Source organism: Cyprinus carpio, chromosome B21, assembly GCF_018340385.1.
Source record: "Cyprinus carpio isolate SPL01 chromosome B21, ASM1834038v1, whole genome shotgun sequence".
NCBI classification, from domain to species: domain Eukaryota; kingdom Metazoa; phylum Chordata; class Actinopteri; order Cypriniformes; family Cyprinidae; genus Cyprinus; species Cyprinus carpio.
Window position 1 is genome coordinate 16,613,633 of NC_056617.1, and position 72,089 is coordinate 16,685,721.

Consider the following 72,089-nt stretch of genomic DNA (forward strand, 5'->3'; position numbering starts at 1 on the left):
AATGAGTCTGATGTCTTTCAGTCGCTTTAAATTTGACAAATGCTCAGAGCTTTTAGTCAGTTGTAGTCTACTATGTACACTTGCACATTCATCAGACTCCGTGAATAATATATAATGTACAGACTTGTTAAAATTATTGTAATTTTTCTCCCCCCTTGAACATGTCTAAGAATGACGATAATTAGTGAAAAGAATGTAACATTTTTTATATATAATCCTTGAATTTGGTCGTAATTTATCCTAAAATATTACAGGAAATTTAAATAGGAAAATGTGTGGTGTGTATACTCACACACTAGGCTGTTTTATAACACAAAACAATCATAATCATTGCTCATCATCATGAAAAGGAAGCTCATGCAGGTTAGATTACTGAGGTTAATGTCTAACAGAGTTATGAACGGAGTCTTTATATGGTGTAACACCTGTGGACACAGTTCTGTCACTGCAAACGCAGATAATAAATGCCTCAACTATCACTCAGAACACCAGCTATCGCTCAACAAACATCACTTTTATACAGAAATATTTTTTCTCCATCTTTGTCAGGCTCTCAGTTTGTGTGTGTGAGTGTGTTTGTGTCCTTTTGAGTCCAAGTCAAGGTCCAGCTTACTGACCCGAACTCATCTTTCTGGTCACTGATTCCCCAGCTTATAAAAGTTTTACTAAATGCATTATTTTAGCATTTTCCAGCTATCCTTATAAAAGTATGATGTTTAATATATCTGCAATCCCTCAATCAAATATCTGTGAATGGATGCCTACTGGTCAACTCAGGTGGCTTGGTGATATTAATAATACCTTTGGGTTCAAACTGCAGGCAAATTTGCCATATTTACAAACATTACCAGTCGAGGAAAGGAAGAGGCTTTGTCAGGGAGACAGGGGAGCTTTTGATAGTGTGAAGGAACAACATAAAAACCTCCTGGTCCGAAGAGAAAAACGAACAAATTATTCATCCGATACAGTCACACTCCACTGCAGCTTTCACAAGAGAAGTAGTTTCACATCCTGGAAAAAAATATGTAATTTCTGTAAGTTTGGTATTAACTGCTGTTAATCATTGAGAACTGACCAGTCCCCAAAATGTGTGAGAAAGGTTGAAATGCAGAGTGCATTAAAATTCTGTTCCAGCAGCAGATTTGGTCTTATGAATTACTTGCCTATCAGATGTTTCACGGTGATCTTTTTATATAGCAATTTTATTTCAGTTTAAAAAAACTAGTGCTGTCACATGATTAATCACAATTAATCACATCCAAAATAATAATAATAATAATAATAAAAATACGTCATATATGTGTGTGTACTGTGTATATTTATTATGTATATATAAATACACACACATGCATGTATATATTTAAGAGAAATATGTTATATTTGTGTATTAAATACATTTTTATATAATCTAAATTATATAAATATAAAAACATGTAAATACATCTAAATGTTTTTAAAATATATACTGTATGAGTGTGTATTTATATTTACATAATAAATATACACAGTACACACACATATATTTAATAAACAAAAACTTATTTTGGATGCAATTAATCGCCATTAGCACTAAAAAAATTATAAATACTACATTTTCACATATTTACTGCTGATTATGTGCTTATCAGTGTGCTTGCCTAAAAAGTCAGATATCTCTTTCCAGAAAGAAAGAATGAATGAGAGAAAGAACAAGAATGAGGGGAAAATAAAAAATTTGGTTCGGTTCTAATTGATTGTCTCTTACAAATTTTTTTTATTTTATTTTTTTCAGTATTGGGTCTACCGATAAATGCTGCCTTTTGATTCTCAAGTGAAAAGTTTATTTGTATAGCGCTTTTTACGATACAAATCATTGCAAAGCAACTTTACAGAAAATTAAGTTTCTACAATATTTAGTAGTAGCTTATCAGTGACGACTGTCAAAATATTAATAATAATGTTTATATCGTTAGTACAATGTTAGTATTAATTATTAATTTATTTATTTACTCAGGCCTACTTGCTTGCTTGCTTACTTTATTTTAAAGATTTATGTAGTTGTATTTAAAATACCCTCTAGCCTAAAAAGTTACCCTAGAGGTACCAAACACATCAACACTGAACATTTCAAACCCCTACACTTTATAAACAGCAGCTACGAATTCCTCATTTATATTAGCATATTCATAAACGTGTAAACATCATTTGCATAAGGTGCACCAACCACTGAGCATGAAGTCAGCTCCGCCCAGCAGGAACGTGGAACTACTTCCTTCAGCAGGTGCGCTCGTGTTCTGGACAACTGTAAAACTTTGCATAAAGACACTGTGGTCTCGTGTTTTCTAGTCCTTCAAATACATTATTCGTTTCAGTTAATTTCACAGGTGTATTTACCGAGGGCGCGAGGGCTTTCAGCGGGACCGGATTGATGTTTACTGACATGGTGTCCAAGTTGACATCGCTTCAGCAGGAGCTCCTGAGCGCGCTGTTGGACTCGGGGGTCACTAAGGATGTGCTGGTCCAGGCGCTGGAGGATTTGTGTCCGTGTCCTGCAGAATTCGGAATAAAAATGGAAAAACCCTTGTCCCCGGCGAGTGTCAACGGCGGCAGCGACTCCAGTGACTCCAAGCCGGTGTTTCTGACTCTGACCAGCGGGCAGGGTAAAGGGGGCAAACTGTCCGGTGATGAAGGCTCGGATGACGGGGATGACTTCGACACGCCGCCGATCCTGCGCGAGCTGCAGTCTCTCAACACGGAGGAGGCGGCGGAGCAGCGCGCGGAGGTCGAGCGCATGCTGTCGTGAGTTAAGATACAGATACAAGATTTATTAACTAAAGGCGTGATATTGAAATATTATTTGAAGGTAATTCAGGGCATCAAGTTACATTAAAGTGTACCTGCTATTTATTTATTTATTAATCTATAAAGCAGTAAAAAAGAACTGTGCGCAACGATTACCGCGTGCCTATAACGTTAGTTATTATTTTTTTAGTAGAAACTTATGTAGTTCCACTGTAATAAACAACAGCGTAAAGTTTGACCACTTAAACTACTTTAACTATTTTACCCTGTTATTTATTTGTTTTTTTATTTTTGCATGTAAAAAGGCTAGGCTATATATAATGATTTGACAAAAACAATCCCAAAATTACTGTGATGTAGGCTAGTGTATTATTTTATTATTTCATTTTTTCATTCGTTTTTTTTTATATTGTTTTAATACCTACATAATATAACCTACTTTTTTTTAAAGTTAGGCAGAAATCGAAATGTTTCTGTTTAAAAGTGTAAAACGAGATCATAGGCCTATATTGATGAAAAGACAAAACGAAACCACGTGTAGTTGTTATTAATTTATTTCTATAAATCATCAACAGAAAGATACACAATGTCGTATGAATAGAGGGAAAAGATAGTAGTTATTCATTGTCCAAAGTTATAGGCTTAAATCAACATCCTCGAGCACTCTCTAATGTGAGGGGTTATTTCCCCAAACAAACATTGGCCGATCCGTCAGACATTTTACACGTATTAAAACACTCACGAGCGTTTGACTCGTATATGCTGAGTGCTGGACAAAATGTATTTCACAAATATAGCCTAATTAATAAGAGTTTTAAGTCGATTTGTCATCGTATTGACGTAAGTCACAGAACAAATGATAGCCTATAGGCTAATATTGTTTTATATATTTTAAATTATGTGTCGTGCATAATATTTAACATTATTATTTCTTCATTATTTTATTGCATGCCTATAACCAGTTCTTCTCTAAACATTTAGCCTATTATTTCCAAATGACTGTCGAGTAGAGGCGGAAAAGTCTCTATTAGAAATTACATTTTTAAGAATAATAGCTACTAAAATAGACAGCATTAATTGATAAATTGAAATAAATATTTTAGATGTTATTTTGTATTTTGTTAAAGACGATTATTAATTATATTTTAAACGTTTGTACATTATTTATTATTCCAGACTTCACAAAACATAAAGGCATCATTTTACACCAACAAATGGCATAAACACATAAAATAAAGCATAGTTACTTATGAACGCTCATAATCGCGTTGGCTGCTGTGTTTGGCAGCGGGGACCCGTGGCGCGTGGCGCGCACCGTCAAAGGCTACATGCAGCAGCACAATATTCCTCAGCGCGAGGTTGTGGACGTGACGGGGCTCAATCAGTCGCACCTGTCGCAGCACCTCAATAAAGGCACGCCGATGAAGACGAGCAAACGAGCCGCGCTCTACACCTGGTATGTCCAGAAACAGCGCGAAATCGACAGACGTAAGTAGCCTCTCAACATGACGTTTAACTCTTTACAATCTGTAACACAAGAAAGCATGCAGACTGTTTTTTTTTTTAAAACTTCACAATAAGGTTTCATTTGTTAACATGAGTTCACTGCATTAGTTAACATGAAAGAACAATGAAAAATACATTTGAAAAATGTAACAATCAAAATTCGTGTTCATTTCCACATTTCCCAATACATCATTAAAATAAAAAAAAATAATAATTAGTAGGCTATCTGTTAATATTATTTAACAGACCTGAGAAATGACAATGAACAGCTTTAATTTGATTAACTATTATTAACTGTAACATTAATAAATACTGTAACAAATATATTGCTCTTTGTTAGTTCATGTTAGTCAATGCATTAACTAATGGGACCATATTGTAAAGTGTTACCTTTTTTTTCATTCAAGTATTTGGGCAATTTTTAGCCATGCTTAAAATTAATGAATCTCTTTACATTATGTAGTCTAACAAAATTTCATGCCGAGTGACATTTATTTATTTTAAAGCTCTCTTTTTTTTAAATTATTTGTTTGCGTCTGGTTTTAATGTTTTGTTATAGCCTACATGTTGTTATATATATTTATATAATACTTATATATAAGTATACTTGCAAAACATGTATTTAATCTTTTATTATATTACATTCAGTTAACACTATTATAAATTCTATTAGAAATGATCTATTTAAATCTATATAAAATTGTTTGTGAATGTTTTTTATTTTATCAATTTTATATCCCCTTGCATTTATTAATAAATGTGTAGACTGTGATTAAGAACATGTGTTTTTATTTACTTGCCTACATTTTATGAAAGACCCTTTTTTTCAGGTCAGTATGTATCATGTGAGCTCTGCTCTGTAGTCCCCATTATTGGATCCATTTTTACCATTCTCGAAATTGCGCCTTCATTATGGGCCGCCCCATCCAAGCACTATCTGTCATGATTGTGTCTACTCTGCCCCAATCGTGTCCCCCTCTTATTTCCGCAGAGTTCGACCGTGTTCAGGGCTCTGACCTCAGTGACCTCAGAGGCAGTCAGGATCAGGTCCTGTTTTTTTTCCCAGAATTCAATCATACCGGACATAGTTCGGGGGCTGCGGGAGGTTCTGGAGGACCAATCGGAGATGAGGGGGAGCCAGGCTCTAAGAGGATGAGACGAAACCGCTTCAAATGGGGTCCAGCATCTCAGGAGATACTCTACCAGGCTTATGATCGACAGAAGAACCCCAGCAAAGAAGAAAGGGAAGCGCTGGTAGAGGAATGCAACAGGTAATGTTCTCTCTCTCTCTAGATATTGATTTGGTTTTATTAAAAATATTTGATAACACTTTATTTTAAGGTATCCTTGTTACACGTTACATGTACTTACTATTATAATAACAATCAATTATGCATAATTACATGCATGTAACCCTAAGTCAAATCTAATCCTAACCCTGACCCTATAGTTAGTGCATGTAGTTAATTAATATTACTCAGTGCTTAAATGTATAATTAGACTGGACCAAGGACACAAAATAGTGTTACCAAATATTATATATATATATATATATATATATATATGTGTGTGTGTGTGTGTGTGTGTGTGTGTGTGTGTGTGTGTGTGTGTGTGTGTGTGTGTGTGTGTGTGTGTGTGTGTGTGTGTGTGTGTGTGTGTGTGTGTGTGTGTGTGTGTGTGTGATTTAAAACAAAGTGCCATTAATTACATTTGTTTCTTATTTTCATGTACTATACTATTTTTTATGTTTTGCATTTTATTATATTACATGCAAATATATATATATATATATATATATATATATATATATATATATATATATATATATATATATATATACACTTAAGTACAAAGTGCTGCTCATTAATTACATTTGTTTCTTCTTTTTTTTTGTATTTAGATATCTTAAAAAAATGCATTGTACAAATAGCAATTCTTTATTTTTTGGGTTGTTTTCAGGGCAGAATGTGTTCAGAGGGGTGTGTCGCCCTCTAAAGCACATGGGCTTGGATCTAACCTGGTCACGGAGGTTCGCGTGTACAACTGGTTTGCTAATCGGCGTAAGGAGGAAGCCTTCAGACAGAAGTTGGCTATGGATACGTATCCAACCCACAGCATGAACCCTCTGTTGTCCCATCCATCATCACATACCCAGCACCATCACAGCAGCTCAGATTCCAGTAAGATTTCACTGCTGTGCAAATACTCACAGGCTCTGTTTACACTTGATATTAATATCTGAAATTGGATGATCTGATTTCTACCAAGTGTTATTTATACACTATCACAGTTTTTTTTATATATATTTATTTCATGTCATCTTTTATTTTTGTATTTTCAGTTTTGTTTTAGTTTGAAATAATTTTAATATGTGCTTTTGTCATTTTCATTATTTTGTTTAATATTTGTTTAATTTATTTTTATTCAGTTCAGTTCAGTTTTAGTTTTTGTTTATTTCCAGTTAGTAAATTTAGTGCTGAAGCTTGTTTCAGTTAATTGACAAAACAGCATTTATAATTGTTGTTTACTTTAAACATTTTATTATTCTTTATTCAACTAACAAAAATGTTTTTAATAGTTTTAGTTACCAATAATTACAGGCATATTTTGCCATTATGAGTGTTAATATCAGGTGTAAAAAGGCTCACAGATGCAGTATGTGTGTGTGTGTGTGTGTTTTATTGGAATTCCTCCGTCCCATTAGTGTGTGAACAAAACACACAGCCGCACCCGCAGACGCATGTGAAATAGAGAGACATAAAATCGCTTACTGCAATCTTTAGGGTCAAACCAGGGTCAAGGCAAGGTTCAAGCTTTGTGTCTGGTAGGGTGTTCAGCACACACTCTCTTCCTCAGAAGATCAATAGCTGTTTGGAAAAATGTATTTTAAACCCAGAAGGATCACGCAGTAGCTTAAAATGACCATACAATAAAATCAAAACGCTTCAGCTTAACTTTTGACAACTACAAAAAGACACCGTTCTGTTGAAAAGCTGTAAACTGTCATCCTGTGAAATGGACCGAATTCCGCAGAATGTTTGCGAATGGATTAATATTACGTCAAGAGAGTGAGTCAGAGAACAGCGTGTTTGCTCAGCCTGTGTGTTCTGCTACAGTCACTGACCTCCAACTGTTCAAAAGCTCTTTGATTGTATTTGTTTGCCCAGAGCAAGAAAAGGCACAACATTTAGCATAATCAGTTTTGAGGTATGTTTACGAGAATGCATTTAAGGAATAGACGGTCCGATAAAGGCCCTTCAGTGTTTGTACTGCAGACTCTTATCATTTTAGCTGCTTTTATAGCTACACAAAGAGGTCAAATAAAGATAGACAGAATCAGGTCAGTAAGTGCGACTAATGGCGATTATTTTCTCACCATTTTCAGTGTGACAGAGCAACAAAATTAATCTTTTTTTTGTTGTTGTCAAAGCATTAACTGTTCACAGCAATACAGTTAAAAATTATGTTTCTTATGTTTTTCAATGCAGAACTCAGGTACAGTCAACAAGGAACCAGTGAGGTCACTTCCTCGACGACCATCAGTCACCATGGCAGCAGCCAATCAGTATTGCAACAGGTGTCTCCGGGTAGTCTGGACCCCTGCCATGGCTTGCTATCGACGGATGGCAAAATGGTAAAGCAAAATCTGTTTTAGCCTCCACATTATAGTGCAGTCACAACGTGCACGCTTTGACAAGTATGGGTCTACCAGCCTTTTTTTTCGACCCGAAATAGCATGTTGTCGCAGGGATCAATGTACATTTTACAGACATGATTGATAAAGTCGCCTTTATTTGAAAACTGACTCAACTAGGTCAAAGAGAGCATTGATCTAGCATGTGCAGGCAGTGCGTTTAGTCACTTTTATGGCTGGTGTGAATTGGCCCCCCCAATAAACATTTGTTATGTTATGTTAGTGCGCACTCACACTCCAAAACACATCTTACACCAGAGGAAAGTAACCATGCTCTAACTTGCAAAGTGTTTGTGTACCTTATATGTATTTACATTGTGTGTATGCATGTGTGTGTGTGTCCAGATCTCAGTCTCTGGTGGAGTTTTGCCTCCTGTGAGCACTTTGACCAACATTCATAGTCTGTCTCAGTCGTCTCATCATCATCAGCATGCACAGAGCCTCATTATGAGCCTGGCTGCTCAAAGTGAGTGGATCACCATTTTATTTCCTCCTTCATGTCTTACATCATTGTTGTTCTTAAACTGTGGTATGTGTTAAATTTACTGTAAAGAATCGGCAGCTGTGGTTGCCAAAATTTCACTGTAAAAATATGGTGACAGTGTTTCAGGTATTACAGCATTGGTGCCAACTTATAATGATATATATTATTAGGTGGTGATGTAATATTAGTATACAAAGTTAACTGAAGTACCTAAATGAATGTCCTTTTAATCTCTCTCTCTCTCTCTCTCTTTTTTTTTACTGTAAATATAGTCATTCATAGTTTTTACTTGCAAACCCCCCCCCCCATAAGTATACAGTATTTTACTGCAAAATTACATTTATAATGTCAAACCATTTACATGGTTTAATTTTTACATAGTAATATATGTGGTAAGGGAACTTACAGTTAAACAGCTTTTACTATAGCATTTTTAGAGTTCTATTTCTAAAGTTGATTGTACTTTTAATATATCCTTTACGCATCCCCATGGCAATATGCTTTTATAGCCCTCATTTTGATGTGCTGTTAAAAAAATTTCTAATTTACTGGTAATTTTCTGTCAGGACACAGTAACAGACATTTTCATTAACCCTAAAACACAATGCAATGAAGTGCGAACTTCAAAATACAGATAAAACACAAATAAATATGGTAAAAAATAAATACAGAAAATTCATATTAATACAGTGTGTTTTCTATTAATATTATTCCATATTTTCTGATGTGATAGATGTGATGTGATTTTTTTCTGATGTGGTATTTGGTCTGAAAAGTTTGAGAACCACTAATCTACACCGTCAAAATGTCCTCATTCATTTTTTTCCTAATCAGTTATCAAACAGAGTTGCAAAAAACTATTCAAATTTCCCCAAACACTCCTCCTTCCATAAGTCTAGTGGTTCTCAAACTTTGGTTGCGCCCCCCTTTAAACCTATAAAAAAACATTGTATTTTTCTGCTGATGGTCCGCGCCCCCCTTACAGGAGCGCCCCACACTTTGAGAACCACTGCATTAGTCAGTCAGACACTTAGCCCCGCCCCCATGGTGGGTTGGTTGAGCCGCTATTGCTGTGCCGGTTTGGATTCTCAAATAAACAATGTTTTGATAGCCAAAGTAATAGTTTTATAAGCATCTTTGTGATCTAGTTAGATCTTATAAACATGTTTATTGCCAGCTACCTGAATGATAACACTTGTTTAAGGACACAGAGGTTTGAAGGTCGTTCTGTTGGCCCCTTGAGTACTGAGGTGTGTGACCATCACAATAACGCAAGAACACGTTTTATGCGTTGGTCATGCATTTGAGTCCATGTTTGCACACTTGCCTAAGCCAGTAAACAGATGTCAGGCAGTCATAACAGAGTCCATTTACAGGTTCATTTTCAAGTCTTAAAGGTACAATAGCAAAAAATCATCCTGTTTAAGTATTCAAACTAACATGTCAAATTATAATCTGACTGTTTTGGCACAAAAAGAATGTTATAGATATTTATATTACATTTACATTTAGTCATTCAGCAGACACTTTTATCCAAAGCGACTTACAAATGAGGACAGTAAAGGAAATCAAAATCAACAAAAGAGCAATGATATGCAAGCTATTAAGCTATTATGCAAGTTATAACAAGTCTCAGTTAGCTTAATGCAGTACACGTAGCAAGGTTTTTTAAATCATATAATAAATGAAAAGAAAACGAAAAAAAAAATAGAGCAAGCTAGTGTTGGAGGCCTTTTTTTTTTGCTTTTGTTAATTGTATAATAAATAAAAAAGAAAACAAATAGAAGAATATTAGAGAAGCTAGTTTTAGTTTCTTTTTTTCTTTTCTTTCTTTTTTTTAAAGAAAACAAGCTGTTAGTTAATAAATAGAGTGCAAGTCTAAAAGGGGCATGTTTTTTTTAAGAATAGATTTAGAATAGAGTGTGCTAGAGTTAGTGGGTCAAATAAAGATGGAAGAGATGTATTTTTAGCCGATTCTTGAAGATGGCTAAGGACTCAGCTGCTCGGATTGAGTTGGGTTGGTCATTCCACCAGGAGGGAGCATTTAATTCAAAAGTCTGTGAAAGGGATTTTGTGCTTCTTTGAGATGGCACAATCAAGCGATGTTCACTTGCAGAATGCAAGCTTCTAGAGGGCACATATGTCTGAAGTAATGAATTTAGGTGAAGGGGTGCAGAGCCAGTGGTGGTTTTGCATGCAAACATTAAGGCCTTGAATTTTATCTGAGCAGCTATTGGTAGCCAGAGCAAATTGATAAACAGAGGTGTGACGTGCATTCTTTTTGACTCATTAAAAATGTATCTTGCTGCTGCATTCTGGATTAATTGTAAAGGTTTGATAGAACTGTCTGGAAGACCTGCTAAGAGAGCATTGCAATAGTCCAGCATGCACAGAACAAGAGCTTGAACAAGGAGTTGTGAAGTATGTTCTGAAAGCAAGGGCCCGATCTTCTTAATGTTGAATAAAGCAAATCTGCAGGACTGGGCAGTTTTAGCAATGTGGTCTGAGAAAGTCAGCTGATAATTAATCATAACTCCAAGGTTTCTGGCTGTTTTTGAAGAAATTATGGTTGATGTGCCTAACTGGATGGTGAAATTGTGATGAAACGATAGGTTTGATGGAAGCAAGGTTGTCTTGGCAAGGTTGAGTTGAAGGTGATTTTCCTTCATCCAGCAAGAAATGACTTTTAGACAAGCTGAGATGAGTGTAACAATCGTCAGATCATCAGGATGGAATGAGAGGTAGAGTGGAGTGTCATCAGCATAGCAGTGATATCAAAAGCCATGTTTCTGAATGACAGAACCTAATGATGCCATGTAGACAGAGAAGAGAAGTGGTCCAAGAACTGAGCCCTGAGGCACCCCAGTAGTTAGATGTTGCGACACCTCACCTCTCCAAGATATTGTGAAGGACCTATCTGAGAGGTAAGACTCAAACCACTGGAGTGCGGTTCCTGAGATGCCCTTTACGAATAGGGTTGACAGGAGGATCTGGTGGTTAACTGTGTCAAAAGCGGCGGACAGACAACTGAGAGCAAGGCAGTTTCGGTTGAGTGTCCACTTCTGAAACCAGACTGGTTGCTGTCAAGGAGGTTGTTCTGTGTGAGAAAGGCAGAGACTTGTTTGAACACAAGTGATATAGACATAGATGGACTTAAAATGCTAAAAAGTGTAGAATGTGGCCCCCATTTATGTTAATCAAATCTATTTAATTAAACATTTAGGACTACTTTTTGATTACATTTGGCCTAACTCATTTATAACATTGATTTAAATAAAATAATCTTGTACCAACTGATATAAAAATATATTGCATTCATTGTTATTAACAACATAAAGTCCATTAAACATTACATTAAGTCAAGGTTTCCCAAAATGGGATTCATGAAGGAACTGCAGGGAATTTGTGAATTTAATGAAAAGCTAATAATTAAATAACAAAAAAAATTAAAATGAAAACAAATCATTTTAATTTTAATTTTAATCAAAATAAAACACTTAGTAAAAAAGAATCATGTAATCATGTAATCAATTAAAAAGTAACTGTAGGCTGATTACGAGTATTTCAAAATGTACTATAATCTAATTACAAGTAAGTTAAATTATATCGCATTATTTCTGAATGTTCTCTAAATGTTCAAAATGTCCACTTCTTATGCTTTCAAAAAGTTTTTCTTCAAGGAAAAAGTCAGTTTATCATTTAGTTTAGTTTTAATTAACTATAATAATTCTGATATATGTGTAATTTATCTTTAAAGGATTAGTATTACTTTAATTCTTGTTGAACACTTTGATAATAGTGTTTTTATGTTGTTCCAGGTCTGACATCTCCGCAGTCTCAGAGTGTGCCCGTCATCAACAGCGTGTCTGGACTCACCACACTGCAGCCCATGCAGTTCCCTCAGAGCACCAGCCTGACACAGCTGACCACAGCTCACATCTCCCAGCAGCCCTTCACACAGTCACACAGTAAATACACTCGCTTCTTTGCCTATGACAGCAGAAAGTATTGTCATTCTGAATAACGATGTGCAAAACTCACATTTTGCATTTCTTTTTCAGTGTACTCTCCCAAACAAGAAGCTGTCCAGTTTTCTCATCCATCTCGATACGCGACCATGGACACCAGCACCATCGCACACCTGGGCTCCAGCAAGCAGGTCAGTCTTGCACATTCACAGGAAGTAACGTACTTCCATGTTGCAAAATTTTTATACAGATATTTTTCTCTATATACATAATCTGCATGTCTGTATGGGTCATTATGGTGTATAATCGTTATTCTCTGTTGTCACTGCAGTGTCCTTTGCAGGCCTGGTGAACAAATGCATCAGAGCGAGAACTTCCTTGGCAGCTTAGCAACAGCAGTGCATGATATCTGTTTCTCGGTTACTTTGGTAACCTGTCAACATGGAGAACCAACAGGAGAGACACTGCCTCTGGATTCTGTGACAAATGAAGACTAGTGATTGATATATTACACCTTTAAGCCATTATGCATGACAGAACAAAATGGCTTAACTTGACGGTTGAATACTGAGCCGAAGCTTTCACACCAAATGGTTTTAGATGATGAAATCTTCAGTGATACTGTACATACGATTAAATGAGAACATGTGGTTTGTTGTAAAGTAAGGTCAACTACAAAACAACTACAAATAGTCAGTCAATCAGAGATATGTTTTTTTTTTCATACACACCTTTGAGATTTGAAATGTATCCCATATTCTAAAAGAAAATCATCACATTACTGTGTAAATTCACATTTTTTTTTCACAACATCAAAATGGTCTTTCTATTTTAATGCATGGACTTGCACATAAGAGTGATCCCAAAAGACGCTATAAATATAATTGCTTCTCAGGGATTGATTTCACACTACTCCATTGTACTCCATTGTAGAATATATATAACTGCCTAAAGGCTTTGCTGTTTTTTACATGTTTTGGAATCACCTCAATCATATTTATATTTGTGTAAATTGATAAATAATACATTTTTGAAGAATATCTTTTGACTCTGGTGCTCATTTTTATTACTTTAAGACAAAGATGATGTGTTTATTTATGGGAGCAAAAAGTTTTGTCTGGTAATGTACCATAAAGTAGGACCACGCTTTGCATTGTAAATGTTTTCACACACTAATGAAAACTCAGAGGTGTGAAACAGAGGTGGAGACCGAGATGGGCAATAAAAGGGTGTGTTATTGTTTTCCATGCCCCATTAGGTCTATTTCCCTTGTTGTCTCACTGGTCAAAGGGCAAGTATCATCTGAGTTCACCTTTAGGATGTGAACAGGTGAAGTCATTTCCTTTGCTCTTCTCACATGACTTCTCTAGCATGTGATTACAGTTTTTTCCATGGAAACTAAATTACCAAAACCAAGACCCTGGGGATTAATTAGTGTATGACTACTTAAGTAAACTGTACCAGTGTATCAGTCTTTGACACTGAAGAAAACCACTTTTGATTTATTTTCATAATTGAAATGGCAATGGTTCTGAATTTTTATACAAAGTATATACTTCAGGAAATAATCTTGCATATATAAAATATGCTACATTTAACACATGCAGCAGTATTGGATCGCTCCTTGTGTAAAATAAAGATAAAGAATTGTTTGTTGCCCAAAACAAAAAGTTATTACATTTGAGACCGTTCAAATAGATTTAGACAATAGAGTATTACTTTTTTATTTTTGCGAGAGAGAGAGAGAGAGAGAGAGAGAGAGAGACAGAGAGAGAGAGAGAGAGAGAAATTAGCACTTTCATTAAGCAGGGCATATTAAATTGATCAAAAGTTACAGTAAAGACTTTTACATGCTGTTCTTTTGAACTTTCTATTCATCAAAGTATCCACAAAATACTAAGCTGCACACTTGTTTTCAACACTGATGATCATGCATGTTTTTTGAGGACTAAATCAGCATATTAAAATGACTTCTGAAGGATTGTGTGACAATTTATTTGCTAAATTGTCAATTTATGAATAAGTAAAGTTAAGATATGGATCGATCAACAAGATACTGTACATTCCCTCACCCTAGTTGTTAAATTCTAACACACACACACAAACACAAAGGTTACAATTACGTGACTTTCCCTAATGTTAAGAAAATGCTGAGACTGAGATGTTCCTGCAGTTCTCCTGTTCTGCTTCTTTCATTTAATAACAGCATATTAGTGAAAGAACATTAATCTCAACAGAAACACTTTACAATAATGGTACATTAATAATCATGTACTAATACCTGAATTAATACTTCAACATGAACTCATGTTTAGTGGAGACATGAGCTAATTATGAACCAATCAAGAGCTATCGTTAACTACAACCAGAGTCATAATGATTCAAGCATGATTACTGCAGCCTTAACTACATGTTAGTACATGTTTGATAGTTAATGCACAAATTAGCATTCAGGGGTAAACTAATATCTATAAAATCTCTATCATCGGTAACAAGTTAAAGTTTTCTGTCACACTTTTCTGCAGATCCATATCATAGCTGAGGATCTTAACTTTCTGGACTAGTCTGTGTATGAACTGAATCAGCTGTATTGTAATTGTAACACATTTATGGTTAGCATAATAGCTTCTCCTGTAGTTCAGCAGAGGCAGCAGAGGACACATGCTGGGATGTGGACAATGGAGGACAACGTGGAGGCGTAGAGCAATGAATGTGCAGACATGCCCTTCAGAACAGGTCAGCAGAAGAGATCTTATGTCAGCTTCTGCTGGACACTCACTGGGGTCAAAGGTCAGAAAGACAGGAGACAGAAAAGCTGACTTTACTCCCGTAAACCTCTGTTCTCTTCCCACACTGCCATAGCTTGGTGTTAAAGGAATGTTCTAGATTCAAAACAAGCTGTTTTATCAACATAATGTTTAAATCATCCAGACATTTTGAATCATCAAGACATTTTAAACGCAGAAATGTAATGTTTGTGGGTTTGTTTTGACCCTTTGTTCTACTTCTGTACAAAAATGTGCTCTATTTCAGCAGTAAGGTTTCAGTGGTTGTTTATGATTCTATTGTTCTAATGAACTTCTGGTAATGCATGACCAACATAACCCTTGTGAGAGTAGTTCTCTCCATGTAAACAGACCTTTTCTTGTAATTTTTCAGGTGTTATGCAAAAGCTCCAGGCTTTACTGGCTTTGCATTCAATTACAATATGACGTCGGTCTGATAAAATTAGAGAAAGGGCCATTATTACTTGACCATTTTCACCCCCGTGTCTAGCTACCAGGGGGTCCAGTGTGTGGGCCAGACATCAGCCCACAATGACCCCCTACTGAGATCTTGTTGACTTGTTCACTTGGACAGTTTCAAACATGCTGACTAAAGATATCATTCAGTCATCGTTTTAAAAGTATATATTATTGTATTTACATTTACAGGATTTCTGCAAATAATAATGAAAAAAAAAATACATCTCCATATAAAAGTTTGAGGTCAGTAAGATTTTTAAATAATAAATGATTATCTTTATTTCACAAGGACATACAGTATTAAACTGATCCAAGTAACAGTAAAGATTCTGTTAATCAAAATATTAAGCAGCAATACTTTTTAACATAGATAATAGTAAGAAATATTGTAAGACATAATAAGTTTGTTGAGCAGAAAGTCAGCATATTAGAATGAGTTCTGAAGAATCATGTGACACTGAACACTGGAGTAATGATGCTGAAAATTCAGCTTTGCCATCACAGGAATTTATGACATTTTAAAAAATATATTCAAGTAGACAACAGCTTTTTTAAAAAAATTAAATTTAAAATGTAATAACATTTCACAAAAATACCGTTTGATCTGTTTGATCAAATAAATGTAGCCTTGGTGAGCATGAGAGAAAAACATCGCAGGATCAAGTACAGTCCCCACACTTTTGAACAGTAGTTCAAAAAATTGAAACATTTGATCAAAGGTGTTATTAAAACAAAATTAAATTTACAGGAAGACTCTTAGCATACTGTACACTGTCAGAAATTTTTTTACAAAAGCTGTCACTGGGGTGGTACCTTTTCAAAAGGTCCAAAAACTCCATATTGGTACCCTAAAGGTATGTATTATTTAGTACATATTTAAAGGGTACGAAAAAGACACTTTTGTACCTTTATTTCTGAGAGTGTATACCGTGCCATTCTAATATCATCCTGTGATCTGATTTATGACCCTCTTTGGTTTCTAAAGCCAATTTTAGCTTTTGCCAGAAGACCTTAGTATCTCCTCCAAGTCAGCGCAGGTAGGTTCGTTTCCTCAGTGGTGAAGGCACAGTCTCCAGCCCTTCTAATTTGGGAATAAGTTCCTCCATTACCTAAGGCTTGTGTTGTAGCAAATAAAGGCATCATACTGGAACATCAAACCGTTCTGCTTCTTCTTGTTTTCATAAAGGAAGGCTAAGAAGTAGTATGCATCAGCCACCTGAAAGATGGTTGAATGATTGGTGAGAATGACCACAATACTGCTGCAAAGACAGCAGATGAAGTCAATATTCAAGGTGCAGGATTCAGTGTTGAAAGCAGAAAAGCTCATGCCTCGTAAGGAGCTCGGATAGCTACACATTTACTTGTTCAAACAAACCCTTTGAGTAGAATTACTATTCTTGGCCCAGTCAATGAAGAATGCAGTGGCACAGTCACAAGTGAACGTGTTTTTCTCCAAGTCGAGGCAGTCACTGAATTTTGAGTTTTGTTGATCTTGTCAATCTCGTGGCCCCAAAAATTGCATTCAACAGGAAGTTCAGTGAGCATAGCTGCGTTCTCAAAAGGATGAGTTTGGTTAGCTTCGAAATGGGGTGGAACAACTCAGTTGGGATCAAGTTCTCTTCGGACAGCACATTCTTGGAGAGACCCAAAAACCAGAGCTGGGGGCTGGACTATGTATCAGGACGTATCAGGATTTAGATGAACAAGATTTGTGTTTCCAGATAAACCTTGAAGCAGATTTGAGGGTATTTTGCTGATTCCATGACATTGACTGTGCAAGATCAATACTCATGTATTTTTCATGCACTCATGAGTTGCTTCAGGGAGGGTATTTCAATTGATCATCGCTAAACTGTTGGCGTACAAATCTAGATTTTTGAGGTTGGGCATGCCTGAGTTTGGTTAATGCTTTAGCTGATAATTTGTTTGATGACAGCAATAGAGAAGTCAGGTTATTCAGTCCTTCGAATGCTTGGCCTTCGTAGTTTGAAATCTTATTGTCTTGTAAGGACAAATTGTTCAGCTGTGACACATTCCTAAAAGTTTGCTTTTCGATTTGGCTTAGATTATTAAAATTAAGTTCCAGATCCAGCAGGGAATGTGGCCCATTGCTGAAAGTATCACCGATCCTTAACAGATTGTTTGTTCCAAGCTTGAGGACCTCAAAACTCTTCAGGTCATTGAACAAACAGGAACTAATGATTGAGATTTTGTTATTGTACAAGTACAGAGTTTTCACCTGTGTTAAATGGGCAAAGTCATCACAAGTGAACATGTTGATGCTGTTTCTGCTGAGATCTATGAACTCGAGAGTGAAGAGCATTTGAAAGGAGTTTGTTATTTGAGTCAGTTTACTGATTTGCAAATGCAGCGTTTTTAGTTGTATAAATCTTCTGAACATACTCGGTGATAACTGGGATATTTCATTATCTCCCAAATCGAATTCCATCAGGTTAGAACAGGGATCAAACATGTGGTTGGTGAGGTGTTTTATTTTGTTAGCATTTAGCCATACAACTTGTAGCATTGGAGAACATGCGTTGAGCAGAAGGTTAGTCTTGTTCAACTCAATGTTTGCATTAAGCCTGATTTTATTCAAGAAATTCTTGAAGCTCTGAAGCACATTAGCAGCAGTTTCATGTCATGGTTCCAGTTCAACCACAATAAGATAAATCAAAGTTGACTGAGAGATGGAAATATATTGTCAGTGAGCTGAAATGTTGCCAAAGGATTGTTGGAAAAATCCAGTCTTTTTAATGACAGGGGCTTTGTTGACATTTCATATGAGTTGAACATATCAGAATGATTGCTTCCAAGGTACGGTTCCTCCAAATCTGGTGATGCAAGAACCGGCTTGATTTTCTCTATACAATGGAAGTGGTTTTTGGTTAGGTTTAACACCTTTAAATTCCGAAGCGTGTTAAAAGCTGACTCTTCAATGTCCAGATGTAGCACCAGCAGATTGGTTAGGCCGTGTAGCATACCTCTCGAGATTCCTTGTAGTCTGTTGCTGGCCAGATTGAGGTGGGATAAGTTGGAAAGATTGTCAGGTACACTCTCTTGAATTTGCGAGATCTTATTGTTGGATATGTCCAAGTCCTTTAAGTTTGACAAATGATTAAAGTCTCCAATCTGGATCTGTGCAAAGGCATTGAAGGAAACATCTGAAATCAGTGTTTGGTATCCACTCAATCCTGAAATAGCCCATTTTGTAGCCAAGTACTTTCAGCTGGATGTCTTTTAGTGGAGTACTGATTGTGCAGTTCTTTAAGGAAAATACACTAAATGGGGAAATGAAACCACAGAGGGCAATATATAATGTGATTTGCTTTAGTGTTCCCAAGTTTTTTCTTGATTCTTTTTACAGCTCAAACTGGGAATGCACTGTATTCACCTAAAATGTTTTATTTATTTATTTATTTTGTGCCCTTTGCCCAGCATTCCAGCAGTTTGACTTTGCATTTCCTACAAAATAATAATAAAAATAATAAAAAAATTTACAAAAAATTTAATGAATTATTCAAAATCACTAAATTAAAAATGCAAAGATGTAATACATTTTTAATATATTTATTTTAATAAATTTGTATAAATTATTAAAAATAAGTTTTTTATTACATAGGTGATTTATAGGAAATTACACCGAAGTGAATTGGTGAATAAACCTCCAATCTATTAAATTATATATCAAAAATGTGATTTTTTGATAAAATTCCAAGACAAACTGATCCTCTCACAAAGATAATAGAAAAACTTTGCAACACAACTTGCCATACTTCATTCCATCAACATGAACATGAGTAAAAGAATAATTTCTGTTTGCTGCATTTTTACAGAAGACAGATAGGAAAAAAAGCAGTTTGCAAGATATTTGTTCAGAAAAATAAATAAACAAATAAATTAAAAAACATCTAATAGTTCTCAAGTAACTTTCCCTTCAGGAAATCCTCTGTGTCAGGAAAACTATAGTCCTTCCTTTATCAAAAACAAGCCAGTGTGTGATAAATATGTAGCAAAATCATTATTGTCTAAATTAAAATCAATGCTTTCATCCATTCATATCAAGGGTAATATAAAATATACTAAAAGAGAATACTTACAATATGCCTCCTATGGTAGCTGCCGATATACAGAAATTAAACATCTCACTCCCTCACAAAGACTCACCTCTTCTTTTAGTTCTTGTTTGCTAAAACCCTTGAAAACAACAGGCTGGTCTTGTTTTATGATGTATAACAGGAAGTGAAGTAATCTGAGGGAGAAAAAAGCAGAAGTAAAACCCATATAGGCATTCATAAACATCCACACCTAATGAGATACCTATGAACCTAACCTGATTCTGCTCGTATATGCTATAATTTACAAAGCATGTGTTATAATTTCATCTTGTACAGGTATGTGTGATTGATTCTGTGTTTTCTTATTGGATTGCTTCCTATCCTGTCATGGGATGGTTCTGCTGTCATTCTTTATGAAAAGGCTTTAGTTCTCCTTTGGATGTGACCAACCTGAAGTAAACTTAAGCCACACAGACAGAGTAGTCAGTAAAAAGATTCCTTATCTTAATCTCACAGTTCTCTCTACTGCTCTATTTCCTTCTGTCACAGGAAGAGTTTTATTTTAGTTAATGATTTATTGCTGTGGAATGTGTGTTTAAACTCTCTCTTGCTCGTGCTGTTTCACTCACCTTTATCAAGAAATAATTTAAAGATCTTGATGATCATTACAACAAACCTCTGCATCATCTTTTGTGTAGGTATTTGTTTTGTTGCCTGGCATCTTTTGTTTATCTTAAATACAGTAGAATTTAGACATACAAAATGTGACTCGTATTAAATGAATAGGATCTTCTACATAAGAATAGAATAACAAAATCACACTAAAAGTGTTCTCTAACATAACTGTGCATGCATTAAAAATGTCGACATTTATTGATATTGTTAGTGTTATTTTTTAAGAACTCACATACAGTATGTAACATATTGCCAGTTTGCTTACTATTACTAATACTTTTTTTATACATAAATGTCTGAAATAAATCTAGTGCTCATCAATTTTTTGTTTTATTTATTTATTGTGTTTTGGTTAATAATGATTCCTGTTACACGAAATATATTATGAATACGCAACAAAAGCAAAAGTCTCAAATGTAAAGGAGATTTACAAAAAAAACTGTTTTAAAAAGAAAACAGCGCTCTCTAGTGAGCGACAAAGGAAACATGAAAGGTGTAATAATCGAACGCCAAGCGCGTGCTGGTCATAAAATGGAGATCGATTAGTCACGTCTTTCCGCTGTTTCGATGGACGCCTTTGACTTGTTTAGAAAGCTTGGATCTGGAGCAAAGTTTGATCTGAAAAGGTTTGGTAAAGATGCACAGCGATTTAAGGTAGGTTTGAATGCAAAGCACATAACAACGTCAACGTATGGTAGGCTATTGTTACGTGAGACGCAGGGAATATACGTGAATTTACGACCTGAGATGCTGCCACATTGCTAACATGTGTTTCCATTTCTTATTGAATATCCCTCAGAGTGCTAATCTTAATCCGAGTAAACCCAAATAACGCTAAAAGACTGCATTAACAAGTAGTATGAGAAAATAATTGATATTTTCCACGTTTTAATCATCTTTAGTTGTACACAGCCTGTAGAAACAGGAGTTCTGGTTGCTTCTGTTCTTGTGTTACAGATAAACACATGCTCAGTTGGTCATTATTAATTATTGTGCAACTCCTCTCAGGTAGTGAAGTCTCAGAGCAAGGACAGTTCAAATCAGCCGGCTGGAATCAGCTTTTTTGGCAAAGAGACACAAGAGAACCCGTCTCTGGAGTCCAGACTAAGTGAAGATGATGGTGAAGAAGGGAGCGATGAAGAGCAGGCCTCTGGGAAACGGAAATGGACTGAGCCAGTGAAGACAGCACGGAAGAAAAAGAAAGGAGCTAAGATAAAAACCGAAGGCAAGTCATCTTTCAGTATTTTCTGATTGCTAGCAATTCAGTGTTTATAGTTTTCAAACAGTTCTTTCTCTTTACGGTTGTGAAACAGATGCAGAGCCTGAGAAGAGCGAGGGAGAGGGGATCCAGTGGATGTCATCCCAGGAAAAGGTGAAGGACCCCAAGAAGGAGTCTAAAGACACGCCCTCCTTAAAAAGACTAAAGCAGCTTCACCAGGAGAAGGTACAGAGTTGGTGCTTTTCACACCACTTTTCATTTTGATTGGTCAAACTGGAATATTCCTGTGTTAATTTACATGAGGAGATCTGGGGATGATATAAATTCTGGCCTATGCTAATAATTATTCTCATGTTATGGCCGATATTAAAATTCTGTACTTTTTATGTAAATAAATGAACAATAAAATTAAAACTAAAATAAAATTAAGCTAAAATAAACTAATCGGTTGTTTTAAATGCTTTCTTTGAATTTAGTGCATTAATGTACAGTATGAAAAATAGATATTCATTTTGAGTTTTGCGCTCAGATTGCTCTAAACAGGGTTATTGAATTATTAGTGGTTTTAAATGTTAGCCTAAATTGAGAGTAAGGTTAGGTGAATGAGAGAGAATTTTAAATATAAAAATAGAGGAAATAAATGTGCACAATTAAATACGCCATACTGATAGATACTAATAAATTAGGAATAATATGTGACCCTGGAGATTTATACATCATCTGAAAACGGAATAAATAAGCTTCCCATTGATGTATGGTTTGTTATGATCGGACAATATCTGACCGAGATACAATTATTTGAAAATCTGGAATCTGAGAGTGCAAAAAAATCTTAATATTGAGAAAATCGCCTTTAAAGTTGTCCAAATTAAGTTCTGAGCAATGCATATTACTAATCAAAAATTAAGTTTTGATATATTTACAGTAGGAAGTTTACCAAATATCTTCATGGAACATGATCTTTACTTAATATCTTAATGATTTTTGGCATAAAAGAAAAATCGATAATTTTGACCATACAATGTATTTTTGGCTATTGCTACAAATATACCCCAGCGGCTTATGACTGGTTTTGTGGTCCAGGGTCACAAATGGAATATCAGCCAGCAACTGATTTGGTATTTGGGTGATTTGGGTTAGAATTTACATTTATGTATCTACATAATCTAATTTCAATTTGGGGAAAACAAACAGATGTTTTTCTTACATTGCTGATTGTGTGTTTTAGGTGAATCGCATACGGCACCAAAATCGGATTAACGTGCATGGCACAGACATCCCAGATCCTATTTCCACTTTTGAAGAGCTGCAGAAGGAGTACGATCTGGACCCACGAATCGTTCAAAACATCAAGGCAGCGGGTTTCCAGACCCCCACACCCATCCAGATGCAGGCCATTCCTCTCATGATGCTTGTATGACATGTTTCTGTTGCATCAGATATAAGTGTGTGTGTTTTCCTGATCCTCACTTAAGTGTTTTGATCCAATCATGGATGTGTTTGTTTTAGAAAAGGGAGATCCTGGCATCTGCTCCCACAGGCTCTGGTAAGACTATGGCCTTCTGTCTGCCCCTGCTGGCCCACCTTCGCCAGCCCCTTAATAAGGGTTTCAGAGCCCTCATCATCTCCCCCACCAGAGAGCTCGCCACTCAGGTAAACCTTCAGCCCACCTCGTGCTGATTATTACTGTAGACTACAACAAATAATCTCTGTATTGCTGACAGATGAAACATATTGACTGACATACAGAATGCAATAAAGACTTGCATATTTGTTTTTTCTCTAGACTCACAGAGAGTTTCTCAAGCTGTCAGAAGGAGTGGGCTTCAGGGTTCACATGATCAATAAAGGAGTTGAAGCCGTGAAAAAATATGGGCCAAAGACAGCAAAGAAATTTGGTGTGTGATGTATATGTATATTTACTTTAAGAAATACTATTTGTATAGAAAGTGAATAAAACACTCTCTACAAAAACGTATGGTGACCCATACTCAGAATTCGTGCTCTGCATTTAACCCATCCAAAGTGCACACACACACACACACACACACACCGTAAACACACCCGGAGCAGTGGGCAGCTATTTATGCCGCGGCGCCTGGGGAGCAGTTGGGGGTTCTGTGCCTTGCTCAACGGCACCTCAGTCGTGGTATTGGCGGCCAGAGACTCGACCCCACAACCTTAGGGTTAGGAGTCAAACTCTTTAACCATTAGGCCACGACTCCCTAAAAATATATGTATATATGTATATGTATGTGTATATATATATGTATATGTGTATGTATATGTGTATGTGTATATATATATGTATGTGTATATATATATATATATATATATATATATATGTATATATACATATATATATATACATATACACATACATATATATATATATATATATATATACACATACATATATATATATATATATATATATATATGTATATATATATGTATATATATATATGTATATATATATGTATATGTATATATATATATATATATATATATATATGTAGTATATGGTATATATATATGTGTGTATATATATATATATATACATATATATATATATATATATATCGTTACTATATATATATATATATATATATACGTGTATATATATATATATATATATATATATATATATATATATATATATATATATATAATTTTTTTTTTTTTTTTAAATAAATAATTATTGAGGATAATTGAGGATTAAGGATGATCTGATTAAAAAATGGCCGTAAAGACGTTTATAATGTTAAAAAAATATTTAGAATACATTTTCTTTTGAAAATTACAGTCATCTAAGAAGCCTGAAAACAATATATAATGATTTCCATGAAAATACTAAGCAGCAAAACTGTTTTCGACTTTGATAATAAGAAATGTTTATTGAGCATCAAATCAGCATATTAAAATGATGTCTAAAGGATCATGTGACACTGAAGACTGGAGTTTTTGATTCAACTTTGCCGTCATAGGAATTAATTGCATTTTACAATAGAAAACAGTTCTTTTACATATACATTTTTTATTTATTTAAAAAAAAAAAATGTGTTTTTTAATGCAGTGGATGCAAAGGTGAACTGAAAATAATGAGGAAGGATGTTGCTTTGAGATCCTTGAGTGGGTTTGCAAGAATTATGGGGTTAAAAAAGTTTGAGTACTGCTGTTTAAGAGTGATTCACTGTCTTCTTACTTTTATTTTCCAGATATATTGGTTACAACTCCTAACAGATTGATATATTTATTAAATCAAGACCCTCCTGCTATCAACTTAAATAGGTGAGTGATTTGCAGAAACTCTGTTCTGTTCCGTTTAAGAAAATCTCAAATCTGAACATTTCTCTTCAAGAAAACACATTAAAGTATTATACACAGTATCATACATAGGAAATCAGTAGCTTCTGTCTCCAGTCTAAATGTGTTTTTAACTGTCTGTAGTGTGGAGTGGCTGGTGGTGGATGAATCTGATAAGCTCTTTGAGGAAGGCAAGACTGGTTTCAGAGAACAGCTTGCCACTATCTTCTTGGCCTGCACTTCTCCTAAAATCCGCCGGGTTCTCTTCAGTGCAACCTTTGCCACAGATGTAGAGCAATGGTGCAAACTAAACCTAGACAACCTCGTCTGTGTCAACATTGGACCCAGGTATCGAGTTGTTTCATGTGACAAGATTAATTCTTATTTTGTAGTATAAAATGATTGCTATTTAAGGTGTAAGCTTTTAAAAACAACAATAGGATCAATAAATTAAATTTCTCTTATTTTAAGTTTTACACATTTTACTTAAATTTAAGTAATTTAAATTAATTACATTTAATTAATTTACCTGGCTTTGTCCTTCCACAGGAACTCAGCAGCTGAGACTGTGGAGCAGCAGCTTCTGTTTGTGGGTTCAGAAAATGGAAAGCTACTTGCTATGAGAAACCTTATAAAGCAGGTCTGTGAAGTTCTCACTTTAGTCATTCTCATGGCAAAATATAATTTCTTAATGGAAAAAAAAGAGAAAAATCCAGAGTTTCATAATTCAGATGCAACATAAGGTGAAGTGAGGTTTTAACACTGAAATTGTCATAACTTCCATCATTTTCTTTCAGGGATTTCTGCCGCCAGTGTTGGTCTTTGTTCAGTCTATTGACCGTGCCCGAGAGCTCTTCCATGAGCTGGTGTACGAGGGAATAAACGTGGATGTGATCCATGCGGATCGCACGCAACAGCAGGTTAACAAAAGTACCAGATTATCTTTAAAATAACACCATTAATCATTCATTAAAAAAGGATTTGAGGACGTAAAGTTACTAAAAACGGGAAGAAATCTAATTGGCTCTAAACATTCAAAATTATTCAACCCCCATATTTAAAATTTTGTAGAGAATCTTGTGTTCTTTATAACCTCCAATGTCCATTATCTCAAAGTGCTTACAAGCTTCTGAGACCTTTCTACTGGAATCTTGGCCCATTCCTTCAGTTTCCAGATCATTGATAATCTTTGATTTCATGTTGCCTTTGTGTTCTTCAAATTCCAAAAATATTTTAATGGCGTTTAAATCTGGAAACCAAACAGGCCATTCTAGAACATTCTATGACCAATCCCAAGCTTTGAATGTTTGATTTGGGATGATTGTCCTGTTGGAAAATCCACTAATCATGAGGTTCAGTCTGTTCACCCAAAACGTCACGGTCTTTGTCAAAATGGACTGATACTTCAATGAATCCAAATCTCTGATACAGTCAAGATTTCCACTTCCAGCAGAAAAGCATCCCCATTACAAGACTGGAGCACCTCCATGTTTGACCATGGAGATGGTGTTATTCTGCTCAGAAATTTGCCTTTTTTGGACCAGACATACTGGTACATAGATTTATGGGTCCAAAAAGTTCCAGTTTGGTCAAATCACTCCATAAAACATTGATTTTCACATTTCAAACATAACTTAAAACTATTTCTTCTCTAGAGCTTTTGTGAGAGCTCTTTTGACTTATATTTGCTGCTCAACTTTAGCACATGTGTGGGCTAAAATATGTGTAACAGCTCAAACTTAGTATGCTTTGTTATAGAGTTTCCAAGGGCTTAATTATGTTTTAACACAACTTTGTACCCTACCATACAAATAAGTGACTTAAAAACAGCACTGTTGTATAATTAAAACATAGCTGTATTACAAAAAAAATTGCATAATACACGTGCATCTCAAAAAATTAGAATATTGTGAAAAGTAAATTTTTTTTGTAAGTTATTTCAAAAAGTGAAACTTTCATATATTCTAGATTCATTACATGTAAAGTAAAACATTTAAAAAAAAAATTGATTTAATTTTATTTTTTAAAAGAGTCCAAAATTCATGCTTTGTTCTCAATCCTTCTGCATATGTGATTAAACAAAACAGAAAAGTTCAAGTTCTTTTAAAGTGTGTTCATTTATGCACTCGATACTTGTCCAGGGCTCCTTTAGCACAAATGACAGCATCAGTGAGGTATGGCATAGAAGCGATCAGGCTTGTCTGTAATTTTGGATCAACTGTTTATCATCTTTCTCTTGAAAATATCCCATAGATATTATATCCCCCTCCAGCTTTCACTGATTTCTTTACGCACTTGGGCTTCAGTCTTCCCTAATTTGATGCCAAACAAAATGTTTCCCATCAGACCCAAATAAATTAAACTTGCTCTCTTCACTAAAGTGAACTTTGGACCAGTTCTTCTCTCTCCACACAATATGCTCCTTGGCAAAGGTGAGCCTAGTCTTTTGATTATTTCTGCTAACGAGAGGTTGTGTCACTGCAGAGTGCACTTTCAGTCCAATTTCTCTTACGTGCCTAGACAGATCCGTACTTCAGGTTGAACTGTCAAGCAATTCCAGCTGCAGTGTTTAACCGATTCCACATAATCCTGTTTTCTAATGTATTTGTCTTATGTGGATGACCAGCCTTTTTGGGGGACTTGAATAAGCGTCATTAAAAAGCAGCAGTATTTGCAAAATCACAAATTTGGAACGACAAGCTTCTCTTGCAGTGAGTTAAAGGGTCATCCCTTTTACCTTCAGCTGGACAACCTTCTACCCCTGTTTGGATAATGAAGCAGTGACCTTGAAATTTAGGAAATTGTAGGTTTTTATCTCCAATGTAATATTACTATAATACATAATTTTCTTTAATTGGTCTCTCTGTCTCTCTCATTAGAGGGACAATGTTGTGAGCAGTTTCCGTTCGGGGAAGATCTGGGTGCTGATCTGCACTGCTCTCATGGCTCGTGGTATTGACTTCAAGGGCATCAACCTGGTTATAAACTACGACTTCCCTACCACTGCTGTGGAATACATCCACCGCATTGGTTAGTCTGTTGTAGCTTATTATTTGAGTAGACAATTCATGTTGTCTATCCTTATTATACTAAACTTGCTGCTTTGTTTTCTCTATAGGGCGAACTGGAAGAGCAGGACACAAAGGAAAGGCAATAACTTTCTTCACAGAGGATGACAAACCTCTCCTTCGCAGGTAGTAACAGCACTCTACGACTATAATAGTATTGCCTGAAATTTAAGGGAGATTCCTTTCTAACCCTGATTTCATGCGCCTCTGCTCAATTATTTTTCGTTATGTATCAGCATTGCGAATGTCATAAAGAAGGCTGGATGTCCTGTCCCTGACTACATGATCGGGTTAAAGAAAATCAAAAGGTGAGGTTACACAGTTATATTATATTGGTGTTATTATACCATAACTTTCATCATTTTTTTTTAAATCAGTCGGGTATATTTGCTTGTTCAATACTGTGGTTTGGAGATGAAGTCTAGCATGTTTAGATGTGTAAAATGCTTTCTGGAGACTAGTGTTGCTATCAAATGTCACAATGTAAAGCTGCGTTCACACTACAGCGACTTTTGTACAGGGGCTGGCGAGGAGGTTGCTAGTAGCCTACTGGTTGCCTTGACAGCAAATCAGGTTTCTTGCACAAAAATTTTGGAGGCAAAAGACTAAAAATAATCAAAATTAAATCCATACATACAAACAAAAATGACTGAGAAACAGAGCCCAGTTTCTTCCATTGTATATGTTTATCTACGGCTGAGCTCACATGAGCTCTACGGTCTTCTTTCCTATTGGCTGTCGCTCCCAAAAGTCACTCCTCATTTGCATAAAGTTGAAGGATTCTGAACTTTGTTGTGTTCCTGGACATGCCTCGGTCACTATTGCTTGTGTTGCCGGAAATCGCCAGCTCTACATTGATGTGAAAGGGATTGTTTCACTGTGTTGCTTGTTGTGTGAACAGGGCTTAACACCTCTAATTTTTTTCCCTACAGCAAATTGAAACGGCAGCTTGCAACAAAACCCCTCAGACGGTCAACTATTCGCACGACTCCACGCATTCTCTTTGAGAAAAAGCCTGGCAAGAGAAAAAGGTTAATTTCATTATTTCAGACTTTTTATTGACAACTAGTTCATAGTTTTAACATCTATCATTTTAAACTCTTTGACAGTTTAATTTTGTATTGCAGTATTTAATCGACTTAATCATAATGGTGGTTTCTCAAAGTAGTTCAGTGTGTAACTTCACTACATCTTCACTGTTTAATTTCAGGAGAAAAAGAAAAGCTACTGCAAAGGAAGCAAATGCAAAGGGCGACGCATCAGAAGTCATTTCTAACAGCTGATGTGGCACATTGAGAGTGTTGTACAGACTGCTGATTTTTTTTTTGTTTCTATCCATATTAGTGTCTCTAATAAAGTGAATGTTGACCAGACTGTGTGAAGATCTTATTATGACAATCAACAACAGTTGGAACAGAGCTTAATAGTGCTGTTCCATTTTACATTCCATAAAACATTACCACCATAAACTGTAAGAGGGTCTGTTTATTGATTTTTTATCAAATGCGATAAGCTTTTAAACACTGGTGCAGGTCAGACTCATAATGTCAATCTCTGGTTAACATCTCATCATTGTATTTTGTGCATGGTATGTTGAGTTTCAAGCATTAAGTAGTTTTTTGTGTTTTCACCTTAGTGCCATGTGAGATGATCACACAACAGCCAATCGGAATATATTTGATGTTGTGGGGTGTTAGCCAAATGAGTTTTCATTACTTTTCGTGAAACATCAGCTTATAAAACATCATCATATTTCTCAACTAAAACTACATTGTATGTGATCAGTAACTTCTTTATAATTGATTGCACCAACATATTTGTTGTTAGTGTTATTACCATGTTGTTTATACATTTGCCCTTTTTTATTAATAAAAAATTATGAATTCTTTGTGTATTATGCTAGAATTGATCATTACATTTAGACAAGGTGAAATTGTTAACGTGTTCAAACTCAAATCCAATATAGCTTGACTGTGCAGCTTGAGTCTTGAGGCAGAATCAGACTTTTGAAGTTTCAGTTCTGTTGAACTTCGATACAGACACAAAGTTTGAGAAAAGAAACAGTCAAGCAAATCTCTTTTCTGAGTGGCTGCCTTTTATCTTTTTCTCTCTCTGCGCACACACACACATACAATATATATATTTTGCCCTTAAGTCTTCTTAAAGTTACAAAAGTATTTTGACACATTGGGATGAAATGTTTCAAATATGTATCTACCCTGAGTCTGAATTCAAGAAAATGATACAAAGCTCAATTTCAGTCTCTGCTTCAAGAGTGTTGACTATTGAAAATGGATTTAGCTATTTAAATGAAATAATTATAATGTAATAAACATAGTTAATCATGCATTAGTTATAAGGGGATCTTGTCAGAGAAGTAACTGTTGACGTTATTTGTATGCTCAGTGGGTTGTGGTGTTTGGTTTGCTTTTTGATTATCACTGTTGCAACCTGTTTTTGCATTCTCTTAAGTTTCATTTAGCCAGAAAATCACCACATTACAATCATCATACGGATCATCAGTCAATCAGGGCTTTTTTATTTCTTTATTTTTGACTTTATTTTTTAAAAATGATTTTATGTTTACATTTGGCATGTTGATTTCGAGACCAAAGCTCAAGGAAGAAGAGCAACTAAAGAATGGAAACCTCTACCCTACACAAGTTAACATGAAGACTGCAGCAAAATGTGGTTGTGACTGGAAGAGACAGATAAGTTTGTTTTAATGAAACACTCATTGCGCTTCATTAACTCACTTACCAATATCACTTACCTAACTTTATACAGCCAGACTAGTACACTAGTTTTTAATAGGAATAGCTACTATTACAGAAATAATATACTTTAAAAGAATATACTTAAGTGTGGACTGGATATAATGTTTTTGGACACACAATCACATTGATTGCAATTTAATGAAAATACATTAAAATTAAATATTAAATGCAATCAGTTGAACTTTAGAGTGTTTTTGACCCACTTAAGACTTAATTACATCTTTATATGGAATGTCTAATTACTTCTAATTTGAAATAAGTGTACTGTTAAATGTACTGACAAGCATTTATGGTAAACTTAAATATACTTAATTTTATTAAAACTTGTATTTTGTGCATTTGTAATGATGAAGTTGTGAAGTAGTAAAGTTAAAATATATTAACTATGAATGTAATATCAAATAACAGTACATTTAAACTAAAATAATGTTACATGTGCTTTAATATCTTTGCACATCAAAATAAGTGTACTTCTATCAAGTATGATCACTTTTTTAAAAGTGCATTATTGTGAATCATTATTGTGACTCGTTCAACCAAATGCAAGACAGTTTCATCCTTGTAAGATATAAAGAATGAATATGCCATTCCCATAATAGCTTACTAAAAAGTAACTTGTTTGTTTGTTGCTTAGGAAATTGTGCTGTCTTACAATAGACAATAGAGGGAGTATGACAAAAACAAAACAAAAACTTCCTAGTGATACATAATGACTTAAATGAGTAGATGATGTTGGCTTGTTGAAGCATGTATAAAGTTTATATCAATGAATTTCTGAACATTTTAGGAGGAGTCTTTAATTTGCACATGGCCACATGTAAAAAGACAAGCACGAACGCTTTAGGCTCTTTATCGACATCTATAGTTGAAAATTACAATTGCATGTTAAAGTTAAGTTAAATGCAGAGGATGTAATATAAACTGTGCTTTAGCTCTGCTCTTCTGTTGGGATAAATCTGATGGTTTGATGTGCAAAAATGGCAAAAAAAAAAGAGCATATTAGTACCTTTAGGTACTAATCTCTACCCTTTAGAAGTTGAAAAGTCGATAAGTTATACTTTTGAGGGTGCTGCACCAGTGACCAGTTAAAGGTAACATTTTTGACATTTTTCTGACAATATATCAATCGATATTGACTAGCTTTACCAAGAAATGTCTACAAGATGTATAGCTAGAAAATGTATCACTTGAACAAGTAAGCAGCATATCTGTATGATGTAGAAGACATAATGTAAACACGCAAAGATGTCGTGCAAAATTGGCACCATTCACAAATGCAATGAATTTATGCAGGGCCAAGATAAATTAATGATTTATTAATGATTTTATATTTGCTTAATTAATGATTTTATATTTGCTCATTTGTTTGATATTTTAAGGTTTCTGTGCAGTATGTGGATGACCAAGAAGCATCTGAAGGCACATATGAGAAGGATAATATATTTATAGATCCTACTGAAGGCATAGTAGCTGACAGGAATTGTACTAATGTGTATTTGATGTGAACTGCATCATGAGAAAGTTCAGAGGGGTTAAAACTTTGAAGGGATTTTCACACTAAAGAAGGTTTCATTTATGAAGTTAACATGGAACGAGATAAGGACCAGATTAATTCTGGGGACTCACTTTGATTATTCTTGTTCAATAGTGTGGAAACAAAATATTTAACAGGCGCTTTTTTTAAGTAATGTGTTCGATTAGAAATGAAGGAGAGTAAGCAAGGACAACTTTTACTGTGCACTAAATTATTATTATAAATCAAGTTTAAGTAATTAGATTTTTTAAATAAAATAGATTTTTTTTGTTAATAATTAAGGAATTGGTTTCTTTATAGGAAGTTCACTGCAAAAAATAAATAGATGAGAAAATGTAAAAAATAAGGTACATTGATGCAGTAAGATTTTTGAGTTACCTTAACAATAGTTTTTTAGTTCTTCTCAGTAAAGATACTTTGTTAAGATAATTTCAATTTGTTTGTTAATGCAATGCTAATTGTCTTATTTTGCTAACAGAAATATTCTTGTTACAGCAACTGAAACAACAATTACTGTTGGTGAGGTAATTTATGTTTTTTCTGTTACCTGGAAGAAGAAGAAAAGTGTAAAAAGTCAGCACATTATCATTTTTACATCTGTTTGCGAATGACAAACATTGACTTATTCCTTCATCAGTTTATTTCAGCTGTAAGCACATTGTAACAATTGTATTGAGAACATAGTGAAATATGGAACCTTACTGGACAACATAGTCTATATACTTTGATACTTTATCTTTGTTTGTAGAGTTGGGACAACATAATTTTGTAAACTGGAAAATATGCAGTTGCATTTTTTACATTGTTGTTGTCTACTGCTATTTGTAATGTGAATACACTACTAAAAATGACAGAATAAATGTTTGACACTTTAACATGTTTAAAATTCACGAAAATCTGCCAACTAAAAGCAGTAGCATGTCTCATGGCTGTGATGCAGAACCGCCTCTCCCTATACGCAGAGTATGCAACTTGCTTTGGGACACCAACTCCCAGGGGGACACTATGCCAAGTTGCTCAAAAAAAAATAAAAACATAAGACTTTCGTTCTTTATATATATATATATATATATATATATATATATGTGTGTGTGTGTGTGTGTGTGTGTGTGTGATTTGGGTAAAAAAAGATAAAGATAGGCCCTGTTTAAAGTGCTCTTTTTTTTTCTTCTTGGACCAATCACAGTCTCCAAAAGAATGTGTCATACCTAGCAACGGTGTCAGCCCTGCCTCCTCAAAGATGAGGTTTTTGTCTTTTCCTCGCTCTGAGTTGCTCTCAGACTGGTCCTGAATCACTCTTAAGCTAAGATTCATAGTTTTTCACTTTTAAACACTGGTGCAGGTTAGATTCATGATGTCAATCTCTGGTTTATATACTTGACACAAACTAATGCAGCTCAGCGACTTTAGTTTCTCAATTACATTTGCATTTTAATGTCATTGTATTGTATTCATGGTGTGTTGAGTTTCAAGCATCAAGTAGTTTTTTTGTGTTCTCACCTCAATGCAATGTGAGGTGATCACAGAACAGCCAATCAGAATATACTTGATGTTGAGGGGTGTTTTAAACCAACGAGTTTTCATTACATTTTGGCCATCCTGAAACAGTCATAAAATAATAACTTGAATAACATTTGTTGTTACAATGTTATTACCATGTTATTGGGATTTTACAGTTTACAATTGTAAAATAGTAACAATATTTTACATTTTAAAATTTAAACAAGAAAAACAAAATTTTACACAGCATCATGTTAAAGCCCCAGGTCAAAATGGACCAATAAAGTGTAAAACTGTTTATAAAACTATATTTATCTTATTAAAAAGTTATTTGCAAATTGAGGTTTCTGTACTACTGACTATGTAAAATAAATCCAAATCCAAATCTCAAATCCAGTATAGCTTGATTCAGCAGCTCTTAAGTCTTGAGGCAGAATCAGGCCTTTCAGTTTCAGTTCTGTGTTTAACTTCAATAAAGACACAAAGTTTAATAAAAGAATCAGTCAAGCAATCATGCAAATTTTTTTATGAGTGGCTGCCTTTTCTCTTTTTTCTTTCCCAACAGACACACAGGTAGAAACAAAATATATAAATTTTGCACCGAAGTCTTCTTTAAGTTACAAAAGCATTTTGGCAAGTTTGGATTAAATTTTTTTCTCATGTAAGACAATATAGGATCTACTCTGAGTCTGAATTCAAGGAAATACAATCCAATTAAAAAATACAATAATTTTAGTTTCTGCTTGAAACATGTTTGACTGTTGAAAATGGATTTAGCTATTTAAATGAAATAATTATATGTAATAAACCTATAATTAGTGATGCATTTGTTACAAGGGGATCAAAAGCAAGAAAGGAAGGAAGGAAGTTATCAGATTAGTAACTGTTGGCATGTTATTTGCATGCTCAGTGGGCTGTGCTGTTGGGTTTGGTTTCTTGCATCCTGTTGCATTCTTGTAAACGGTTTCACTTAGCTAGAAAACCACCACATGCCTATGATGAATCAATTAGTCAGGGTCTTTTTTATTAACTATTTTCATATTTGTCATGTTGATTTTGAGACCAAAGCTCATGGAAGAACTTTCAGAAGACCCTTGAATAGCAACTAAAGGATAGAAACCTACCCTCAACAAGTTAACATGAAGACAGCAGCAAAATATGGTTGTGGCTGGAAATGACAGATAAGTTTGTTTTAATGAAACAAATCGCTTGATATGCTTTTATGGATATTTATTTATTAACAAAGCCTGTAATAAGCATGTAATAAATGTGGTATTACAATCTTATTAGTTGTAAAAATGAAAGATTTTGTGACTCCTACTGATTCGGTCTAGAAATAATCATCGTATATTATACATTTATTTTACAGTTAAACATTATGTGTTTAACTTATAAAGTGGTATAATTATTATTTATTTATATTACAATTTTATTTTGATAGCCATATGTTTTTATTCGTAATAATTTTTTGTTGCTAAGTTTTGGAGGACCTTCGTTAGATGGCGCACCCACTTATTGTCATTAAGAAAAAGTTCCGGTTCTCATGGTGGGTGTAAATATTGCATTATGAAATAATATCGCATGATATGTTTATATTTCCAAGTTTTATTACTCTATCCTAACTATTAAATAAGATATTGACAATATTCAGTAACTACTGAAGCTTTTATAGCACGTGTCAGCAGTGCTTCGTTTAGGTGACTACAAATGATTGGGCTCTTAGCCTAGCAGCCTTTTTTGTAAATCGCTGCATGTGGCATCTGTGGTTAGTCTATAGAGTCTATCAATTGCTAAAATCTTAAACTTACTGCTTTTATTATTCACTGTTATTTATTTTTAGTTGCAATTTTTGATGCCTTCTTGTTTTGGGCACTTGTTCATCCGTCAAGATGCTTAACCACTTTTACAGTAACTATTACAGTTTTGAACATTATCAGACATGCTTTATACAGCTTGTGGTGTAGTGTTTCAAGTTCTTGTCTGGAAACCGAAGGTTGGAAACCTACAAGGCCAATCCCTAAGCTATCGTCATTGCATATGGAAAACTGATTAATTAATTTTTTTGTTCACTTGAAAAGTGGGTTTTCAATGCCTTCAGGGCAGAATCATTATAAAACATGCAGTTTAAACATATATGACTTCTTTTGAGAAGTTCAAATCTTCATTATGATGGTCAAAATTCCTTATAAGTCACACTATGGATTGCGGTTCTGCTAACTTCTGTTTTATTTGCATTTGTTTTCAGGGTACATTAAACTGTCTCCCTCATCAACCCCCAGTGGGTCAAATTAAGGTATTTGTGTTTGTTAGTGAAATGTATGTATATGTATGTATATTTGTAAATTCTTAAAAGTAATTCATGACATGAACAACTGAAATGATATATTTAGACCCCTGTCCAGTGTGTGGAGAACCCTAAAGGATTGGGTGGGGTGATAATAAATGACCGGGAGATGTTTGCAATGAACAAACAACACTTGGTAGGTTTACATGCTTTACTACTTCCACTCCAAAACTGAATCACTAGCAACTTTGTATATTAAAAGACTGTTTTTGTCTTCTGCAGGTGGCAGTTCTTCTCTCTAGAGGTGAAAAACTCTGTCAGACCAGTTCTGTTTCAAGTGAAGACGATAAAGAGAAATGCCTCCCAAGACCTTAACATCTCACCTTTTATACTTCAAATAAAGGTCTTTTACCATCATCTGTGTCTTCTGTCTTTCAAGAGGTCTAGAGTGACTTAGAATATGACAATAAGAATATGTTGCTTCCTGAATAAAGGAGCAGGAATTTTTTAAAAACGAAACATCCAGCACAAAAGTATACCTTCAAACCACACTGTTAGTACAATACTGTCCTACAAACATAATGAGTACACTACAAAACACAGGGCTACAAGAAGCAGAGAAATGCCCACTTTCTAGATGCTAATGCTCCTCATTGACTCACTTACCAATATCACTTATACAGCCAGGCTAGTGCACTCATCTTTGAAAAACCCATACCTAGCTGCATGGATGACAATAAATAGGCTAGATCTAGAACTTTAAATGCACAAGCATAATTATTTTTATTATTAAACACTTTACATTTAAAGATTATCGGTCCTCCTTAATCTAAAAAGAAGTTAATTTTAACCAGAATTGATCTGTTCTATATGTTCACTGCGCAAGCTGTGTAGGGCCCCGCAAATTACACAAGACCACCACCTCCCCCTCATGTCAAAGTGGTTCGGCACTATCAGTCTGGTGCAGAGAAGAGTAAAAATAGGAAAGAAAGTAAGCAAGATGATTGTAAGTAATGTTGAAAAGAAGGTTGCTGCATTGCATTTTGTTGATTTAATTCTGCATTTTGCTTTGAAAATGCTGTGCCAGTGTAACAACAGTGTCAGTGTCATGCCCAGTGTTATCATGGGCACTTCAAAATACAGAAATAATTCTGCATACCTTATTATCTGAATTTTTTAGATTTTTATAAAGATATCAGCTCATTTATACATTTATATATATATTCATATTAGCGACCAGTTAAATTTCATAGCAACTGGATGTTTTTTGCATGAAATTCGGTCAGATTTTTGCAACAAAATCAGCAGACGGGCTGAATAAAAATGCAAGTTAATTCTCTGATGAAAGGTGGTGCTTACGGAACGGAATTTTTTATTTAAAATGGCTGAAAAATCGTAAATACAACCAATAGTAATATGATTTTGAAACTTTTGACCAGTAAGTTGCACTAAATTAATGTGGCATTGGTCAGTGTGACTGTTTATTGACACAAAATACATAACTTTTTGTTAGCACAGTCTGAAGATTTTTTTTTAACATACATCAAAATGGCGGACAGGAAGTTTAGGAACTTTAGCTTCATTACAATAGGCTAATGCAATCAAAAGTTATTAGCATTTTTGGAAATGTAATTATTAATAGTTAACGAATGGTTTATTACTCTTGACCAATAGGTGGCGCTGTTACCAAATTTATGTGGTGTGTTCAGTTTGAGGTTACAATGGCACATATAAAGTTTGATGTAAATATGTCAAAGCTCTGCAGAGATATAGCTCTCAGATGCAGTTTGGCATCTTTGAAGCAAATTCATTAATGCGCTAAATGAGAACCGTTTCGTATATTGACACAAAATCCATAACTTTTTGCCAGCATGGTCTGAAGATGATCCGAGTCAAATTTTGTGAAAATCAGACCAATGGTCTAGAAGTAGGTTTTCAACATGAATCAAAATGCCGGACAGGAAGTTTGGCCAATTTTGGAATAATTGGCATCAATGTTCTCGACTTGACCCAAAGAATATAGGGAGACCACTTTCCTTTCAATAGCCCAATGAATAGCAGAATTGGTAACTGCTGGTGTAGAGTAGCACTTGTTTGTTGTTTCTACGATCGCAAATGCAGACATGTTTTTATGTTTATGCGGCTCGATGCAACGCAACGTGTAAAAATGCAGTATAAGTCATTATAATCCGTAATTGTGTCCCCACTGGATGCAACAAATGGCTCGTTTGTAATGGGTTTTATTGTTTTTGTCTTGTCGCGCTGGTGTTCTGACTGGGACATGGCATCACAGTATAGTAAGGGGCATAACATTTCCGTAACGCGCTTTTGGCATTCGGCCAATCACAACACACTGGATAGCTGTCCAATCAGAGCACACCTCGCAGACTGATAAGCTTTGTAAAAAAAAAAAAAAACGATGTGTTTCAAAAAGGTGGGGCATAGAGGAGAAACAATAAATTACAGTATGTGAAAAAATAATGTGTTTTTTGAACCCTAAACCGCATAAACACATTATACCAAAACCACAAAATAATGTTCTTTTTAGCAAAATTATATGACCCCTTTAATATATCTTCATATATTTATATCTTGAAAGATAAATATAAGTAAGAAAACTTTCTAAAACTTTACAATAAGCTGTCAGTGTAGGATATGAACATTGAAGAATGGGGGGTGGTGGGGCCACTTGTGAAAACCTGCTTAGGGCCCCCAAAATGCTAGGGCCCTGATTTTAGCGTACCTTTAAAAAGAGTAGCCTACTTATTACAGAAATAGTATACTTTAAAATAATATACTTAAGTGTGAAGGAAATGTGATGTTTTCAGGCACACAATCACGTTAAGAGCAGTGGCAGCTCATCGGGGGAGGCAGAGGATGCACAGTTTTCCCAAAATTAGGAGGACCATTTAATGTTAAAGGGATAGTTCACCCAAAAATTAAAATTCTGTCAGCATGTACTCACCCTCATGTCGTTCCAAACCTGTATGAGTTGCTTTCTTATGCTGAACATAAAAGAAGATATTTTGAAGATTGCTGGTAATCAAATAGTTGGTGGTTGCCATTGACTTCGATAGTATTTTCTTTCCTACTTTGGAAGTCAATGGCAACCAATTAATTCCAGTTCATGTCTTAGAATGTGTATTTTTTGTTTGTAATTTCACAGCTGTAATGCCATAACATGTTGCCTTATCTGCTGATGTAATTACAACCACTAGATGATAGAGAATGGGAGGGGGAGGCCGGGGGAGAGCTGAGCCCTCGTGCCTCGGCTGGTAAAAAATAAATTAGTCAATCAGCATCGAGTGTTCACTTTCAGTGCTGAGGAGTGCTGAGAAAAGAAACCTTGCAAGGGAGGCTAGCCTCCCTTCTGGTATATCAACCAGTCATCACAGAGACATAAATTATGTGATATTAGTTTAAACGTCTCCCGCTGCGCTGATAATGTACCAAGTACTTATGATGAGTAGCGATATTGAATATTTGATCGCCAACAGATTTACCAAGCTGTCATTCAAACAGTATATATACAAATTAAAAATAAAAGGAGAACACAATGAATTTAAGCTACAGCAGTTGGCTTAATTAAATAGCACAACAGGCAGCTCTCTTTTAATACAGACTTTTAAAAAGGGATTTGTTTGCTTCAAGTGACAGACCAGGTAAGTGAAATTATATTATCTTGCTGTATGTGTGTCATTTCTTTACGTGTTCTGACTAAAAGGAACCAAAAAGCCATTTTAAGGTGGTTAAGCAAATAATAATAATAATAATAATAATTATAATGATGATGATCGGCAGGGATCTCCAGACCAATACAATTAGTGTGCCTTCCTCTATTTTAAAACCCACGAGGCACCACTGGTTAATAGCAATTAAATGAAAATGCATTATATTTTAAATCATTACATATTAAATGCAATTAGATGAATTTTAGAGTGTTTTTGACCCACTTAAGGCAAAGCAAGGAATGGCAAGGAATGGCAAGGCAAGGCAAGGAAAGGAAAGGACGTGTGGCCAGATATGGTGTCCCATATTCAGAATTTGTGCTCTGTATTTCACCACACACACACACACACACACACACACACACACACACACACACACACACACACACACACACCCACACCCGGGGAGCAGTTGGAGCTTCGTACCTTGCTCAAGGGTCTCACCTCGGTCATGGTATTAAAGTCAAATGCATGGAAAGGCATCCTGCTAAAATATTAAGAAATTTCATTTCCCATACATGCCATTCCCATAATAGATTTCTTTGTTTGTTACTTAGGAAGTTGTCTTTTCTTAGAAAAGTGTTAAAAGAGGTAGACTGACCAAAAAAAGTGGATTCATGATGACTTAATAAAACTAGGACATCTGAACTGACGCTGTTCAATTTCCTGGATCTTATAATTACTAAAATAAATGGTTGGGTTGTTGAAGCTTGTATAAAGTTGAATGAAACCAATGAATTTCTGCACATTCGGAAGGAGTCTTTTGCACTTAAAGATCTTTGAGATATATCTGAAGCCAATTAGTCTTTTCCAGGCAATGACCCAGGAATCATCTTCACAAATAATTTTCTGCTGTATTTTTCTAGCATACCATATTCATTTCTGTATTGGATTTCTGCATCTTTTTGGCAATGGCATCATTTCAACATATTGCTAAGCATCGCAAAAGAAGGTTCGGGTTGAGAATGTGCTTTTCATATGAAGCCAAGATTTACAAGGTTAGCCAAAGTCTGCAAAGACATGCAGAGGATTTTATGTAAACTGTGCTTTAGCACTCCATTTCTGTGGGGATGAATCTGAGGGCCCATAATATAGAATATTATAGAATATAGAATATTATATTTATAAGTTAGAATACATTTGATAGAAAAACAAAGGTTTTAATGTTCAGAACAGAATAACTACAATAATTGCCCATTGCCCCCTCATGGCGTTTTACCCCACTGACTATGTTTGAGAAAAAAATTATGTCATTCTGAAAATATTATATATTTTGCTTAAATAACATGCACTCCCTATCTACAGGCCCTACTGTTCTCATATCATATATTACAGTGATGTTCTAATATGGGAGCATATGGGTAGCAAAATCCATTTTGAAATGTAATATGCAAAATGACAATGTAAAATGGCAATGTATTTCTGTATTTAAACTTATATTTTCCCATACATATGTGCAACATTTAGTGCAAAATGAAAATTCAATTATATAATTTACCTTTGCCATTTTCTATACTAGTTTTAATATGTAAATTTAAAACATATTTTAACGCTTTAAAAGTTGCAAAATTAAAATGAAGTTGTATTACCCAAAGTGATTAGATATGTAACAACTCATAATGTAATAACTGCACATAATGTAATAAATATTACATTATTATTGGTAACAAAATGTTCATAATGTAATAATTTTCTCAAAACGTAATAACATTTTTTCACATAATGTAATAGGTTATTGTATGAGAAATTTATTACATTATGAACACACTGAAGCAACTTATAATGTAATCACAGTTCATAAGGTAAAACCAGCACACAATTTAAAATAATTATTATTATACGTTTACAATATAATTCCCATATATTACATAATTATCTTTCAATATAATACATTTGAGCACAAAACATAATCATAGTTTTGTTAAAAGAAAATTAGGCTTATTAGGCTACATTGTGAACTTTTTTTTTTTATTTTTTTTTATTAAAAGCTTACACATTTTGTGATTATGACATGCTTAATTTTTAGACTAAGCCAGGATAGGGTCATAGTTCAATTAGGACATTTAAGTAATTTTTATAAACCTGCCTTAGAAAAAACATTACTGGTGTGCATTTTGAGACAAAATAAAGGCACTGATATATTTTAAGATCAGTGAGCAAGTTTCTTTCAGTTAAAACAGCTCAGACTTAGATTTTAGTCTGGGATTAGGTTTAAGCCTTGTCTGTGAAACCAGGGGATAGTCATTTAAATGGTTGTTATAAAACCTTTTTTAGATTCTATAAAAAAGTATAGGCCTAATATATTTATAATTTTGGCGATATGATTGGACGGTTTTGTCTTCCTGTTGTAAATGTCACGGAACTGACACATTCTTCTGTCATACTGATGATGTCCCTGGTTAAAACTGCTTATCGGCACAGAAATGATGTGTGATTCTAAGTTTTAAAGTGAAGAATTGTTCATTTAACTTGTGCTCCACACTGCCGTTGTCTGAGGCAGATAAAACAATCTATACCAGACTACATTAGACTCCAAATTTTTTGGTTTTATATATATATACATAGGCTAAATAACAGCACAAAGTCCTGACTGGACGAGAGGAGGAGATGGGGATGGAGGTGGGTGATTAGTTCCTGAGCAAGCGATAGCTGCTGAATAATGACAGAAGGGACCTTATGAAGGGAATTATGATTGGTGTTGTGATCCTATAGGAAGACGTGGATCAGCTGAGTGTCAGCTGATGTGAGCTTGAATAACAGGGCCTGCCAGAACTATCGCTACGCTCCATGTGTGCATAATTATTAAGCAGATTTTCTTTTAAAAATAAAATGAGCCAAAAAAGAGATTTAACTATAATTATTTAATTATAAAATGCCCAGGAAAAATATTCAAACCTAATACAATACTAGAAATTGCAACATTAATGCATCAGTGGTTCAGCTGGGTCAGTCAAAAACATGTGGAGAAGAAAAGATGCATGTTAACTGCAAAATAATTAGGAATTAAGGTGAAGAATTAGGTGTGAAATCACCAGGAACCATTTAGCCCCCATTTTCCAGAACTGCAACCTACCTGGAGTCTCCGGAAGGTGCCAGGTTCTAAGAAACTTGGGTTAAGTATAGAATCCTACAAAATGACCCCTACTTAATAAGAATCACATACTAAAGTGTAAGGCAAGGCAAGTTTATTTATATAGCACATTTCTTACACAATGGTAATTCAAATTGCTTTACATAAAAGAAAGTAAAATACACAAAAATAAAACAAGGAATTTAAAAGCTTTGAAAATGATTTAAAAATTGATTTAAAATGAATTTAAGACAGTTAAAAATAGAAAATGATTTTACATAAAATACAGTGCAATCAGTTCGGACATCACACAGTGCTCATTCAATAAATGCACAGCTAAACAGATGAGAACACACCAAGATTCCTGACTTGATTTTTAGTTGTTAGACCCCTAGAGTCAAGGTTTGCTTTCACCTTGAAAACTTCATCTTTGTTGAAGTAAAATACTTGTTGAAGTAAAATACTTGAAGACTGATAGGCTGTAAGCTGAATAAATAAGCTTCCCATTGAATGTATGGTTTGTTAGGATAGGACAATATTTGGCCGAGATACAAGTATTTGAAAATCTGGAATCTGGGGTGTAAACTGGGGTGCGAAAAAATGTAAGTATTGAGAAAATCGCCTTTAATGTTGTCCAAATGTAATTCTTTGCCATGCATATTACTAGTCAAAAATTATCTTTTGATATATTTACAGTAGGAAATTTCCAAAATATCATGGAAAATTACCTTTACTTAAAGGGGTCATATGATCCGATTTCAAATTTTTCTTTCTCTTTGGAGTGCTACAAGCTGTTTGTGAATAGATAAGATCCCTAAAGTTGGAAAGACTAAAGTCTCAAACCCAAAGAGATACTCTTTATAAAAGTGAAGACTTGTCCACGCCCTCCTAAAATGCCTCATTTAAACACGCCCCCACATGTCTACGTCACAACGTGGCAAGATTTGCATAACGCCGCCCAAATGTTCATGCAAAGAAACAGAAGAAATGTTCTCGCTGTAGTATTGTTGCTGCCGCCATGCTTTGGAGACGCAATGTGTTTAGTTGTGAAAGCGAAAATACTTTGTTTGACCTTCCAAAAAAGGACACGACTAGAAATCAGTGGTTAAGTTGTATTTACAACACTGTTCCAGAACAGTTCAACCCAAATATTCAAATGTGTGCAGGACTGTTTCCTGATCCTGGGAGAGTAGATTACAATGCCGGCTGTTCTGACTCACAGTCTGTTAGTATGTTTACATTTGTGAAGGATTTGCCACTGATGATTCAAAAGCGAGTTTTGAGCAGTGTAGAGTAGCGCTTGTTGTTTGTAGTTTCTCCGATCACAAATGCAGACATGGCTTTATGTTTGCACACTGTGATGCAACGCAACGTGCAAAAAACAGTATAAGTCATTATAATCAGTAATTATGTCCCCAGTGGATGCAACAAATGGCTCGTTTGTAATGGGTTTTCGTCTTGTCGCACCGGTGTTCTGACAGGGACACGGCATCACAGTATAGTAAGGGGCATAACATTTCCGTCACACGCTTGAGGTGTTCGACCAATCACAACACACTGGATAGCTGGCCAATCAGAGCACACCTCGCTTTTCAGGCCGATGAGCTTTTTAAAAAACTACGCATTTCAGAATGGCGGGGCATAGAGGAGAAACAATAATGTACAGTATGTGGAAAATAATGTGTTTTTTGAACCCTAAACCGCATAAACATTATATTATATACATTAATAAACATTATATATATATATATATATATATATATATATATATATATATATATATATATATATATATATATATATATATATATATATATATATTTATATATATATATATACATACAGGTGCTTCTCAATAAATTAGAATGTCGTGGAAAAGTTAATTTATTTCAGTAATTTAACTCAAATTGTGAAACTCTTGTATTAAATAAATTCAATGCAAACAGACTGAAGTAGTTTAAGTCTTTGGTTCTTTAATTGTAATGATTTTGGCTCACATTTTACAAAAACCCACCAATTCACAACAAATTCCCCACCAAATATCCACAAATTAGAATGTGGTGACATGCCAATCAACTATTCAACTCAAAACACCTGCAAAGGTTTCCTGAGCCTTCAAAATGTTCTCTCAGTTTGGTTCACTAGGCTACACAATCATGGGGAAGACTGCTGATCTGACAGTTGTCCAGAAGACGATCATTGACTCCCTTCACAAGGAGGGTCAGCCACAAACATTCATTGCCAAAGAAGCTGGCTGTTCACAGAGTGCTGTATAAAAGCACGTTAACAGAAAGTTAAGTGGAAGGAAAAAGTGTGGAAGAAAAAGATGCCCAACCAACTGAGAGAACCGCAGCCTTATGAGGATTGTCAAGCAAAATCGATTCAAGAATTTGAGTGAACTTCAGAAGGAAAGGACTGAGGCTGGGAAGTAACTGTTCAGAAGTAACTGTTCACATGTTATCTGCTTGCTCATTCTTAGTGGGTTGTGTTTTGGGTTTTGGTTTTTGATCATCAGAATTGCATCCTGTGTATGCTTGCATAACGGTTTCATTTGTAGCTAGAAAACAACCACATCAAACATTGTTTTTTTAGAACAATCAAACAAGGTTTTTGTTTTTCTTCAGATTTGTCATGTTGATTAAGAGACTAAGAGTAAGTGACTCCTACTGATTCTATCCAAAAATAATGATCTTATATACATTTAATATATAGTTAAATATAAATATATAATAATATAAATATATAGTTAAACAAAATAATATAAATATATAGTTAAACAATATATGCTTAATTTATAAAGTGGTGAAATAATTTTTTACAATTTTATTTGTTAGCCGTATATATTTTGTATTCATATAAATTTTTGCTGCTGGTCTTTGGAGGACCTTTATTAGACGGCGCATCCTTTTGTTGCAAGTTGTGGAAATGGTTCCGTATAAATTTTGCTCATGAAATGGTTAATATTTCCATCAAAACCTTTATTACTTTATCATTACTACTTTACTACTCTATTACTATTAAAGAAGATATGACAATATCGAGTAATTAATGAAGTTTTCATTGTATGTAACAATGTTAGCAGTGCTACGTTTAGGTTGCTACAAAAAAAAAAAACAGGCTGTTAGCCTATTAGCCTTGCGGCTTTTGCAAACTGCTGCTGTGGTCAGTCTACAAAGTCTACAATCGCTAAAATCTTAAATTTACTGCTATTGTTATTTACTATTATTTAGTTGCGTTTTTTTGTTGGCTTCGTGTTTTGGGCACTTGTTCATCCATCAAGATCATCAAACTGCTTTACAACTTTAGGCCTATAATGAAGCCTTTTGAATACTACCGTTGTGAATATTATACTATTATTATATAACACATACAGTATCAAACATGCTTTATGTACAACTTGTGGTGTAGTGTTTCAAGTTCTTGTCTGGAATCTGAAGGTTGGAAACCTACAAGACCCGATCCATGAGCTACTGTCATTGCATACGATAAACTGAATAATTAATTTTTTGTTCACTTAAAAATTGGGTTTTCAGTGCCTTCAGTGCAGAGTCATAATAAAACTTGCAGTTTAAACATATGACTTGTTTTTAGGAGTTCAAATCTTCATTACAATGGTCAAACTTCCTTCACACTCTGGATTGCGGTCCTGCTGACTACTGTTTTATTTACATTTGTTTTCAGGGTACAATATTCTGCCTCCCCCATCAACAAGCAATGGGTCAAATTGAGGTATTTGTGTTTGTGAAATGGTTTGTATTTCTGAAAGAAGTCAGAAAAATGGCTGACTCATTATCATTTTTAATAATGCTTACAGTAACAGCTTACAATAATGCTTATATTTGGCAGTTCTAGCGCATAGTTCAAATTATTTTGTGAAAAATATCATTCAAGTTGATTTTGTAAAAGAAACTACTATTTTAATATAATACTTTATACTGTCATACTCTTAATATCATATACACCAGATTAGTTGATCAAAATATTTCACAGATTAATTACTGATTACAAATAAAATTAATAATCACATTAATTTTATTTAATTATACATTTTTAATAATTAATTTATTTATTCAGTAATTTTTTTTTTTACTTTTTAAAAGTAATTAATGACATTAACAAATATTTAGACCCCTTTCCAGTGTGTGGAGAACCCTAAAGGATCGGTTGGAATGATACTATTCGACCAGGAGACGTTCACCATGAACAAACAACACTTAGTAGGTTTACATGCTTTACTAATTCCACTCCCAAATTGAATGACAAGTGTCTTAATATATTAAAAGACTGTTTTTTTTTTTCTGCAGGTGGCAGTTCTTCTCTCTAGAGGTGAAAAACTCTGTCAGACCAGTTCTGTTGTAATGGCAAGTGAAGACGATAAAGAGAAATACCTCCCAAGACCTTAACATCTCACCCTTTATACTTCAAATAAAGGTCTTTTACCATTATCTGTGTCTTCTGTCTTTCAAGAGGTCTATAGCGACTTAGAATATTCCTGAATAAAGGAGCAGGAAATCTGTAAAAATCTGTACCCTGCCTGTTTTGGAGAGGAAATTGCATCCACGTCAAATAAGTCTGCCGCAAGTTGCTGCCAAGGACAAAAAAGCTAAAGCAGCTTAGAAGCACTTCTTTGACAAAAGACATTCTGCCCGTACACTTCTACTCTTACACCAGGGAGATCAGGTTCTCTTAAAGTTGGATGTGAAGAAAACATGGAGAACATCAGGCACAGTGGTGAAACACACGAAGGGACCAGGGGCCTGTACCATGAAGCCGGATGAGCTGGCTAGCTAGGTAAGTTTCACTTTAGTTTGCACCAATCCTGGGTTTTAGGTACCATGAAAGTGGCTTGGCTTTAAGCTGCGTCCATTGCCATAGTAACTTACATTCCATCACAAGGGGAACGTAGAAGACACAGGAACACATGGAAGGACGTTCAGAACCAACAAAAACAGATTGAAAGGACTGAGGCTTTTAAACAGGATAATTGGGGAAGAATGAGACACACCTGGAATCAAATTAACAATCAACATGAGGAAGAAACATAGGTCAAAGGGAGCAAAAACACACACAGGCAGGTCCGTAAACCTGACCACTAGATTCAAAAAGTGAATTTTGTCCGTAATTAAAACGGCGGCATCACATTATGTTTTCATCCACAGGTTACTTTTCATTAACAGGTTACAAGGTTTGTTGTAGCTATATGGGCACACAGTTTTTCCTTTTGTAAAATACATTTGGCCAAAATCTAATTTTATAAAAGATGAAATGCTACTGTATGCACAGGCTATTTAGGTGTAGGCTACTGGCTATGACTAGATCACAAATGCTAGCCCTCTCTCTCCGGTCCCACATGTTGCAGACCTAAAATATATCAAATATGAGCCTTTATAGACATTAAATAGACATTTATAGACAAGACTTTGTTCATCTGCCGTGGAACTTTGGTTCATTCATGCCGGATAGAGGGAGTGGAGTTATGAGGTATTACTGACAGTTTAAGCTGATCCAACAAGATTTAGTCACATTACAAGCTATTTTTAAAACCTTTCATTGGATAAATATTTGTAAATTAGACAAGCCGGAGTAAAGGGTGACCAATAGCATTGATTTATTGAAGAAGAAGAAAAAAAAACACCCCCATCAAAAAAGGGCACTTCGGAGTGTAAGGGAAAAAAGGGCATAGGTTGAGCCCTACCTGTGCACGTGCCTGAAAGACGGTAATGGTTCCTCCAGAAATCCTGTTATGAGAAAAAGAGCTTTGAGGCACTTAAAATGCATTTTGAAGTTCCTCAAGTAAGGATATATTTAGTTTTTACAAGGTAAGAAACGAAGATCTACCAAATGGAGTGTGGATGGCACAGTACTATGTACTGTCCACATCCAGACATGTCACATTGGCACTCACACGATGTCTGCGGGATTTTATTGAGAACAGCAAGCTCAACCTAGTCTCACATCTCAGTCTTATATTTTTTATCCATCAACCCCGTTCCCAATTGCATACTCTTACATAACCTATGCCCAAAGCCTTATGGGTAATGTAGTGTAAGACAGGGTAGAAAAGGATATATTTATAACAGCATTAGGAAACAGAAAACAAGGTTACATAACCCTAGCGGATGTTAATCACCCTATAAACAATTGCAACAAAAAAATAAAACTTACAAAAAAATCTAATTAGAATGACATTTATGCTAGTTAAATTTTAAAGTTTGGAACAAACAATGCATTAACATTAACACAAATACCATTTCCTAAACAAAGATTTAGTCCCTATCATTCCAACAACAACACTTTGCTTGCTTAAAAGTGGGGTATGTATTTTTATTTTTTTTAAACGGTTTAGAAAACTGATTCGGGCCAAGTACCAAAACTTGTGGCCAATCAGCAGTAAGGAAGTTGGTTTGCCAACCACTTATAAAATTAAAGGAAGAAGAAGAAGATCAGCTTTAAGGGGCGTGTCTACTCATGATGGGGAGGAGAGAGCGCTCAGTGCACAGGACGCACATTAAAAGAGCCGAGCGACGACAGAAAGATAGAGATGGCGGATAAAAAACAAAAGAGGAAAATGTCTGTGGAACAAAAGAAGGCTTACAATAACGCAAGAAGTAGGACCCATGTAAATTTCGGCTCAGCTTTCCAGCACTGGAGAGAACTCAAGGAGCGGGAAGGCCTGCGATTGGATGTCGAGGGAGCTTTGTTTCTTATTGACAGGTGAGTAACATTGGTTTTGATTTGTTTCACAGAACTAATATATGCTGTTAAAACACATATATGCTTGTTAAAACACACAGTACTACCAAAACACATTCAGCATGTATTACCATAGTAACACAAAGTGCTTTCACTTATTGATGACATCATACTCTCGGCCGGCTGTCACAGCAGATTCCGCCATAATCATTGCCTGGGTTCCACACGTATGTGTGCGGCGGAGCTATCAAAATAGGGGTGAGACCTTTTTGGGGTGGGGCGTGGTTGCTTTGGTGATTTGAAATATCAACACTGGCTACCAGAAATCACTTACCCCATCTTTAAACAATGACCCTTAATCTCTCTCCATTTAGGAGAGAAAATCACTAGAGAATGTGACCTAGTATTAGTCTCTGTAGCGGACTGGCAGTTTTATTAACCTGCCACTTGAGGTCATTTTTAGAACATAAACAGGGGCTGAAGGAACACTCTCTGCATTCATGACTGGTGCAGAATGTTCCTGTGTGAGCTGTGGTAGTGGAATGTGTGCGGAACTGTCCCTGTCAGTGTTTACAGAATCAGACCCTGTAGACCTCGGAATGTAACCTGATGGAGCAGGGGGAGAAATCGCTTGAGGGCCACACCAGACTGTTCCTGGTCCTGGCAAGCCTCACCAACTACCCAGACAACACGATATTTTTATTGTTCATTGCAAGTCTGAGTGACTTTATGTGTTGGGTTGTGTTTTGTATGTGGCCTGGGTCCTGCTATGCTCCTCCTGCTCCGGGTCCCTCCTGTCTCCTTCCTCCTTCATCGCCCCTCTGGTCTCTGTCTGCCGGCCTCCTCCCGGATCCTCCTCCCAAGTTCCCACCCACGCCTTCCTCTGTTTTTTCTATGATGTGAGGACGCACCTTCCTGGAGGGGGCCTTACGTCAGGGTTATGGACCTGTCTGTGTGTGTTTTTTCTCCCTGTGACACAGTTTCTTCCTCATGTTGATTGTTAATTTGATTCCAGGTATGTCTCGTTCTTCCCTAATTATCCTATGTTTAAACACCTCATCTACAGTAATGTTGTAGTAAAGAAAAAACCTTACAGAATCTATCTAATGGTAATTTATCTAATTAATTAATATTAAAATTATTAATGCATTTAGCGCACTTGCCCTGTCCCAGACCTACGTGGGTCATCTGACGTTTCATACAGCTGATTGATGTCAAATATGAGGCAGGGCAAATACTCACTGCATGATCCTAGCCTAGAGAATGTAGTTAGAATGTCCCTAAAATTCAAGATATGGGGCAAAAATGCCCCTGTTTGAGTTTTTGTCTCATATTTACATCATATAGTTAAGCAATATCACATTAGAAATAGGCTCAGTGCAATATCACACAAGTGCAAATGTGATACCGTCCAATTTTATACAACAGTTCAATAAATAAGAAGTTAATATTGTTATTTTATAATTATTTTTTAATAGTGTTATTTTTTCCAACGAAAATATGAAGACAAAGCAACCATAAAATAACATTCCCAGAATGTTGCAGGGTGGTTATTTTTAAAATAACCTAAAAATAACTTTCCCAGAACTTTTCTGGGTGTTTTTTTTAAATAACCTAAAAATAACTTATAGAGAACGTTCCCTAATTGTTAGTTTAAGGTTATTTTTTTGCAACCATAAAATAACATTCCCAGAACGTTGCAGGGTGGTTTTTAAATAACCCTAAAAATAACTTACAGAGAACGTTCCACAATGGTTAGTATTACGGTATTTTTTATAACCCTGTAAAATTATCTTTCCAATGAAAACATTGCAGATGTTTTTGTGTAATAACCTATACAGAAACCTGAAATTCTTTAATGCAGCATTTATTAATATACATAAATTATAACATTCAAAACAAGTTTTAATTTATAATATTAAGCCAGGATTTAGCAGAGAATGATAACAGAAATCATACAGAAACTTCGTGGCTTTGTTTCATCTCTGATCTGCATGCGCTGCTCCAGCACGCACTTTCACCTGTCTTCCACAGATAGGTGCGCGCTCGAGGAATTTAAAAATTAACGGTAATTTCGTTTTATTTGTTTACTCGTACTCGTACTCGTACTCACTCGTTTATTGATCTATTTATTGAATTATTACATAAAATTAATATAGTTATGACAGTAAATATAATCTCGGAGGGATTTGACATGCCCTACTGAAGAGAACATGTTAAGAGATAAGTTTTTGTTTACGTATCAAAAGAAGAATGTCCCGCTGTACAAACTGTACACTTTGGTGGTAAGAAATTAATGTACTGATATCCTACTTTAAGTCAAGTATTTTTTTTTCTTTTTTAATATCTGTGAGTAAACGTCATATTTTATAAACCATACATTGTGTGAAGTCGTTTTTATTTGGTGCTGAAGAAATACAATCTGGGTAGGTCTACCCCGTAATTTCGATTTGATTTAATATTATTTAAAGGGGTCATATGATGCGATTTCAAATTTTCCTTTCTCTTTGGAGTGTTACAAGCTCTTGTTGAATAAAGAAGATCTGTAAAGTTGCAAAGACTAAAGCAGCTTGTTCTAACATGCACCCACATCTTTACTTCACGATGTGGGAAGATTTGCATAACGCCACCCAGATGTTCATGCAAAGAAAGAAGGCATACCTTTTATTCTAGTTGTAGCCATGTCGCATAGACGCTGTGTGTTTCACTGTGAAAGCTAAACTACTTCGTTTGGCCTTCCAAAAGAGGACGATATCTGCTTCATCATGACTGGAGCTGATCCATGCTGGTCGCTGAGGAAACACATCAACTTTGCACTGTGGATTGCAGAATCGGCTTTCACCGTAAAAGAAGCGGTGTCCAGCCCGGGGTTGCCGCAAGCACAAGGTACTCCTTCGTAGAATCTGCCTCAAGCCGCCTGCCTCTGTTCACTCAAGTCGGCCGCGGCTCACTCTAGGCCTCCGGCCTCTGCTCGTTCAAGGCCGCGGTGTGTGACTCACTCAAGTCGGCCGCGGCTCACTCTAGGCCTCCGGCTTCCAAAAGAAGATATGACTAGAAATCATGTTTATATCACGTTATAATGGGTTTTATGTCTCGTTGCTCCGGCTGGACAAGGCATCACAATATTTCGTAACATAAGCGTAACATTTCTGTCACACGCTTGAGTCATTCTGCCAATCACACAACGCACTGGATGGCTGGTCAATCACAGCACACCTCGCTTTTCAGAGCGATGAGCCTTGTACAAATAAAAGCGTTTTAGAAGGCGGGGCATAGAGGAGAAACAATAATGTAAAATTTGTGGAAAATAATGTCTTTTTTAACCTTAAACCGCATTAACACATTTCATTACACCAAATACACAAAATAATGTTCTTTTTAGCAGCATCATATGACCCCCAGAAGAAATGTAAAATCTGGGTTACGTTACCCCGTAATGGACATATTTAATCTTACAAAAACAAGATAGGCTTTTTTAATAATACTGATTAGGCATCCATCTGCCACTTATACTGGTGTGTGCCGGATGATTTCTGATGTACAGCGGAGTGATCATACTGGAGTAAAGAGGTTAGGGAAACGTTATAATAATGTTAGGGGAACGTTAGAATAACGTTCTAAACCAAAAACTAACTTTCTGGGAACCAAAAACTAACATTTACATTTAGTGATTTTGCAGACGCTTTTATCCAAAGCGACTTACAATTGGGTAATACATAAAGTTGATTTATGTATTAGAGCGGCAAACAGGAAGTGCATGTAATACCAAGTTTTAGGCATTGTTCAAATAAGTACAAGCTGGAAAGGGAAGGAATAAATAAAGAGAAAGACAATTTTTTATTTTTATTCATTTTTTTTTTTATTTAAGATGAAGTCAAGTAGCGTTGAAAGAGATGAGTTTTCAGCTGTTGTTTGAAAATTGTCAGGGATTCAGCATTCCGGATATGGGTGGGAAGATCATTCCACCAGCCAGTAATGGTGAATGAGAATGTTCTGGAAAGTGATTTTGAGCCTCTCTGTGATGGTACCACGAAGCGTTGCTTACTAGCAAATCTCAGACTTCTGGAGGGGATGTAGATTCGTAGTAGTGAGTGGCTGTAGGTGGATGCTGAGCCTGTGTCAGTTCTATATGCAAGCATTAATGTCTTGAACGTAATGCGAACCGCAAGCCTGTAGCCAGTGCAAGGAGATAAAGAGAGTGGCATGGGCTCTTTTGGGCTCGTTGAAGACCAGTTGTGCTGGTGCATTCTGAATCATTTGTAGAGGTTTGATTGTGCTTGTTGGAAGTCTAGCCAGAAGAACATTGCAGTAGTCCAGCCTAGAAATGATAAGGGCCTGGACAAGAAGTTGTGCAGCATGCTCCGTTAGAAAGGGTCTGATCTTTCTGATGTTGTGCAATGCAAACCTGCAAGATCGAGTCTTTGCAATGTGGTCTTTGAAGTTCAGCTGGTCATCAAAGATTACACCAATATTTCTGACCGAAGTTGATGGGGTAATTGTAGAAGAACCTAGCTGGATGGTGAAATCATGCTGTAGAATAGGAGTGGCAGGGAAGACAAGAAGCTCAGTCTTTGCCAGGTTGAGCTGTAGGTGATGTTCTTTTATCCATGCCGAGATGTCCACCATGCAGCCTGAGATCTGTGCAGCTACCGTTGGATCATCTAGTTGAAATGAGAGATAGAGCTGTGTGTCATCAGCATAGCAATGGTAGGAGAAGCCATGTGACTTTATGATGGGACCCAGTGATGTAGTGTATATGGAGAAGAGGAGGGGTCCAAGAACTGATCCCTGAGGAACCCCAGTGACCAGTTGATGTGCTTTGGATACCAGTGAGATAGGATTCAACCCAGCAAAGTGGAATCCCAGTGGACAGGAGGATCTGATGATTCACAGTGTCAAAAGCAGCAGATAGATCCAGCAAGATGAGAACTGATGATTTGGAAACTGCTTTTGCAATCTGCAGGGCTTCGGTGACCGACAGTAGCACAGACTCAGTTGAATGGCAACTCCTGAAACCTGACTGGTTAGCATCCAGTTTGTTGTTCTGTGAAAGAAACAATGAAACCTGGTTGTAAACATCTCATTCGAGGGTTTTCGCTATGAATGGAAGGAAAAAGACATGTCTGTAGTTATCTGTAAGTGAAGTGTTTAATGTAGGTTTTGTTGAGCAGTGGGATTAACTGAGCTTGCTTGAATAAAGTGGGAAAGGTGCCTGTAAGAAGAGATGTGTTGATGGTGTGTGTGAGTGCTGGTAAGAGTGTAGGAGAGATTGCTTGGAGAAGCTGTGAGGGGATTGGGTCCAGAAGGCATGTTGTAGGATGGCTGGAGAGGAGAAGTTTTGATACTTCTGGCTCAGTGAGGGGATAGAATGAGAAGATGGGAGTTTAAGTAGTGGGTGTCGTTGGTTTGAAGTCCTGTGTGTGTGGGGCTGAGAATTGACTACTGATTGTTCTAGTTTTGTCTGTAAAGAATGTTGGCGAAATCATCGGCTTTTATAGAAGTGGTGGGCTGTTGATCTTATTGTGGAAGTAGGAAGATTTGGCAGTATGGACAGCAGAGAAAGATGAAAGCAAAATTTGATACAAACTCAGATCTGACAAATTTTTTTATTTGCACTATTTTCTCTCTGTTGCCCTGAGTTTGGACCGATGTTCACGAAGAACATTGGATAACCAGGGGTTGGAAGGGGCAGCCCATGCTGGCCTGGAGGAGAGAGGACAAATATCGTCTAGACAAAGTAGAGCATAAAGTGTCAGTTGCTGCAATCACCTCCAGAGATGAGAAATGGGTAGGTGAGGGAAGAGAGGAGGATACTACGGAGGAAACATGGGAGGGGGAAGGGAGCGTAGGTTTAGTTTAAAATTAAATGGTATAGGGGTTGATGGCATACAGATAGCAAAATGTAGTTTAAATGTAATGAAGAAATGGTCAAAGATATGAAGGGGTTTTACCAAAATGTAGTCTGCAATACAATTTTGTGTGCAAATTAAATCACGTTGGTTGCCTGATTTGTGCGTGCGTGTAGTGGTAAGTCGTTTGAGATCAATTAAGCAAGGAGTAAATGAAAGTCTGTAGCATAAGGTTTGTCCAGATGAATGTTGAAATCGCCAAAGACTGAAAGTGGACTGCCATCCTCGGGAAATGAGGAAAGCAGCCCATCCAGCTCCTCTAGGAAGGTGGCTGGAGTTTTATAGGAGCTATTACAGTAATCACATGATATTCAAATGAGTTATAATTGGATAGTGGGTTGAGTATTTCAAATTGTTTGAAATGAGCAGACCAGTGCCCCTACCCCTCCCAACCTGACGGGGGTGTGAGAGAAAGAGAAGTTGTTAGACAGAGCAGCTGGGGTTGCTGATTCTTCTGGATGAATCCAGGTCTCAGTCAAACCCAAGATGCTGAGTGTGGATTGTAAAGAAAAAGCAGAAATGAAGTCTGCTCTGTTGACAGCTGACTGACCATTTCAGAGACCCACAGAGAAAGAAAGAGGTGCAGTAGAGGATGTAGAAATAGTATGCAGGTTAGCAAGATTGCGTGGCTGTCTGCGTGTGACGTTAGAGCGTTGTCGAGAGACAACCGGAATGTTTTGAAAACACATGATAGATGTGGAAAAGAGAGGACAGAAAAGGAGAGTGTGTAAAGGGAAGAGAAAAATTATACTTAAGTGCGTGGCCAGTTTCGTTGCTCGGTAAAGTCGCACAGGTAAAATCGCAAGTCTTTACACTCATTGGTCTTAGCACAAGGAGGCTGAATGCTTCTGCTGATGCTTCCGTGTCAGCACACAGACATCATATAAACAGACGGTCTAAGACACTAAAATGAAAACAGCTGTGGCCACCTTCTAATTAGCACAGCCAATAGCCTATAGCAGGGCAATTGCTCAAATTGAAACTACAGTTCGAACTTAAATGCAGGAAGGGAGTAATGCAAATAACACAGGCTCCTTCTTAGCCGAGGACAATTATTATAATTAACAGTAAGTATAATCAAAAATACAAACTCCAACGAAAATACAGAAATAGGTAGAAAGCTAAATATTTCTTCCTAGCAGCAAGTAATAATTTAAACAACAGATCTATAACCAAGTATTACGCAAAACACTCACGCGCTGACATCCGTCTCTTCTGTTGACTAATCGCGTCTCCCTAACATTCTGGGAATGTTAGAATAACCACAAACTAACATTCTGGGAACGTTACAATAACATTATGGGAATGTTCTACAAACCTAAAAACTAATGTTCTATTTCCCTTAAGAAAACTTTCCTGGCTAACCAAAAACAAACTATAAAAAATAACATTCTGGGAACCAAAAACTAATGTTCTGGGAACCAAAAATTGTTTTGGGATTGGAATTTAATTTCTTAATGCACGTTTTGAACGAATTAGGTGAACCATTTGCGCATTGAACCATTGGCCATAGGCACTCTCAAAAAAACAATGATTTTTTTGCTTTGGCCAGAAATGCAACCACAAGTCTTCAGATGGAAGAGGCTAATTTTATCGCTTTTCAACTGATGTAACCTAGCAGAGATGGGTTTGAACCATAAGGTAAACTGATATATTACGATTATTCCATGTAAACAGCGCATTTACGTAATAACAGAAATGAACACATTTACGTAATAACAGTTTTAACAGAAATACATGCTTTAGGTAAGATTATTTCATTTATTCACTACTTACCATTTATTATTAATCTAAAATTCATAAACAGAGTAAATACTTTTAGTTAGAAATGCTTCTAAATATAAGTTTGAAAAAGTTGTCGGGAGCAGGTGGTGTTGACGTTGAAGGTGAGTGACCATGGTGTAGTTTGTTTTATATCCTAAGTTTAGCTCTTCAGTTCTGGCGCTTGTATTTAGGCTTCAAAATTCATAAAAGTTATATTATTTAATGAGGATTATCTGTATGATGGACAAAACGTGTACGTGAACTATCATGAACTATGGCTGAACACAGAGCTTTTTAGCGATAATCCAAAAGCCTATGGAAAAAAATCCTATTGGCTTTTTGTTGAGGGAACCAGTCTGATGCTAAGAGCTGACTGGCCTATAAAGTGACGTAGTTCCACCACTCTATTAGCAGAGACCACGGCCTGAGTTAACCACACACAATCCACTTTATATTTATAAACAGCGCATTTTAAAGCAGCATTCAAGTAAGAAATATATTTTTATTGAAGTTATTATAGACGTTATTCGATCCAGAGCAGTGAGTGATTTTCTGCTTTTATTTTATTTTTTGGCTCATATTAACAGCGTAGACACCAGTATAGGTACTGTTATTACTAGAGGTGGCAAAATGAAGCTTCATGAAGCTTTGAAGCTTTCCAGCCAGATGTGTTGAAAAGTGGTTCATTTCTCAAGGTTTGAATGCACGGTAGGGACACCTGCCGGTTGATCCAAATAATATTGAAAACAAATGCATTTCCGATGTGATATGCGATTTGAAAAAGGGGGGAAAATCTTTGGAAGCCACGCTCCCAAACTCCGTACAAGTGGCACCAAAGGGACAGTCAACATACCCGCAGTGGTGCAGCGATGGGGAGTTGTGTCGGATGGCCCAGAAAGCATCGCGTTGCGTTGCGTCTCCGAACTGCGACCTCTTGACCACTGGCGAAAGGGGGCGTCGTGGGTGAGATTGAGGAGGCAGTCTCCCACATCTCCAAGTTGCCTGTGTCAGGGCCGCTTAGTCGTCTTCCTCGCTCGAGTGACACGGGGGGTGCCGCTCTCCTGCGCTGGGCTCGACGCGCTGGCCTCAAAGAACTCTCAGCACGGGGCGGAGCTGGTGTGGAGGACGCAGGGGGCACCCACGGTGACGAGCAGCAATGGAATGGTGGCAACCGGAGGATCACGTCTGCTTTTGCACTGCCGAGAACTGCTGGGCAAAGTCCTCGACAGTGTCGCTGAACAGGCCCGCCTGGGAGATGGGAGCATCGAGAAAGTGAGCTTTGTCGACGTCTCTCATCTCGGCCAGGTTTAGCCTGAGATGGCGCTCCTGGACCACTAACGTGGACATCGCCTTCCAGAGGGACCACGGCGTGACTTTCGTCGCAGCTCCTGCATCAACCTCGGGTCGGTACCACCCTCGTGCATTGCTTTTGGTGCCTTGGCTTGATGTACCTGCAGTATAGCCATGGCATGCAGGGCAGAGGCAGCCTGGCCCGCAGCACTGTAAGCCTTGGCCGCTAGAGCCGCCGACAGCTTACAGGCCTTGGACGGGAAACACGGATGATTCCTCCAAGTGGCGGAGTTTTGTGGGCACAGGTGTAGTGTAGTCACCTCCAGCCCGATGCTCATGGCTGCCCGGGCAAGCATGGCCGACAACTCTAAGTCAGATTCGGCAGTAGCGACAACACCGATAGCCCATCCCCCGATGCAGCAATCGATATCTGATCCTCAGGCGGCCCACCGAAAAACACGCTGGGGCCGCCGTGAGACAGCCCAGCAGAATCAATCGGCAGCCGCACAAGACATGTGCTGCGGGAGGAGTGAGAAGTCCGTGGGGCGTGGCCCGGTGGAGAAGCTCTCACTGTCACCCTCAGATCTCCCAGAGCGCCAGCCGGCAGTCCCCTGCCCGAGCCAGAGAAACCGGGACGGGTGGTGACAGAGGGGTCTGCTGCACTTTCCTTGAGGAGTTAGAGACGCGATACCATGCTCATACGCCCACAATAGACACATGAGTCATCCACGAGTGCTGCCTCAGCGTGTTGGACGCCCAGACACTGCAGACAACGCTCGTGACCATCAACCGAGGACAAGAAACGACCGCACCCAGAAGGACACGGACAAAGCGGCATCTTGAAAAAGATGCGAATCGTCTGTGATTTGCTCTTTTAGAAAATGCTCTTTTAGCCAGAGCGCCCAGGGGAATCACCGCTGCAGGGACACCGCTGTAGTGCGCTGTCACGCCGACCAGGAACAGCTCTCCACAAACACAAAGATGAAATGGCTTTGTAGTGATATCCCATCAACTACTCGGCTCCGAAGCAAAAATCTAGTGAGTGGATGCACCTGTCGCCTATTTATACCTGTAGGCACGGGGAGTGGCTCAGGTTTGTAAAAATCCACTAGCCAATTTTCATTGGCATTTTCTCTTAAACTCAGAGATGATTGGCCACCCAAGTGAGACCCCATATGTCGTTCGACATAACTCGTAGTGACTGACAGATAGGGAAAACAGCATTCCCAAAACAAGCTTTGAAGCCTCGTTATCACAGCTGCTTTCTGTACACGTGCCTCGGATGTGTGCACTCAGAAAACCGTGTATCAGAAGTTTAAACTGATATGACTTTAAAATGCATGATTTCAGCACCATAGACATGATAATCAAAACCAAACAGATGTTTTTTGTCAGAGATCTGAGATAAGAGCTGTAAAGGAACAGTACTATTCTGGAAAAGGGAGTGGGGAACAGCAGCTCATTTGCATTTAAAGAGACATACCCAAAAACAGCCTGCTTCCACTCAAAATAGGCATTTTCAAAATAATATAATAAATGATCTGAGAGGTATTTTGAGCGGAAACTTCACAGACACATTCTGGGGATGCCTGAGACTTATGTCACATCTTATAAAAATAGTACCCTTTAACAAGGAGTTTTGTCTGCACTCTGAATGCTATACGCAAACGCTAGCCCTGGTTTCAAGGGTATATTTCTCATAACCCTCTACATAGCGTGTAAATCACTCGTATATGCGACTAAATCTTCACTCTGGGCGACTTAATGTCTAATATTAGCCAACGGTTAATGTGTGAGTTGGAGGCTAAGTATAGTTTAGCACACATATATTTTCACTCACCAAACACTCTGACTGAGCGCTTCAGAGTTTCATCCGTCAAACGATCTGTGCTAATTTTCAGATCATCTGAATGGATGTGCAGCACACCTGTGTACAATGAACTCTAATGTAACGGCGCACGACTCGCTGTTGCTTTGGTAAGAGCAGAGATAGCAAGAGAAAGTCTTACATACATGCAGAATTGACGTGCTACATGTTAACGGTATTCTTTGTTGTATTTTCCAGCCAAAATAACAGAGTTCCTTTGGATTTTTTCAGCTTTTAAGAACTGCCAGGTTTTCCGTTAGTGGGCAGAACTAATGCACAAATGGCAATCTCACTGGTTGGTGCTCACCTATTATCGTCCCTGTTTTCAGCGAATCAGTTCGAGCAAATGCATACAACCTGATTAATATTCATGAATCCAGCAGCTCGTTAAAGGGATACTCCACCCCAAAATGAAAATGTTGTCAATAATCCCTTACCCCCATGTCGTTCCAAACCCGTAAAAGCTCTGTTGGTTTCTTTCAAATCAAAGCTAAATACATGTAGAAACAGTGCATCATTGTGGTGCGGATGATATAGAAGAGCATGCGCAGCATACGGTGATATGGAGAGACACAGAGGAGACTGTTTACAAAGGAATTGTTGAATAAAGTCGTTATTTTTGTTTGCTTCGCTTAAAAAAGTGTTCCCATCACTTCATATTACCCAGATTGCACGTCAGATATTCTGACGACAACTTTCATACCTTTTATAGACCTTGACACTGTTTTTAACAAGAATTCATATTATTATTATGATTATTATTATCATCATTTTATTAGTATTATTGTTATTTTTTTTCAATTTTTTTCAATTTTTTTTTTACAGAAACACCGAATGACAGCAACACCACCAGTCCTAAATTCAGTTAAAATGTCTATGCATTCATACATGGTTACCAAGTTTTAATTCTAATTACTAAAGATATATCATTAAATAATACTTGATTATCATAATATCATATTAGAATGTTTGACTGACTGATGTTAAGAGTGTACTTTCAGGTATTTAAAAAGCTGTGCCATTTTACAAACATATATTTTATATATATATATATATATATATATATATATATATATATATATATATATATATACACACATACACACAAAATATATATATATAACACTGATATATATATATATATATATATATATATATATATATATATATATATATATATATATATATATATATATATATATACATATATATATATATATCAATCTGGTGAGTAAACTAAAATATTTAGTAGCAAATGGCGATTCAGTTGCCAAGGTGTCCATAGACGGTTGTCGCAGGATTCTAATTTGATTACCTTAAAATGTGTAAAGAAAAGAAAAGAAAAGAAAAGAAAAGAAAAAAGAAAATAGGCTTTATAGAGATTAAGACTATGAGACCTGGATTAGTTTGATGTAAATTGTTCAGTTTATTCCATTTATTAAACCTGATCCTGGAGGAACTGAGAATTGATGAATGCTTAGTTTCTATTTAAAATGGAATTGGCATTTTTGAAGATTTCCAGTACCCTTGTTATTTGTCTATTAGTTTTGTCACATGTTTATGGCGGTGGTCTGCAGTTTTCTCTACCCCAATCATATTTTTAAAAATAAGGTCTTCTTCTTGGATGAATCATCAGCTCATAAAATGAGTGCTGAAACCCATGCTTTTGTATGTGTGGTTAACCAGTGCTCTACAAAGAAGCAATGCATTATGTTCCAACGTACTTTCAAATCATATCAAGTCGTTATTGTTCAGAGGTTTCTAGAACGAGGGAGAACTGTAGACTTGAAAATGAGAACTAAAGACTTAATTTCTATCATTTTCCATTTTTTTATTTCACAAATTTCTATTAAGGATTTGGACTGGATTGAAAATAACTAAATGGACTACTATTTTGAATGCAGAAAAGACAGCTGGAACATACAACCTGTGAATTGTAGAGGTAAGTTCTAGCAGACATACTGCGTGTTTTAGAGCAAAATAAATTAATATAATAATGATTGAAAATTAAATTTCAGATTAGGTCTATCAAAGATTATAGAAGAATCATCATTGGAGTACCCTAGCCATTGGCTAAATTTGGTACAATGCATAAAATGGAAACATTTTTGTTAAAATTGTGCATGGTCCCTTTTCAAATTAATTTAAATAAATAAAATAAATTGCATTAAATTGTGAATTAAATAGATGATTTTACAACAATTTAATGCTGTGAAAAAAAGAAGAAAAAAAAACATTGAGCTTCTTTAGAAAACAATATCAGGCATAAGATTGAAAATAACAGAAATTTTAGAAATGGGCCTTAGTTCATTTATTTGTTTTGCATAAATGTAAAGGGATAAACAAAGCCTTAAGTCAAGGAAAATTTACCTTTTTTTTCTTCAAATTAATCCTTGTGGATATCTATATCCTTGTAATTAATTTTTTTAAATATTCCATCAATTGATTAAAAATAAATCTGAATAATGACTGAAAAATAATTGTAAAGTAATCATAACAATGTTGCTGTTAGCTGTATGATGGTATGATATGTTATAATTTACAGTTTATGCCATTTTATCATACATGTAGTGTGAAATAAACATGTGCTGTGTGTAATACGGTCTCACTCTGAAGGTACAGTAAGCCCAGCTTGGGACTTTTCAATTTGGCTTCCATTATGTTTAGATTTTTTTTTTCTTGTGCACATTTTATGATTATTTTAATTTATTTTCTGTAAAGCACTTTGAATTTCCATTTCGTATGCAACGCTGCTACATAAGTAAAGTTGACTTGGCGGGTTTTGCTGCTGTACAGTAGCTGATGAAAAATACGAAATCATAATATTCTTTTGGCAAGTTCTTATAGGTCACAATATAGGTCACATGTGCCATTCAACCCGGAAGGTTAATATTTTTTTTTCCGGTTGGTCGGTGGCTACAATCAACGAAACGCAAGAAAAAAAACACCAAGCCATTTACCAACAACAGTGTTCCTCATAATATTTAATAATTGTTCTTATACAACATCTGTTATTAAACAGCTTGGAACAAATTGTCAACACAATGGTAAGGTAAAACTATCATTGCGTTATGACCTCGAAGTGTTTTAAAAAAAAATTTGCATTATAACATTACATATTTTATATACTCTAAATTCTAAAGTTCTATTAAGATAATAATAAAATAATATTTCTCATTAAATAAGGGTCAAACTTGCTGCAAATTTGCTCAAGACCCCTCTGAAGCTGTGGCTGATGAGCTGTTATCTAGTCAAGCTCAGGTATATAATTATACAGACAGAATTATTTTAGGAATATGAATAATGCATGATCTCGACAAATGCCTGTATGAATATTTCAGATTTCTGTCCAATGTAAGGAGAACTCTGAGGGTCAAGACGGAATGGTGCTCTTTGACACGGAAGCCTTTCCTTTAATCAACATCCACTGTCCTACCAGTGCAGAAGATCTTCCTGAAGGTCACTGGAAACAGCAGTAGATCTCCGTAGCTCTCAACAGTTATTTAGAGATATTTCAAACATAAAATCATCTTAACAAGATTCTTTCTTTGTTTTCTGTATAATTTGGTCATGAAAATGTCATTAAATGTTGAATTATTTAAAGTTAAAAAGAACAGTTGGTTATTTCTTTTTTATTGTTTTTGTGAGTGTTTATATTTTCTTTACAATTAATCCAAAATGCAGCTGCAAGATTAATGTTTTATGAGCCTAAAAGAATGCACGTCACACCTCTGTCATTAATTTGCACTGGCTACCAATAGCTGCTCGCATAAAATTCAAGACATTAATGTTACAAAACCATTACTGGCTCTGCACCCCTTTACCTTAATTCACTACTTCAGACTTACGTGCCCTCTACAAGCTTGCGTTCTGCCGGTAAACAATGCATTATTGTGCCTTCCCAAAGAGGCACAAAATCACTTTCATTAACTGTTCCCTCCTGGTGAAATGATCTGCCAAACTCAATCCGAGTCCTTAGCCATCTTCAAAAATCGGCTAAAAACACATCTCTTCCATCTTTATTTGACCCTCTAACTCTAACTCTAGCACTCAATTCTAATTCTATTTTATCTATTTGTTTTCTTTAAAAAAAAACAAAAAAACACTTGACATTGTCACTTGCACTCTCTGTTTGTTTTCTAACTGCTAGCTTTTCTTTAAAACACACACACACACACACACACACACACACACACATATATATATATATATATTTCGAACGCAATATCGCCTAGTTTGTCAGTGAATTACGGCTCTGTGTAGTGAAAGCGGCTCAATCTGAAAGCAGGTGATGCTGATTTACTACTAATCACAGGACTGGTTTTACTGACTAGATGTGCATGACAATCGAATGCTATTAATTGCACAGCCCTAATATATATATTTTTTTTTTTTTTTTTTTTTATACATACATACAGTGCCTTGGGAAAGTATTCAAACTCGTTCATTTTTTTTTTTTAGGTTTTATGTTACAGCCTTATGTTAAACTGCTTTAAATTACTTTTCTACACTCACATACACCATAATGACAAAAGCGATTAAGTTTTTAACATCTTTGCAAATGTATTAAAGATAAAAAACTTAAATGATTCAGTTGCAGAAGTATTCATACCCTTATCTGGGACAGTTGAAATTTATGTCAGGAGCATTCATTTTGCTTCTAAATATTACAACACTTTGAGTGAAGTTAACCTGTGACAAATTCACTTGAATGGGTATGATTTGGAAAGGCACACATCTTTCTCCTGAGGTAAAAAAATAAAAATAAAAATCCTGTAGAGCTCAGAGACAGGACTGCATCAAACCACACATCTGGGGAAGAGTTCAGAAGAAATTCTGCTGCATTGAAGGGTCACAGAAGCATGTAGCCTCCATTATCCATAATGGAAGACGTTTGGAACAACTAGGACTCTTCAGAGAGCTGTCCTCCTGGCCAAACGGAGCAATTTTATGGATAAGGGATGGTGAATGAAGCTGATGGTCACTCTAGTTGAGCTCCATGATCATATGTGGAGACAGGAGAAACCTACAGAAGGAAAAACACTGCTGCAACACTGCACCAATCTCTGCTTTATGCCGGAGTGGCCAGACTCAATCCTCTTCTCAGTGAAGACACATGAAAACACAGTTGAAATCTGCAAAAAAAAAAAAAAGCACCTAAAGGACCCTCAGACTGTGAAAAACAATATTATCTGGTCTGATGAACCTCAATTCCAAGCATCATATTTGAAGGAAACCAGGCACTGCCAATAACCTGCAGAGTAGCATCCCAAAAGTAAAGTGTGTTGGCAGCAGCCTCATGCTGTGGGGCCATTTTTCATCAGCAGGGACTGAGGGACTCATCAGAGTAGCAGAGAAGCTCAGTGCACCAAAATATCCTTAATGATAACCAAGTCCACAGCATTCAGAACCTCAGACTAGGCAGAAGTGTTACCTTCCAGCAGGATAATGACCCTAAGCACACAGCAATAGTGGCTTATAGGCAACTCTGCAAATGTCCTTGAGTGGCCCAAACACAGCCTGAGCTTCAACCCAGTCAAATATTTCTGGAGAAACCTGAAAATGTGTGTCTGCCCCCATCCAACCTGACAGAGATTGTGAGGTGAACAGGTGAGGTAAGGAATGGCAGATAATTGCCAGATGCTGATGTGCAAAGCTTGTTGCATCATGCCCAAAATTACTTGAGGCTGTTAAGGTGCTTCAGCTAAGTACTGGTTTAAGGATTTAAATACTTAAGCAATGTACTGTACTCATTTCAGTTAAAAAAAAAAATAATTTACAAAGTTGTGACAGTTCTGTTTTTGCTTTGCCATTATGGTGTAAAGAATGTAGATTGATGTAAAAAAAAAAAAAAATGAGAAAAGTAATTTAAAGCATGCTTAACATAATGCTGCAACATGACAAATTGTGAAAAAATGAAGGGGTCTGAATACTTCCGCAAGGCACTGTATATACAATATATATACTGTATACAGAGTTCTGGCATGAAACTCTAGATGGCACAGTCCAATAGGTCTAATTCAATCTGATCTATCGACATCATAATCACATGGCACAGCTAATTGTTTCTCTCCTGTATCAGCAGGCAATGAGCTCGCTGCTCAACATTCGAATATATGACTAGTGCTTTCTGCTTTCTGCTAGATTGATACAGATGGATCACTCAAATCAGAAGGTAATGATGACGGCAATAGCAGAGCGGGAAGTTATAGGCTAGTTCTCAAGGAATTTGTTTGTTCTTTCTAGATACTGAACATTTTCAGGTGAAAGCATGATTTAAACAGGTACAACACATTCACACGCAGTCGCTTTCACAATAATGGATTCAAACAAATGTAATCTTACAGTGCTACTTCATCTGTATCTGATTTTGAATGAGCAGAAATCTGTAAGAAATGCATCGATCTGTAGATAAAATAACTGAAGAAAATATAGCCTACTGTTATTTTCATCACAAACAAAATTTGTACAGCAAAAAGCAGTAATTATACCTTTTAATGCTGACAACCATGTTATTTGGCATGTGGTAGGAAAAAGAGTTTGCACACAATAGCTATAGGCCTTAGTCACTTTGAAACTCTCCTGTTATTTTATTTTGTATTTTAATATACATTATGAACAGAAGAACATTCCAAACATACTGAAATACTTTAGCTGCGGAGCGGTGTTTCTGGTATCAGTGAGTGTGGAGTGGAGCGGGAGCAGGAAATGGTGAACCCGGAGCGGAGCTGGAGCGGAGTGATTATTAAATGCTCGGAGCATGGAGGGGAAATGTTGCCGCTCCACTCCACTCACATACTGTGCTCTGGTATAGATCTGCTACAAGGTGATTCATGTATGCTATATGGGGGTTATTTCATGTATGTTATATATGCAGCAGCAGCATTTCTTACAGCAGCATGTTGTGGATGTATTGGCAGTAGCAAGTCTTGGTGCTTTCTCTGTCACAGAAGCAGCAGTGTAGCAGATCTATTCCACCAAGACCAAAAACATTAACATTGTCATGTACTGTACATTACCATGCCAATCCCTCCGAGAGTTGTCATGACAGAACTATGTATATGGCCTTCCCACCTTTACTGCAGAAACTGATCATTGTCCATTAATTGCATTAATAACAAAAACTCTGAATGAAATGATACCAAGGATTCAAAGACTGATGATGAAATTGCAGAGGTACAATTTAAATTTAGTATAAACGCCTGGCAAATACTTAGTACTGGCAGATACCCTCTCACGAGCACATCGATTGCTTTGTATGGAAACAGGGATTAAAATTATTACAATGTTGCTTTTTATTCTTGGTGCAGTTCGCTTTCACACGACAAAGTTTCTAAGTGGACCAAAATTGTTAATACATGTCTACTACGAAGAAGAGCAATAAGACAGCATTATAAAATGAAAAGGCGTGCTTTGATTTTGAATGGGGAAGGTACAGACATAATCTGCTAAAGACTGAAAAGGTGAAAGACCTGAATCAATGGAATGCAACATCTGAATCAACTGCATTGTCCACAACAAATGACTGCAACACTGATTCCATACACATACATCAAACAATCCCTACATTCACACTTAGAAGATGTGCAAGGCACATTAAAAATCCTTAAATCTGTAAGAGACTGTTGGCACATAAAAGAGACATAAAAGCAAATAAAAAAATAAATACTTGGGGAAAAAAAATCTGTTAGAGACTGCTGAAAGTATAGCAATGAGAAAATGTTTCTGGTTTATAATTTGTATTAATTGTATAAAAAGTCCAAACAGGACTTCCGCTTCCGGTCGCATGGCGTGAGCAGAGCAAGGGACTAGCTCCGTGTAAATTGTATTAAATTTTATTTTCCAGTCCAGCTACTTTCAAACAAACTGAGCCACAACGTCCGTGATATTAAAATGTCTCAAAGGAAGGGCAGACAATACACACAGATGACTCTGGAGGTTGAGTCTCATGCCGCCATCGCAGAAAAAAGTGAAGGTGCTAAAGCTAGTGGAGCCGCGGGGCTAACAGAAGAAGGCCCAATCTCACTAGGCAGTTTGCGGGCCGAGTTGAGATCAGAATTCAACTCATACGGAGACACCATGCGATCCTTTCTTAAAACAGAAATAGAGGGCCTTGGCAAAGAAATACGCGACGAGATCTCATCCTTGCGGGAGACAACCAAAGCGGACATGAAGACTATTTGTGACGAGCTAACGGAAATAGTTGAGAGACTGTTTTCAATGCAGGCAGAAGCAGCTAACATACAGACGTGTATGGAGCAGTCCCTCAGCGACACTTCTGACAGGTTCATGGCTCTAGAGAATTCTTGCCATTCTCTTGCTGCTGATCATAAGAAACCTCAGGAAAAATGCATCGACTTGGAGAACAGGAGCCGCCGCCAAAACATCAGGATACTTAACATCCCAGAGGGGTCCGAAAACAACACACCAACTGCGTTTGTGGCCAAGTTTCTGTCTAAAGTGCTTGGTGAAGAAATCTTTGATGGCCCCATCCTTATTGATCGTGCCCACAGAAGGCTTGCCCCAAAACCATGTAAGGGTGAACGGCCCGACCCATAATCGCCCGCCTTTTGTTGTATTTAGGGACTTTGGTTTGTTCTGTGTTTTTACCTGCACTACAATTGAATATAACTTTGATTTTTTTTGGAGACCGTCCAAAAAACAAAAGTGAGTAATGTTTTTTTTTTTTTTTTTTTTAAACAGCGGTTATGGCTAAAAACAATATTTTAGACTCATCTAGTCACAAAAACTTGGTCAAAATTATTTCCTGGAATTGTAAAGGACTCAGTGGACCTATTAAACGAAGAAATGCACTGACCCATCTTAAAAAAATAGAGATGGATATCGGGTTTTTACAAGAAACACACTTGAGAGATCAGGATCATAAACAGATACGAACTAAATATTTCAGATATTTCATTCTAATTTCCCTGTAAAAAACAGAGGCACAGCTATAATTATTAGAAAGACAATTCCCTTCTTAGCATCAAAATTAATATCTGATCCTCGAGGACGATATTATTGTTACAGGAAAATTGTACAATAAACCAGTTACTCTAGCTAGTGTATATGCCCCCAATGTTGATGATGAGACTTTTATTATCTCTTTCTTTACAGCATTACCTAATATGGACTCTCATAAATTGATTATTGGAGGGGATTTTAATCTGGTGTTAGACCCAATAATTGATAGATCATCACAAAAACCATCAAACACATCAAAGTCTGCTAAAGCCATTCATACACTCATGAATACCTATAAATTATTTGATCCATTTAGAGTTTTATCTCCCAACACAAGGGAATATTCTTATTTCTCTCCAGTTCACCATTCGTTTTCTAGAATAGATTTCTTAACTGATTATGCAAATTTAACAAACATCAAACATTGTGATTACGAAGCAATTGTGTTATCTGATCATAGTCCAGTATCATTCCACACCCGACAACTAAAAAATGGCGGTTTAATAATGCTCTTTTATCGGATGACAAAGTAATAGAAGAACTGCAAAAACAAACTGATATTTTTTTGCATACAAATGATGATCCAGAGATCAAAAGATCCACCTTGTGGGAAACATTTAAAGCATACATGAGGGGCCAGATTATTTGCTTGAATAGCTTGAAAAATAAGCAGCAAAGGGAAAAGGAGTTGAAAATAACCCAAGAACTTAAGGAAATTGACAGAGTTTATGCCAACTCCCCCACACCAGACCTTTATAAAAGAAAGCAATAATTACAGGTTAATTACAGAGATACGAACAAATTCTGGTCAGACAACAACCCATCCCAAAATAATAAATGACACATTCAAGAATTTCTATTCTAAATTGTACTTTTCAGAATCCAAAAATGATTCAAACTTAATAGAACAATTTTTTGATAACCTTCAGATACCTACTATAATTCTAGAAAACAAAAAATTATTAGAACAACCTATTTCAAACTTAGAAATAAAACAAGCTATACAGTGTATGCAAAACTCTAAGTGCCCTGGCCCTGATTGTTACAGTGTTGCATTTTACAAGGCTTTTATAGATCAAATCTCTACACTTCTTTTAAGTGTCTAAAATGAAGCATTGACTACAGGTTCTCTACCTCCAACATTATATGACGCATGCATCTCTTTAATCCATAAATCTGGCAAGGACCCTCTAGAACCAGGTTCATATAGACCTATAAGCCTTTTGAATATAGATAACAAAATTTGGCAAAGATCTTAGCCATGCGTTTGGAAAAGGTCCTTCCAACTGTTGTGTCACCAGACCAAACTGGATTTGTTAAAGACAGGCAGTTGTTTTTTAACATCAGGCGACTGTTCAACATTATCTACACTCAAAATCCAAATAAAGAAGTGTCCGAAATATTGGTCTCACTAGATGCCAAGAAGGCCTTCGACAGGGTCGAGTGGGATTTTCTCTTCTCGGCCCTGTCGAGGTTTGGATTTGGCCCCTACTACATTTCTTTAAATCAGTTGCTTTACGCTCAGCCTAAAGCATGTGTTCACACAAATAATATGGACTCTTGCTCTTTTCCTCTTCACCGTTCAACACGACAAGGCTGCCCTTTATCTCCCTTATTGTTCGCGCTGGTCATAGAACCTCTTGCTATTTTGCTGCGCTCTACAGGGGATTATAAGGGGATTGTAAGAGGAGATAAGGAGCATAAAGTGTCCTTATATGCGGACGATCTGCTTCTATATATTTCAGATCCATCTCTGTCTCTACCAAAAACTATGACCATGCTATCTGACTTCGGAAAAGTATCAGGATATAAAATTAACCTGTCAAAAAGCATATTATTTCCTCAGAATAAATATCACGCAGGAAATATCTGGCCTCTTCAGCAAAAACTTTGTGAACCTATATAAACAAACGGAGCAACAGATCGAGAGGTGGTCTAATCTCCCGATCTCTCTCGCTGGCCGAATTAATATTATCAGAATGAATGTTTTACCGAAATATTTATTTTTATTTCAGTGTGTTCCAATTTTGATTAATAAGAATTTTTTTTTACCAAAATAGATTATTTAGTTGCGTCCTTTATTTGGAATAAAAAGACACCAAGAATTTAAAAATCCTTTTTACAAAGACCCAAACCCATAGGAGGAATAGGATTGCCCAGCTTCCGGCTCTATTATTGATCCTGCAATATTCGATGTATGTCATTTTGGAATGGATCTCTCAAACCTGATTGGGAACAGATGGAAAATCAAGCTTTTTCTCCTAATACACTGAGATCATTGATACATTATACCTCTGATCTTTCTAAATTTAAGGCTCAAAATCCTGTTGATTCTCACTCACTAAAAATTTGGTCTCAGATTAGAAGACATTTTCAGTGGAATCAATGTTCAGCCCTTACACCAATAACTGGTAATCAAGCACATAAGCTGTTTTCAGGTCAAACATTTCAACAATGGGACATTAAAGGAGTGCACACAATTATAGACCTCTTCATTGACAAAATATTTCCAACATTTGAACAATTAATACAGAAATTTAATATTGATAACAATGACTTTTTTAAATACTTTCAAATTCGCAACTTTACTAAAGTAACAATCAGCCTGAAGTATCTCCTATGAACAAAGTATTGAACAACCCACTCAAAAAAGGATCTATTTCTAGAATATATAAATACCTTTGACAGATAGATTGTACAACTAC

At 36.2% G+C, this 72,089-nt stretch overlaps 2 protein-coding genes, 1 long non-coding RNA gene and 2 pseudogenes across 4 annotated transcripts; 3 read left to right on the forward strand and 2 right to left on the reverse strand.

Moving 5' to 3' along the window:
• The first annotated feature begins 2,118 nt into the window (after positions 1-2,118).
• Positions 2,119-13,473, forward strand: LOC109087170 (hepatocyte nuclear factor 1-beta-B-like). 2 transcript variants are annotated; one of them, XM_042748124.1, is made up of 9 exons: positions 2,119-2,778; positions 4,070-4,269; positions 5,279-5,558; positions 6,247-6,467; positions 7,776-7,921; positions 8,327-8,447; positions 12,284-12,433; positions 12,527-12,624; positions 12,765-13,473. In XM_042748124.1, exons 1-9 carry the CDS (start codon positions 2,408-2,410, stop codon positions 12,783-12,785), a joined length of 1,608 nt encoding a protein of 535 aa, XP_042604058.1. In that variant the 5' UTR covers positions 2,119-2,407; the 3' UTR covers positions 12,786-13,473. The 2 variants fall into 2 exon arrangements, with proteins under 2 accessions (XP_042604058.1, XP_042604059.1); XM_042748125.1 differs by having other exon boundaries at positions 2,120-2,778; positions 5,354-5,558.
• Positions 13,474-16,309: 2,836 nt separating this feature from the next.
• Positions 16,310-18,313, reverse strand: LOC109087171 (annotated as a pseudogene).
• A 19-nt stretch (positions 18,314-18,332) lies between these two features.
• Positions 18,333-20,423, reverse strand: LOC122141302 (annotated as a pseudogene).
• A 475-nt stretch (positions 20,424-20,898) lies between these two features.
• LOC109087180 (probable ATP-dependent RNA helicase DDX52) lies at positions 20,899-29,377 on the forward strand. Its single transcript, XM_042747925.1, has 15 exons — positions 20,899-21,065; positions 21,420-21,636; positions 21,725-21,855; positions 22,859-23,044; positions 23,140-23,283; positions 23,417-23,528; positions 24,849-24,921; positions 25,081-25,284; positions 25,486-25,576; positions 25,734-25,856; positions 27,816-27,966; positions 28,055-28,130; positions 28,241-28,312; positions 28,937-29,035; positions 29,215-29,377. The coding sequence occupies exons 1-15, from the start codon at positions 20,979-20,981 to the stop codon at positions 29,285-29,287; spliced, it is 1,839 nt and encodes a 612-aa protein (XP_042603859.1). The 5' UTR covers positions 20,899-20,978; the 3' UTR covers positions 29,288-29,377.
• Positions 29,378-34,571: 5,194 nt separating this feature from the next.
• Positions 34,572-36,516, forward strand: LOC109087190. The gene is made up of 4 exons (XR_006157691.1): positions 34,572-35,361; positions 36,061-36,108; positions 36,206-36,295; positions 36,382-36,516. It is a non-coding gene; the product is annotated as an uncharacterized LOC109087190 (long non-coding RNA).
• Positions 36,517-72,089: the final 35,573 nt, after the last annotated feature.

Excerpts from the sequence above, each read along its gene's own strand:
- LOC109087170 (XM_042748124.1), top strand. The coding sequence starts at position 2,408 with ATGTTTACTGACATGGTGTCCAAGTTGACATCGCTTCAGCAGGAGCTC. Across the intron at positions 5,559-6,246 it reads CTGGTAGAGGAATGCAACAG|GGCAGAATGTGTTCAGAGGG; the intron begins GTAATGTTCTCT and ends GGTTGTTTTCAG. Across the intron at positions 7,922-8,326 it reads TATCGACGGATGGCAAAATG|ATCTCAGTCTCTGGTGGAGT; the intron begins GTAAAGCAAAAT and ends GTGTGTGTCCAG.
- LOC109087180 (XM_042747925.1), top strand. The coding sequence starts at position 20,979 with ATGGACGCCTTTGACTTGTTTAGAAAGCTTGGATCTGGAGCAAAGTTT. Across the intron at positions 21,637-21,724 it reads AGCTAAGATAAAAACCGAAG|ATGCAGAGCCTGAGAAGAGC; the intron begins GCAAGTCATCTT and ends GTTGTGAAACAG. Across the intron at positions 28,131-28,240 it reads GACAAACCTCTCCTTCGCAG|CATTGCGAATGTCATAAAGA; the intron begins GTAGTAACAGCA and ends GTTATGTATCAG.